At 36.5% G+C, this 72,089-nt stretch overlaps 4 protein-coding genes across 10 annotated transcripts; 1 reads left to right on the top strand and 3 right to left on the bottom strand.

Moving 5' to 3' along the window:
* Positions 1-9,353: 9,353 nt before the first annotated feature.
* On the bottom strand, positions 9,354-10,931 carry LOC137816930 (uncharacterized). The gene is made up of 2 exons (XM_068620105.1): positions 10,268-10,931; positions 9,354-10,000 (listed from the first exon to the last, which is right to left on the bottom strand). The coding sequence occupies exons 1-2, from the start codon at positions 10,929-10,931 to the stop codon at positions 9,354-9,356; spliced, it is 1,311 nt and encodes a 436-aa protein (XP_068476206.1).
* A 2,094-nt stretch (positions 10,932-13,025) lies between these two features.
* LOC137816929 (uncharacterized) lies at positions 13,026-14,198 on the bottom strand. The gene has a single exon (XM_068620104.1). It carries the CDS (start codon positions 14,196-14,198, stop codon positions 13,026-13,028), a length of 1,173 nt encoding a protein of 390 aa, XP_068476205.1.
* A 5,343-nt stretch (positions 14,199-19,541) lies between these two features.
* Positions 19,542-28,534, bottom strand: LOC137816910 (homoserine dehydrogenase). 2 transcript variants are annotated; one of them, XM_068620083.1, is made up of 13 exons: positions 28,290-28,486; positions 27,822-27,972; positions 27,662-27,739; positions 26,620-26,735; positions 25,774-25,827; positions 24,795-24,882; positions 24,587-24,679; positions 24,059-24,099; positions 22,036-22,089; positions 21,755-21,918; positions 21,500-21,569; positions 21,260-21,407; positions 19,793-19,929 (listed from the first exon to the last, which is right to left on the bottom strand). In XM_068620083.1, the coding sequence occupies exons 1-12, from the start codon at positions 28,383-28,385 to the stop codon at positions 21,282-21,284; spliced, it is 1,131 nt and encodes a 376-aa protein (XP_068476184.1). In that variant the 5' UTR covers positions 28,386-28,486; the 3' UTR covers positions 19,793-19,929; positions 21,260-21,281. The 2 variants fall into 2 exon arrangements, with proteins under 2 accessions (XP_068476183.1, XP_068476184.1); XM_068620082.1 differs by lacking the exon at positions 21,260-21,407 and having other exon boundaries at positions 19,542-19,929; positions 28,290-28,534.
* Positions 28,535-41,477: 12,943 nt separating this feature from the next.
* LOC137816898 (uncharacterized) lies at positions 41,478-56,773 on the top strand. Of its 6 annotated transcripts, XM_068620065.1 has the most exons (12): positions 41,563-41,687; positions 41,780-41,962; positions 43,752-43,869; positions 44,613-44,709; positions 48,243-48,349; positions 48,446-48,503; positions 48,676-48,798; positions 48,935-49,088; positions 52,288-52,348; positions 52,430-52,779; positions 54,019-55,630; positions 56,208-56,773. In XM_068620065.1, the coding sequence occupies exons 7-12, from the start codon at positions 48,682-48,684 to the stop codon at positions 56,452-56,454; spliced, it is 2,541 nt and encodes an 846-aa protein (XP_068476166.1). In that variant the 5' UTR covers positions 41,563-41,687; positions 41,780-41,962; positions 43,752-43,869; positions 44,613-44,709; positions 48,243-48,349; positions 48,446-48,503; positions 48,676-48,681; the 3' UTR covers positions 56,455-56,773. The 6 variants fall into 6 exon arrangements, with proteins under 6 accessions (XP_068476159.1, XP_068476164.1, XP_068476165.1 ...); XM_068620058.1 differs by lacking the exon at positions 48,446-48,503 and having other exon boundaries at positions 41,478-41,687; XM_068620063.1 differs by lacking the exon at positions 48,446-48,503 and having other exon boundaries at positions 41,545-41,687; positions 44,599-44,709.
* Positions 56,774-72,089: the final 15,316 nt, after the last annotated feature.

Here is a 72,089-nt window from a genome sequence, read left to right as displayed (position 1 = left end):
AAATTCTTGGAAGAGGAGATGTTGGTACTAAAGACTCAACCACTATTGAGAATGTACTGGATGTTGAAGGGCTAAAACATAGTCTTCTAAGCATTAGCCAGCTGTGTGACAAGGGATACAAGGTCAATTTCGAAGCCAACACTTGTACAATTTCAAATGAAATTTCTAGTAAGGTGTTGTTCACTGGAAAAAGGGTAAACAACATCTATCTCTTAGATATTATAAAGAGCTGTTCTGAAAATGAGTGTTTGTTATCTAAAAGTGATGAGTCATGGCTGTGGCATAGGAGGCTAGCTCATATTCACACGAATCACTTGAATAAGCTAAAGTCTAAGGAACTAGTTTCTGGTTTACCAAACATAAAATTTCAGAATAACAGATTGTGTGATGCTTGTGTAAAGGGAAAACAGATAAGAACTTCATATAAATCTAAAGATGTAGTTTCTACAAATAAAGCCTTGGATGTTTTACATATGGACTTGTTTGGACCATCTAGGACTGCTAGCTTAGCTGGAAATTACTATGCCTTGGTGATTGTTGATGACTTTTCAAGATATACATGGACTTTGTTTCTTGCTTCTAAAAATGATGCAAATAAAGCCTTTAAGAAACTTGCTAAGGTTCTGCATAATGAAAATGAAAATAGGATAAAACAGATTCGTAGTGATCATGGGGGAGAATTTCAAAATGCAAAATTTGATAGATATTGTGAAAAACATGGGATCACACATAGTTATTCTGCTCCTAGGACACCCCAACAAAATGGTGTAGTTGAAAGGAAGAATAGGTCATTAGAAGAGTTAGCTAGGACCATGTTAAATGAATCTGGTTTACCTAAATATTTTTGGGTTGATGCAGTATACACTGCTTCTTATGTGCTTAACAGAACATTGATTAGACCAATTCTTAAGAAAACTCCCTATGAATTGTATAAAGGTAGGAAGCCTAGCATTAGTCATCTTAGGGTCTTTGGCTGCAAATGTTTTGTTCTAAATAATGGTAAAGACATTCGGAGGAAATTTGATCCTAAATCAGATGAGGGAATACATATTGGATATGCTATAAATGGTCATGCTTATAGAGTGTATAACAAAAGATTGCTTGCAGTAGAAGAATTTATACATGTTGTATCTGATGAAACAGATTTTTGTGTGCCCAAATCTGTTCTGGATGAACCTGGTATGGATGATTTAAGAACCATTTTGCAAAAGAATCAATCTAGTGAGCTTGATGCAACAAATCAAAATTCTGTCAAAGAATCTATTGTGAATGCAGGATTACCTAAGGAATGGAAGACACCCAGGGATCTTACACTAGACAATGTAATTGGTAAAATTGAGAAAGGAGTCTCAACAAGGAATTCACTTAATAATTTCTGCAGAACAGTGGCCTTTGTTTCACAGATTGAGCCTAAAAGTCTGGAAGAAGCACTACAAGAGAGCAATTGGATAACAGCAATGCAGGAAGAACTGAACCAGTTTGAATACAATGAAGTGTGGACTTTGGTTCCAAGAAGGCATGAGATGAATATCATAGGAACCAAGTGGGTGTACAGGAACAAGATGGATGAACATGGGGCTATCACTAGAAATAAAGCAAGGCTGGTTGCTAAAGGTTATAACCAAGAAGAGGGAATTGATTTTGGTGAAACCTATGCACCAGTAGCACGTCTTGAAGCTGTCAGATTACTCCTAGCATTTTCCAGCATACAAGGTTTCAAGCTGTTTCAAATGGATGTCAAGAGTGCATTCTTAAATGGTTACATTAATGAAGAGGTGTTTGTATCTCAGCCTCCAGGGTTCGAAGATCATAAAAATCCAGAGCATGTGTACATGCTTAAGAAGACGTTATATGGATTGAAGCAGGCACCTAGGCAATGGTATGAGAGGCTAAGTAAATTTCTGCTCTCTCAAGGATATAACCGTGGCAATTCTGATAAAACTTTGTTCATAAAGAAGAAAAGAGAAGACATTATACTTGTACAAGTCTATGTGGATGATATTATCTTTGGATCCACAAATGAAGAGATGTGTGAAGACTTTGTGAAAACAATGAAGAGTGAGTTTGAGATGTCAATGTTTATGTGCTAGATATCAATCTGATCCAAAGGAATCACACTACAATGCAGCAAAGAGAATTCTGAAATACTTACAAGGATCTAAGGATGTTGGGTTATGGTATCCTAACAATGTATCTTTAAATTTAACTGGTTTTTCAGACTCTGACTTTGCAGGTTGCAAGGTTGATAGGAAAAGCACAAGTGGGACTTGTCACATGCTTGGATCAAGTCTAATCTCTTGGCATTGCAAGAAACAGGCTTGTGTTGCTCTCTCTACAGCAGAGGCAGAATACATAGCTGCTGGAAGTTGTTGTGCTCAAACCTTATGGCTAAGGCAGCAGCTAAGTGATTTTGGAATTTTATTAAACAAGATACCTATAAATTGTGATAATACTAGTGCTATAAATCTGTCTAAGAATCCTGTCATGCACTCAAGGACTAAACATATTGAAATTAAACATCACTTTCTAAGAGAACATATAGCTAATGGAACTTGTGATATAAAATTCATTGGCACTGAATTTCAATTAGCTGATCTATTCACTAAACCTCTTGCTAAAGACAGGTTTTATTTTCTTCTAAATGAATTGGGTATCATTAGCTTAAATTGTCCTCTGCAGTAAAAATTTCAATATGTTACTTTATTTTTTAACATGTTTTGTTCCCTGTTTCAGAATCACAGCTGTGACTAGGAAAGAGAAAGATTTGTTTTTCTCTCTTTCTCTTTATCTTTGACTGCTTTTACGGTTATTAACCAGCAGATCTATGCAAATTAGCGTGTGGGTATCCTAACTGATTGGATATTGTGTAGGTGCAACAGATTTGATTTAACAAAATCTGGTTCCAATATATTCTTACGTAAATCAACACCTGAACATGCTGCACCACAAGAATAAAATCTGAAGCATATCTGTTTGATTTGATTTTCTCTTAACCCATAATTCTTGAAATCTGATTAAATTGATTTCCTTTAAAAATTGTGATTTTTTGAAATCTGAGTTAAAGCTCAACATAAACCTAGCACTAATCAATTGTCTCTCACACCTTCTCATCTCTGCTACGTGCTGTCCAGGTTCAAAACAGATTATTGTGCTTAATTTCTATTTTGAAGTGATCATGTGAAATGTTACTAACCCTTCTTCTAGCTGATTTATCTTTAGGTGACTAAGTGCAGATAACAACAGATCAAGCATGGCATCCTCCTCACACAGAAAGAAGAAATCCAAAGAACAATCTAACAGTAGCCAAGGCATCCTGGAAAAATGGTTTGCTGGAGATTCTGAAGCCATGATTAGGTTCATCCATGAGACAAGCAGAAAGCAAGTCAATGCGCCCAAGGTGCTGGAATTTTCATGGTTAAGGGAAGAAAATCTGACTGAAGCAAAAACTCTACTCAAGCATCAAAAACTGAAAAACTTCTTAGAAATGACTGGAAATGTCTATCCAGACTTGGTGAAAGTGTTCTACAGCAATCTGGTTCAAGAAGGAAAAAATCTGGTCTCCCATGTAAAAGGTGTGAAGCTGAAAATTACAAGAGAAATATGAAGCAATGTGGGAGGAATCAAGTATTCAGGAATGAAGGTTAGCAAAGGGAATACTGCTGGAATTCAAGGGTTCAACAAAATGCAGTTTTATAGGAGCTGTGTTAGAAACCCTGCTGAACCAGTAGCCAGATTTCATGCTGGAAATCTCACAATAATTCCAAGACTTCTAGCCTACATAATTGCTTGGCAGTTTACTCCAAGAGGAAGTAATCATGCTACTCTTCATGAAGAGGATTTGATTCTGTTGTACTGCATAATGAATCAACTCAAGGTAAATTGGGTGAGTACAATGGTAGAGCATATGCTCAAATCCACAAGGCTTCCACATTATCGTTTTCCATATGCTATTTTTGTGTCAAAGCTAATTCATTATTTTGAAGTTGACACTGCAAATGAGAGAAATGACACCATTAAGGCAGCAAGTGAAATAGACAACTCCACTCTCTTGAAGATGGGGTTCCAAAAGGAAGATGACAGCTGCGTATTTAGAAGGAATGCTGCAAATAGAGCTGAGAATGAAGCAGCTGATCCAGCAAATGAAGAAGAAGAAAATGTTGATGGGTACAGCACATGGATGAGTCACCAGTGCACTCTTCTGGAAATGAGGATGTTGCTGCTACAAGCCAAAATGCACTGGTTGCATATGAGGAACCTGTGTATAGAGGTGAACCTCTGTCCATGTTCGAAAGACAAGTTCTAAGCAGGCTGGACATACTCACATATGAGCAAAAGGCACATTATGAAATGGCTCAAGCCAGGTTTCAACACTTGGATGACCAAATTGAAGGAGTTCAAGAGCAGCTAGCTAAGCTTTACTACCACAACAAGTGATCCTATTTCATAGTCTTTATCTTTTATATCTTGTTGAACAATTTGGGTTTAGTCTGTTTGTCTTTATTCTGCACTGGTTTTAGTTAGTTTTATTTTGGGTTGTAATAGAACTCTATACTGGTTGTTTGTTTGAACTGTTATGAATGTCTATGGTATGTCTTTATCCCATGCCTTATTCTGTTTGATGAATCCAAAGGGGGAGAAGAACAGAGAAACAACTCACAAAGGTTGATGTTCTGGTTCAAGTTGCAGGAAGGTAGCACAAAACTCACACACTGCTATATTCTGTCTTGGAGGTGCTGGTACTGTCTTGGAGCAAATAGAACAACTGGTTTATGTTCTTGCAACATTGTTTCAGGTGTAATATTTTCCTTATTCCTTCTTGTATTGGTTTTGAGCGTTAGTCACTCTATATAGAGTTTCTTGGAGTGCAAGGTATGCTGGAATAGTGTTTTTCAGCCTTGATAGTTGATGTTCTTGAAGGGTTCAAGAACTGCTGTGTGTTTGTAATTGATTGTATCAGTTTTTAGTGGATTACACCTTGGAGTGAGGTGAACTGGACGTAGCTCTTGATGAGTGAACCAGTATAAAAATTCTTGTTTGATTCTTTTCTCATCCCTGCACTTAATTTTGTAATTTCACATAATCTGTCAAGAAAGGAATCTGTTATATTGAAACTAAATCTGTTAATTCTGGACCTGGATAGATCTGCTGTTCTAACTTGTTAATCAATCCTCTAATCATAAATCAAGTTGTTGTGTGAAACTGTAATAGGATAAGAAGGGTGAACTGGTTCCCTTAACTAAACTGTGACATTTGGTTCATTACTCTAGATGGCTTATGTTAAGTAAAAAATTGATTAATTTTGTACCTTAAGCTGCAACGTTATAAACAGTAAAAGTTAATCAATTTGGTTCTGGTATTGCTGCTGGTTGATCTAAAATGTGTTGATCTTGTTTTAATTGTGTTAGATTCATCTGTAAAAACAATTTGTTCCATTTAATATCAATATGTTCTTTTCACCTCTGTTACATAGTAAATTAGATTGTTTTGCGAAAATTTGATAAGCTCAATTCACCCCTCCCCTCTTGATCTTAGACACTCCTTAACTCTAACACATGGCATGTACAAAAACGACGTCTAACCCTCCACCCCCAAGGGTTAACTATAAGGCCCTGTATCCTTGGGCTCCCGACGAGCTGCTCGATGAGTACTCGAGCCTGACCTCCACGAAGGCCTGGAGGGATCACATTGGAGAATCGAGCGTCTACGACCATCGCGCCTTTGTGAAAAGGCATGACGAGGACATAGCAGTGCTCCCTTGTACCCCAGGGGAGCCTGTGTGTGGGGACGAGCGGGCCAACAATGGAGTCCCCTTCTTTTACTTTTACCAGGTGGTCTTCAAACGTATCGGGTTGCGCCTGCCCTTCTCGAGGTTCGAAAGGGAACAACTAACCGAAATTAACGTCGCCCCAACCCAGCTACATCCCAACAGTTGGGCCTTTGTCAAAGCATTCGACATTCTGTGCAGGTTTTTCAGACATGCCCCCTCTGTCGACATCTTCCTTCATTTTTTCGAAGTGAAGAAGCAGGGGAAAAGCCTCTGGGTAAGCTTTAGCAGCATATCTGGAAGGGTCCTCCTGACATTATTTCAATAGTCCTTCAAAGGGTGGAAGGGAAAATTCTTCAAAGTATGCTGCTCTGACTACGACCACACCGCCCTTGACGGCTTCCCCTTGTACTGGGTGAAGAAGGTGAAGCTTACGAAGCCCAAGTCCCTTAACGAGCTGCCCTCGACCGATCGAGAGGCTTGCCAAATTCTGACCAGCGTGAGGGCCTTCAACACCTCTACCCTGATAAGCCTCGAGTACAACGTCGAGGCCCTCGCGAAATACATAAGTATAAGAGCCACCCTTATAACCCTCTATTCACTGCCCTTGCTTGTTCTTACTTAGTGTGTGACTTATTTGCTTTCTTTGTATAGTAACTTAACTTGTGCTTAACCCCTACTGCATTTATCTTCTTGGTGCAGATTCAAAGATCGACAAACAACGAAGGTTGAGGCTCGCTCATATCCTGAAGTCCAAGGGCGGGGCTTCGGCGAAGGAAGTTGGAGGGTCCCCACTTCCAACCTCCGATGCACCACCATCTTCTCCCAACCCTCGCCCTCAACACAACCCAACGCCATCAACTCCACCAGCCCAACTCTCTCCTGATCAACCTCCAAACTCACCCCCTCCCATCGCGGCCATCCCCCTTGCGCTGGTCGAAGCTGCTGCTCCATCAGCCCCCCTTGACAAAGGGAAAAGGGTAGTGGTGGTGCCCTCCGACGACGATGAAGACTCCGCCGAGGGGCAAGTCTTCAAGTGACGTAGGACAACCCAGCGTGCCCCTCAGACTGCCACCTCTGCCACTTCCTCCTCACATGGGGCCGACTCTTTGAGGGAGGACCCTCCAAGCGCCACCTCACCTCCTCGATCAGGGGCCTTGGAGGGTCGTGCTGATGTTGATCCTGAACCTACCCATCCAGAATTCCCCTCGCCCATCTGGGACTCGCTGAGGGGCTACCTAGAGAGGGAGTCTTCGCGCGGCCAACATGAAGGGCCCAAGAGAGAAGGCATTTACTATTACTTGGGTGCCTTCATGTCTTGTGCCCACACCTGGCATGCGTAGGCCAAAGCCAAAGGCGTCGAAGCCTCCGCCTTCCAAACGTTGGAGAAAGAAGTCACCTCCCTGAAAGAGGAGAAGGAGAGGTTGGCCACTCACTGGGGGCGTCAAGAAGATGCTTACAAGGCCTCTCTGAGGGTGGCGCAGAAGGCGAAGGAGGAGGCTAATAAGCGGTTGCATGAGGTGTCGCAAGCCCATGCTGAACTCCTTAATCAGGTGGTGCCCCTCCGCGTACAAGTCGTTGATCTTGAAGCAGAGGTGGAGACGTCAAAGGCGCAGCAAAAGAAACTCGAGGACCAGTGTGTGGATCGAGAGCAGACACTGGGGAAAATTGAGGTCACGCTTGAGGACAAGACTAGTGAATGCTCCCAGCTAGCCGCCAAGAACGCCACCCTCCTAGCCAAAGTCCAAGAGTTGATGGCTGCTTTGGCCTCCAAAGAACAAGAGATGACCACTCAGGCTGCAAACTTCAAGGTTGCTGAGGAAAGGCTAAACGAGGAGGCTGCCACTGGGTTCACCGATGGGTTCGCAGAGGCTCTTGTCCAAGCGGCCTATGCTAACCCCAACATCGACGTCTCTGGGTGCAGCCCTCTAAATGAAGTGGTCGACGACAAAATTGTGCCCTTGGAGGTCTCTGAGGAATAGCCTCTTTTTGTAACCGCAACAAATATTAATTGTACCTATCTGTAATTATAGCTCTTGATTGTGCTTAAATGCCTATTCGAACTTTGTCTTTGCCTTCTCGTGTGTCTTTTAGCTTCTCTTACTCTCTTATCCTTGGTAACTCGTGCTTCCATCCTTCTTCTTCTTCTTGCTCGTTGGTTTTTACTTGCCTTCTGAACTCATAAAAGTCTTCAACTCGCTTTGTACTTACTTGTTTAGAGCCCTCTGGCACTCACTGCCAAAGGCATTGCTGGCTTTTCCATCACTTCAAGATGGAAAAAGGGGGTCTCATCTCTTCTCTGGCCTCGACATCGCTCAGGGGCGAGGGAGGACTTGATCTCTTTTATGGCCTCGACATCGCTCGAGGGCGTGGAGGGCTTATCTTACCTGCACTGTGTGTCCACGCTCGAGGAAAAACCTACTCTGGGTGTCCTCAGCGTGTCTAGACACTTGGGACGAAAGTCGCGCTTCGGTGCCCACGCCCATGGAGAGGCTTATACAACAACGTCGTATCGTCCATGGGGTGTTTCAAACACCAAGGCAACTTAGCCCTTATCTCTGCACGCTTGGTGCCCACGCATGAGGAGATGCCCACCCGGAGGTAGTGTCGTTTCGTCCCCAGGGTGTCTGAAAACACCAAGGCGATCAGTGTTCTTGGTGCCCACGCCCAGGGAGAGGCATGTTGTAAGCATCGCCATATCGTTCCTGGTGTGTCTAAACACCAAGATGACCAGGGGTTTTGGCGATTACGCCCAAGGAGAAGGTTTCCCGAAGGATGGCTCTTCTCCTCGGCTGCGCGTATCTGCACCAAGTGTCCTGGTTCTCCACTGCTCCGAAACTCCTTACTGCCTGATGCCCACACTAGAAGGAAACACCCCCCGCCACTTCCTTGCGAGGTGTCTAAACACCAGACACCGGGGCTAGCTATTCATACCTGAGGAGGGGGCGTCCCGAAGGAATCCCTTAATCCCTTCCTAGGGACCAGATACCCGGATTTTAACTTATGTCTAACATCTGACACCGGAGTTGGCTATTCATACCTGAGGAGGGGGCGTCCCCAAGGAATCCCTTAACCCCTGCTCAGAGACTAGACACCCGGATCGTAACTTATATTGAACATACCTGTTATCTTGATCTCTGGGTGAGTGCATGCGCTCCTACTACTTGCTTCGAATTTTGACGTCTGTCCCTTTAACAGGCGAGGCCTTCTCCTAGTCGCGCCTTGTCCGGGCGACGCCTCAACTTGGAGACACTTCATTTTGGCGACGTCCCAACTTGGCGACGCCTCATCTGATCCCTACGTCTGGCGATACCTTAACTTGGCAACGCCTTATTTTGGCGACGCCTCGTCCCGGCGACGCCTCATCTTGGCGACTCCTTGTCTGGGCGACGCCTTATCTTTGCGACGCTTACCTCAGGCGACGCCTTGATTCTTTGTCTTTTGTTTCTTAATCTTTACTCTTATACTGTGTGAAAGGGAAAAATTGAGAGAAAGTTTTCTTAAACTTATTTTTACTTGGGTGACCTCAATAAAAAACCCCTAAGAGTGAAAAAGAGTGTCCCCTTTACAACTGTGTATTTCATGACTTTCAACTGAAATAAAATTTTAAATTGGCCGCATTCCAACTGCGTGGAATGGGCCCTCCTTCTAGAGTCTTTAGGTTGTACGAACCGTTTCCCTTAGCTTCGGTTACTTTGAAGGGTCCGGTCCACTTGGGAGACAGCTTGTTTTCCAACTCGTAAGGATGAGCCTTCCTCATGACCAGATCACCAACTTGGAATTGTCGCAGCTTCACCTTAGAGTTGTACTGATGCTCTGCTCTCCTCTTCACAGCTTCAGCCTTTATCCTTGCTTCCTCCCTGGCCTCGTCCAATAGGTCTAGATTCACCTTTCTCTCCTCATTGGATTCTTCTGCCACAAAGCTTAGGAAACGTGGAGAACTCTCGTGAATCTCTACTGGGATCATGGCATCTGACCCGTATAGTAGGCTGAAAGGCGTCTCCATGGTGGAGGATTGAGGCGTGGTGTGGTAAGCCCAAACTATTCTTGGTACTTCTTCTGCCCACGCCCCTTTAGCCTTCTCAAGCCTTCGCTTCAATCCCCTCAGCAAAACTCTATTCGCTGACTCGACCTGCCCATTCGTCTGGGGGTGTTCAACTGATGCAAACACCTGCTTGATTCCTACTTCTGCACACAACTTCCCCAGCTGTTGGCTCGCAAACTGAGTGCCATTATCTGAGATGAGACGCATTGGCACTCCGAAACGACACACAATGTTCTTCCAAACAAAGTGTTGTACCTTGTGCGCAGTGATTTGTGCCACCAGTTCTGCCTCTATCCACTTCGTGAAGTACTCGATGGCGACTATCAAATACTTCGTCTGCCTTATCGCCAGAGGGAAAGGCCCCAGAATATCAATTCCCCATGTGTGGAAGGGCCATGGGCTATAGATCAATCTCAGCTCCTCTAGAGGTGCCTTATGCCAGTCTGTATCAATCTGACATTGCTTGCATCGCTGGGCGTATCTTACACAATCTTCCCTTACTGATGGCCAATAAAACCCAGCACGAATCACCTTGGAAGCTAATGATCTTCCCCCCACGTGACTTCCGCAAATCCCCTCGTGAAGCTCTGACATGATCCTCGTGCACTCATTGCCACTCACACATGTCAGAATTGGGTGCGTAAACCCATGCCTAAATAGCACTCCAGCAACGAGGGTGTACCTTGCAGAGTTCCTTTTTATCTTCTTTCCTTCTCCAGGCTCTGCTGGGAGAATTCCATCTGCAATGTATCGCTTATAAGGCGTCATCCACGTGTCGCTTTCCTCCAAGGCGCACACCTTCATGCCCTTCTCTCCTTCTGGCGAGGCCGCGTAGGTGCTTATGCGAGGTGCCCTCGTCGTATCTTGAATCAAAGAGCGATGGCTCTTTGGCTTTCCTCTTGCTGCGCTAATGTGAAGGACATCTACCCTGTTGTCCGCCACGAACTTTCGCAGCGTTTTGAGCGTCTCTTGGATGACTGTCCTCTGCCTTCCCCCCTTGCCTGAGCTGGCCAGCTTGGCAAGCAGGTCAGCTATGGCATGTTGCTCTCTAGGGACATGCACCAACTCGAACGCAGCGAAGGCTCCCTTCAACACTTCGACGTACCTCAAGTACGCAGCCATCTGTGGATCCTTTGCCTGGTACTCCCCTGTTACTTGTCATGTGACCAATTGTGAGTCACTCTTTGCCAGGAGGCTTTGCGCACCCATCTTCTTGGCCAAGAGCATTCCAGCGATCAGCGCCTCGTACTCAGCTTGGTTATTTCTTGCTTTGAATGTGAAGCGTAAGGCTTACTCGATCAACACTCCGTTGGGCCCCTCCAAGATTATTCCAGCGCCACTCCCCTGCTGATTGGAGGACCCATCCACTGAGAGCATCCACTGTGACCCTAACTCCACCTCTTGAGGGTCTCCTCCTGGTGAGAGCTCTGCTACGAAATCTGCATAGACTTTCCCTTTGATGGACCCCCTGGGTTCATACTGGATGTCAAACTCTGACAGCTCCACTGCCCAGGGAACCATCCTCCCAGCTACATCTGGCTTCTAAAGTATTTTTTGGATGGGGAGATTCGTCATCACCACCACTGTGAAACTGTGAAAATAATGTCGGAGTCTCCTGGCTGAGAACACTACTGCTAATGTCGCCTTCTCCAGCGACTGGTACCTTGATTCTGGGCCTTGCAAGGCCTTGCTTACGAAGTAGATGGGTCTCTACACTTGGTCTTGCTCCTGGACCAGCACTGAGCTGATGGCCCACTTTGTTACTGCAAAGTACAATCGAAGGGGGACGCCTTGTCGTGGCTTGCAAAGCACAGGTGGCGTCGCCAAGTATCCCTTCAATTTGAGGAATGCTGCTTCACATTTATTTGTCTATGCAAAACGGCTATTCCTCTTGAGGCACTGGAAGTAGGGGTGGCCCTTCTCCCCTCCAGCAGACACGAACCTTGACAGGGTCGCCATCCTCCCAGTCAATTGCTGAACTTCTTTAACTGAGGTTGGGCTCCTCATGGCGATGATAGCTGCACACTTGTCAGGGTTCGTCTCTATCCCCCTTTCAGTGAGCATAAATCTCAAGAACTTTCTCGCCTCCACGCCAAAAACGCATTTCTCCGAGTTCAACTTGAGGCGGTATCTGGCTATCGTGGCGAACAGCTCTTCCAGATCCGCTGCGTGCTGCCCTCTCTCATGCGAAGTCACCACCATGTGATCTACGTAGGCCTGTACGTTCCTCCCAAGCATTGGTGCTAGGACCTTATCCATTAGCCTCTGATAGGTGACGCCTCCGTTCTTCAGCCCAAACAGCATCACCTTATAATAGTAACTGCATGTCTCCATCATGAACGCCGTTTTACACTCATCTCTTGGGTGCATCTTGATCTGATTGTAACCCGAGAATGCGTCCAAGAAACTCAGCATTTTGCAGCCCGAGGCGCTGTCCACCAATGCGTCGATGTTGGGCAGCGGGTACGAATCTTTGGGGCACACCTTGTTCAAATCCGTGAAGACGACGCACATCCTCCACTTCCCATTCGCCTTCGTCACTAGAACTACGTTGGCCAACCACTCAGGGTATTGTATCTCCCTGATGTGCCCGGCGCTTAGCAACTTCTGCGTCTCTTCCTTCACGACGAGGCATCGTTCTCCGTTAAACTTCCTCCTTCTCTGTCGCACATGGCGAACCTTGGCGTCCATGGTAAGGTGGTGGCACAAAAAATCTGGGTCGATGCCTGGCATGTTCGCCGCAGTCCACGCGAATGCATCTAAGTGGTGTGAGATCACTGCTGCCACTTCATCTTGTTCTTTCTGGCTCAACAAACGTCCCAATTTGAACACCTTACCCCCTATCTGCCTTTCAACCACATTGTCTACTGGTTTGGGTCACTTGCCACGCACGCTCTCTGCACGAGACTCATTTCTGTGATCCTCTTCTATTGGCGTCGCCCTATCGGATGCATCAGGCGTCGCCTTCCCCGACGCTTCTTCCATGGGCGAGGCGTCACCGTATCTTTCTTCCATTGGCGAGGCATCACCGTATCTTTCTTCTGCGCGCGAATCTTCTATAGGCGTCGCCCCTGCGGGTGTGGCCTCGACAGGCGTGGACTCCGCGGGCGTCGCCTCTTCCAAGGGTTCTAACTCCATTCGCGAACCTGAAATTGGTGGTCGTTCGATCACCATGACCACACCTCTCTTTGTCTTCAGACTATTTTCATAACATTTTCAGGCCTCTTCTTGATCTGACTTGATTACAATCACTTTGCCACTAAGATCTGGTAACTTCATTTCATGTGACGCGTGGAGGACACTGCCCTTAGCATCTTCATGTGGTCTGTCCAACAAGATGTTGTAGGCTGAATTGGCGTTTACTACTAAGTACCGAATACTCTCGGTACGTGATGCCGCTCCATCGGTAAACGTTGTCCTTAGCTCTAGATAGCTACGTACCTCGATTGGGTTGTCCGCGAACCCATACATACATCCGGTGTAGTGCCTCAACAAGTTAGGGGACAACTGTAGCTTGTTGAAGGTTGACCAAAACATGACATCTGCGAAATTGCCCTGGTCGACGAGCACCCTATGCACCTTTCTTCCGGCGGTGATGACCGAAATGACCACTGGGTCATTGTTATGTGGGACGACGTCACGTAGGTCAGCTCTAGTGAACACGAGGTCTGACTCCCACAAGTCATCCGAAAATTCTTCAGCAACTGAATTCACTGACCTCACATATCTCTTACGCTGAGAAGCAGTGGGTCCTCCTCCGAAAAAGCCACCAGAAATGGTGTGCACCTCTCCATGGATTAGCATTTCATGCGCCTGACCCTCCTCTGGTACCGCCAGGGTTGTGGTCGCAGCAGACCCAGCAAGATAATCCTTTAGGAAACCATTCTTCACAAGCTCATCCAACTGATAGCCCAACGCTAAGCAGTTGTTGATATGGTGCCCGAACGCCTCGTGAAACTCGCACCACGACTCTTTGTGGGGTCCCAGCACCTTGTCAGACTTCACCGGTGGCCTCAACCTATCAGCTATGTTGGGCACAACGATGAGGTCTTTAAGTTCCACCACAAAATTGTGCCTCAAGGGTCTATTTTCTTCCCTTTTTCCCTCTGCTCGACCCCTGGGTTGGGTCTTCCTTGCCTCGTAGGGGCACTTCCTGTCTTGGTTCTTCCTCCCTGTCGCGGCCTCGTGGACCCTGGCGGGTTGTGCGTGCGTCTGTGCTCTTGGGCGCGCGGGCGCAACACTTCTGCGTTTCTCATACACTTCACCCTCAGAGGCGATGTGTTCCACCGTGTGACGCCTTATCTCAGCAAAAGTCTTGGGGCGGTTGCGGATGATTGACTCGCAGAAAGGCCCAGGGCACACCCCTTTTCTAAATGCGTACACGATCATGGGCTCTTCTGTGGTGCCAACCTTCACCACTTGCGCCCCAAAGCGGTTTATGTATTCCTTCAAGGTCTCGCCTTGATATTGCTTCACGTCGAACAGGTCGTATGAAACCGGGGGTGGAGCCTTGTTGGCTAGATACTGCTCTCTGAATAACTGCGAGAGCTGTGCGAAAGACGTGATATGACCCTCTGGGAGGCTGATGAACCCGTCATGGCCATCCCAGTCAAGGTGCTCATGAAGAGCTTGCACCTTACGGCGTCGGAGCCGCCTACCAGCATCATCTGTGTGTGGAACGCAGTGAAATGCACTTCAGGGTCCTCCATCCCTGTGAAGGTTACCTTGGGCCCCATGAACGTGTTGGGGATCTCCGCCTCCAAAATCGGCTGCGAGAACGGCGTGGAGAACTCCCTCGGTGGTGTGAAATGCTCAGACTCATCTATCTCGCGCTAAGCGCGGCGCTGCTCCTCTTTTGTGCGGTGGAGCTATTCATTTCTCGCCTAAGATGCTGCGAGATTCGCTTGCATGCGCTCTTGCTCCACTTTCGACGCTGCCATTGCTTCTTGTAATCCTTGCATCATACCCATGAGTTGTTGCATGGTCATCTCTTCACTCTCAGCGCGCGTCGAACCTTGTCTCGTGGACCTCATCATCTGGAACTTCTCCTAGCTGTTGTGCAACTCCAAAGGGCAAAGGAACTCGAACTCGAACGAACGCGATCGCACGGCGACTCAACCAAAAGCAATTGGTGAAAACTGCACCAATTTCTCAATGACAATGGCTCTTGGTAAAATCTCGAGGGAATTGGGTTGGAAACTGCAACTGGAACTGAACTCTTGAGGTAGGACTGATGTTTTAAATCGGCCCCACGGTGGGCGCCAAATGTTCCCGCCGGTTGACTAGGATCGTCTTTGCGCGTGGCTTGTCCTCGCGAGCTAGGGCACCTTCATTCTGCTCCGTCTGTGAGTACCTGAAAAGAAGTGGACAAAGGGGTGCCCTCGCGGCCGTTTGCACTCCGACGATCAAGTCAGCTAGCGAGAAACATCAAAGGTGACGCACCTCCGTATCGGAACACCGTGAACAGATGCTTTGAAGGTGGTCAAAAATGCTGGATAACTAATGCTTTCTTCCTTAATTGTCTGTGCGTACAGTGGGTGCGCGAGCAAAACAATTAGGGTTTATGTGTGTAAAACTGAGTTTGATCTTTGTTTCAAACGTCTCAAGCCCCTTTTCAATGTCTCCAGCCTTCAAAGCGTATAAAAACGTTCAACGCGTTTAAAACGTTCAAAGCATTTAAAGCGTTTAAAGTGCTTTAAAACGTTCGAAACGTAAACTAAATTAAAGCGTACCTTAGCAAACTTTCAGGAAAACATTGATGTTTCAGTGCTTACTGCCACGTGTTCCTCTGACTTGATCGCTACTCTACGTGGAGGGCCTCACAGTGCCGTAACCCAACTTAGGGACATTCCATCGTGTAAGTCCTCCTTCTTCGAAGTGCATCTGGCGCAAGGGGTGACTTTTTGGGTGCCAACTCATGCGCCCCAACCTCTAGTCACTTGCCCTGGGAGTGTATCTGCCTTTCTCTCGTACCATGCACATGGTTCGCCCCTGGGCGTGGCCCTCTCATGGGTCGTATCTGTCCCAGGGGCCCCCAGAGGTGGCGTGGGTACTTCACAAGTCCGGTTACTCCTCATTGGTACTAGAACTATGGTCTTGAAGCCACCTTTCTCTTCTCTTAATTACTGTTCTGAGGTACTGAGGCCTCTCGCGGCGTCGCCCCCTCCACGGTCTTTCCTACCCATGGGTATCGGGGGTGACACCGTAGATGCGTTAACTTGGCGACGCCCTAACCTGGCGACGCCTCATCTTGGCGACGCCTACACCTGACGACGCCTCATCCTGACGACGCCTCATCCTGGCGACGCCTACACCTGGCAACGCCTACGCCTGGCGACGCCTCATCTTGACGACGCCTTAATCGATCGACCTGTTGACTTTCTTCCTTTAGGCCCCCTTGAGGGGTCCTAACATACGTTGACTTTGACTTTGACTTTGACTTTGACTTTGACTTTGGTCAACGTCCAAGGACGGGATGGTACAGATTGTATTAGGTGAAAATATATATGTTGTAAAATTTATTATTATTAAAATATTTCAATTTAAGGTTATATAAAATTATTTATATAAGACACTATAAGACATCTCTATGCATCTTTATTGAAAAAAAAAATTAAAATATATACCTACATAAATTACAATTATTTAATTATTTATTAATATATTAATAATATTTTATAAATATAATCTTTCCCATTTTATAGATAAAATCTTTCTCGTGCAAAGAGAGGGGTTAATCACCTAGTAATGTATATATTTATTGTCGATGATCTTTGATTTAGTGAAGGTCGTCCTCGTTTGACGTGACATCTTTGCGAGTGTGGAGCGGCAATCGGAGAAACCAATCCCTATAAACGGAACATTGCTGAAAAGGGAACAGTTCAACTGCACTAACTAACACTAATTTAATCTTTAATAACACTAATTAAATTAAAGATTAAATATGTTTATGATGTTAATAATATAATATAAAATTGATTGTTTTAGGTTCAAGTTTTATTGAATTTAAGTATAAATAATATGAAAATAATTAAAATAAATTTTGTTATTACAATTATTTTTACATATAAGAATCTTTTCTAATTATTTTCATACGATCATAAATATTTATATAATCTAATATGAAAACTAATTTAATCATATAGTATATTATAAAATATATTTAACTCTTAAATTAATTAGTAAATAATTAGAAAAATTAAAAAAAAGTGTTAATAAATAAATTAAAATGAAGAAAAAAAAAAGGAAGTGAATGTACGTTGAGAAAAGAGATAAGAGGAACGTTGGGTTAAAGAAATTAAAGAAATTGAATGTCTCTTTGTTGACTACGAGTTTGATGTTTTTTAAGAGTAGATTTTGTTTTGATGTTTTTATCAAGGAGTTTGAAAATGTTGTAATTTATTTATTTTTATTTTTTTTCTGATAAAAAAAGTATAACACTAAAATTCTAGTACCTAAGATCATTTGTAATATATTCAAAAGATTCATATAAAGAAATAATAAATTAAAATACATAATAGTGGAGATGAAATCAAACTCATTAGAAAAATCGAAAGTTAGATAAAAATACATTATCTTACCAATACTTTATATAAGATGCTTGAATTTTGAATTTAATTAAAAGTTAAGGTTTTTGTTTTAATTATTGAAACATTTTCTTTGTAGTAATGGAATAAATACAACATGTATAATTTTTCATTGATATTTTAAAGAGATCTAGGATTAAGAAGACAATGGCCTAAGGAGCAAAAATATATGATCACTATTAAACAGTTTTTTTTTTTAATTTGTAAAATTCATTAAGCTACTACAGGAAATGATTAAACAAAGCGTCACATCTTTCCTACTTAAATAAATGACTACTTTGTTTGGATAGAGTACATGGTGAAAGGAATGAAAAAAAAAGTTGGATTGAGAGAAAAAGAATGTAAATAAATAAAAGTAAGATAAATTTAGTTTTATTATTTCAATATTATATTTAAATTATTATTATGATAGAAAGAAAAAAATAAATACTATTAAAAAGTTACAATAATTAAATACTTTATTTTTTTTTCAAATAGGAAGGGTATTGTGATCTCGGGTAGGATGGTGTAAGAATTTGAGAGGGATGTGGGAAGAAAGTGCTTGTGTTTGGATTGAAATTGAGAAAAAAATATTTAGATTTATGAGTGATGTAATGGTTGTGAGAGATTTTTTTTTAATTTTTTTAAAAGGTGTAAAATGAAGTTTATAAATTTATTTTTATAGTTAAAAATGTTTAAAAAAATAAAATATGAAGTATTTTTATATAAATATTTTAATTAATTAAAATATTGTAAATTATTTTCGGTATCATTAAATATTTTTAGAAAAAAATATAAGTTATCTAATATAATTAGAAAATGTTGTGAATTGAATGTAAATAATATTATTAATTGTATAATAAATTAAAATATTAATAATTAATTCAATACTTAAAATATTTGTAAGGATTAATTTGGAATTAAAATGCAGTAGATGGAAACCATGAAAGGAAATGCAATGCTAAAGAACATAATTCTAAAATCACAAGAATGTATTGAAAACAGAACAACAAGCATGCTCAAATTGAATCAAATAGCAAAAATTAAGAAAAAAGAAATTGAAAATAAAGTAAACTAGAAACTGAAATGAATTAGACTGAAAAACTTGTATTAACTACAGAAATCAAAATCAGAAAAAAAAATTTGAAAGTTGAAATTGAAAACACAAAATAGAAAATAGAAAGTAAACTAGCTAACAAAACTATTTTAACTACTAGAACAGAAACATAATTTTGAAATTAAATTGGAATCATGAAAAGAAAAATTGAATTAAATAATATATACTGCAGGTGTTATCTATGTATAACAGTTGAGAAGGCGGAAATGAAGCCATTGAAAGAGAAGGAAGGTTTAAAAACAACAATAGAAGGTAAAGATTGAAAAATAGAGGACAAAAGTGATTAAATGAACATAACATTTATAGAGTGACCAGATTTAACATTTAAATTCTCAACATGAAAATAAATATACACAGGCAAACAATACCTTCAAAACTACCAAGAACATGCAATAACAATTATCAAAATAATTTTTAAAATACTAGAAGAATTAACCAACATAATAGTAACCTAAGATATTATGTAACTTTTTTCTATAAATAAAGTAAATTATCAAGCTCTAGAAAAGGCTTGGAAAAAAAAAATACATACACAAAAGCTTTTATATACCATTTACACCAACCATTAATCAATTGCTCCTAGATTGTAAGGAAAGCTTTATCTTCTTACTTATTTTATTCTTGATTCTAGAAAAAACCCTATGTTCTTGCTTTTTCATTTTCATCATTTTGTCTATTGTTTTTATAACTTTCCTTCTATCTATATAACTCTTTATTTTCTTCTCCATATGACCCTTTTTATCTACTTATAAGTATGAATATGTTTATATCATTTGTTCTCGTGATAATTTCATTTCATGATTCTTATAAAGAAATTGAGTTATTTGAATACATATTCTAACTTCAATTTAGTTTATACTTATGTTATAATTTATCCACTTCCTTAATTTTTTATGTATTTTTTCCAATAAAAATAGTAATCTCTTGCTAATTAAAATAAAAAACTTTTAAAATATTTTGACTTGGGATAATTCATATTTAAAAGTTATTTGTTAATAAAATCTTTTTGAATCAGCCATCTTTGAATTCGTATTGTGTTATTCAAACTAGTTATCAAAATTCTCCAATAGTCATGATATTTGTATTTTCTAAGAAACAAAATGCAAAATTCAGTTTCATCTGTGTCTGGTTCAGCATTCTGTACCTACATTTGCACTAAAATTTCATGTCTAATATCCGGAAAAAAATACGACCCACATATTCTGGCTTCAACCAAACACAGAAAAAACGCACATCAGCAGCTTTCCAGGGCCAAGATTATTAGCAGTTGTACCTTCTACTTTCTCTACTCAGGATACAAAAAGATTTCCCTTCAAGAAAATAAATCTTGAACATCTACAATATCAACAAGAACACCAGCAGCAGTGGTGTCATTTCCGGCTCCGGCACCTTGAATAACCAGTGGTTGTTTACTATAGCATCGAGTGTATATTTCCAACTGCATTTGTATCAAACACAAAATAAAATAGAATACACATGATGTACATTAATAATAAAAAGAAGAAGCAAGAACACCCTATTTCTAGAAGTGTTACAAGAAGAATGTCAAAACAATTGTCTCTTGTTAATAGCAGGTCAGCTAGAAATAAGACCAATTTACCGTATATATGTAGAGAAAAACTTCACCTACTGATTCGCAAAGGTTGAGTTAAACTTAAATATCAATATCTTAATATGGTATCAGATTCATTTAGGGTCTATCATAGTCAAGTTCTTTGAAATTATTATGCCATCATTTCGAACTCCTGATAGGCCACTCACATATCTAATAACACATTTAGATATTCATTCTTCAATGAGAGAGGAAGTGTTGGAGATCCCACCTCAACTAAATAATATCAATTTACAGTATATAAGTGGGGACAAATCACACCTTACTCAATGAGATTGAATTAGACTTAAATTCCACTACCTAATATGGTATCATAAACATTCAAAGTCTATCATAGCTTGTTGAGTTTATTGTGTCACCCATTATAGAGTCCTCAATTCCCACACTCGATGTCATCGACGTGAGGGAGTGTGTTGGAGATCCCACATCATATATATGTAAAGGTAAACCTCATCCTACTAAGTTAATGTTGTAAAGATGAATTAGACTTAAACTCATTTCTTACAAATGTTCATTTCTTTATTATTTTGTATTTCTTGGACAATTACTTTGTAGGATTTCTTTTATGTTTAAATGGGTCTCTTGTAAATTCTTTTGCATGTGGGCTAATTCTTCCTACACCCGAAGAAATTTTAAAATGCCACAATTGCCCTTTCGCATTTTATTTGGGATGGCGAAGCAGCAACAATGAGGTGTTCTATGTCTTGGTGGAGGCTACATTCAACTGCGGTGGAGGTGTGGTGTTTGAAGTAAGAAGTGATGGTTAAATAGGGGTTTGGGAGTGAAATGGTAGAAGATAAGTTTCCAAATAATGGGGTCTGGAAAGGAAGTTCGAATGCAGATATCCAGTAGGTTGTTTATTATAATTATTGTGGTTTGCGAAGATTGAAATCCGGAACTAACAAAAGTATTTTAGAAAAGTAGTTGTTTGTCTTGGAACTAACAAATGATCTTGATATCCAATTACTTTTCTGGAACATATTATATTTATTCCGCATTTGTTTATCCGAAATACATTTGTCAGTTTCGAATCTCAATCTTTGCAAGTCACTACCAAATATCTGCATTCAATTCTTTTCAGACCCAGATATCCGATATCCAGAAACCTATCTTCTACCATTTCACCCCAAATGCCTATTTAACCACCCCTTCTTACCTGAAACACCACACTCAAGCTTTTAAACACCAACAGGACCTCCATCACAGTTGAACATTGCCTCCACCACACTACAAACCACCAACACAAAACACCTCACCGTTGCAGCCTCCAAACTCCATAATGCCAAGTCATCTAGAGTTTGAGGCTGAATTTGAGAGAGTTAATTTCCATCTCCTAGGATCTCATATTTATAATAACTTTGGATACATAAGAGAATATAACATAAAAGAAGCTTACCACATTATCATTTCCCCTTAGTCTTCCCAAGGGAGAATTTTTTTCTAGCTCCTTAATACCAACTTCACACCTACTCAGATGAAAAGGTTAATATTAATAGTAGAAAAGGAAACATACAATGTGAATAATTGCAAACAATGAACACTATAAAAGCCTATACAAAGAATGAATTGAAAAAAGAAGAAAAAATGTGCAAAGAAGTGAAGGCAATGCTTGATTGAAGACACAATATGAAGGGAGGATAAAAAAAGATGCCTTGAACCCTCGATCACACAAACATAGCGCAGAACATTTCCATTTGAGGCGGCCTTCTCAACTCTAGCTTGAATATCTTTATCTAGCAATGAGAGTCCTCGGTCCAAGAAGTCATCAACAGTCATTACATCAGGTCCCATTTCTTTGGGATACAAGCTCTCAATCTGTTAAATGTATATAGAATTACAAATATAACAAACTTATGATACAGGTAGAAAAACTGGCACAAAAACATAAATGCAAGGGATGGGAAAGTTGAATATAATAATGCACATCCAAACCTGAATGCTATCCAGATTAATTTGATGGCCAAGTATTCGAGTAAGAATTAAAGCCTGTCTTAATATTGGCCCAAACAAAGGAAGTTAGTATTAGCACATTATGTCATTAATAATTCAAAATAAGAAACAACCAACAGTGTTGTAACATGACTTCAAAATTAACATTCATTTCTCCTGCACCAGCAGTACAAAAAGTGTATACACTTTTTCAGTACCACAATATTTTGGATAACCAAAATCACCAAATGGAGACATGAGTTTTACAAATCTAGGCTAATGAAAACTCATTTCTTTCTACAATAATTAACTGATATGCCTACTGTCAGCATTGTTAAAAGGTGGTCATGGCAGAAGGCAGTGGCAAAAATCCCTTTGGCCACCAATCAAGGTGGTCCAAGATGAGCTTTTGATGGAGGGCCATGTTGGCTGCAACATGTCACATTTACAGCTTCACAAGCAGACCATGGCAAAGGACAAAGTTGTCTAAAGAAGCTAAGGTAAGGGGAGAAACAAAAATTGTTCTTATGCCTCCAATTGGAATCATGTGTTCTTACTCTCAAAGCCATGACTCCTCTTTGTTCATGTATTTTGCCTTGTTCATGAGAAAAAAAATAGCTATGGACTATATGAAGCAATGAAGAAAGCAAAAGAAGCAATTATGAAATTTTCCAATACCAATGAAAGATAAGTATAAAGATGCGTTTGCACTCACTGATAATAGATGAAGTTTTTCAGCTTCATCAACCACTTCATGTGGTTGTTCACCTATTAAACCCTTAATGTCAACTTGAAGTTAAATTAGGATTTGGAGGTTACTAATGGATTGTGTTGCAGATTCCACATAAATTAGAGATATAGTCAAATTATAATATATAAGAGGGTGTAAACCTCACTTTACAAGTCGGTTTTAAAGCAGTGTTTGACTTAAAATCCACTTTCTAAGACGATTCAGATTCTGTCCAAACAAGCTTTGTCGTGCCTACTATGTCACACTATTAGACTGTCGATAAATATCTACTTCTTGAGATATCCAATCCTCAATGTAAGAGGGTGGGTTGGAGATCTCACATCCACTAAAGATATGGCCAAATTATAGTGTATATAAGTGAATGCAGACATCACTTGTTGGTTTTATGAGATTGAATTAGAGTTAAAGTCCATTTTTTAAAAGGTTGGTGTCTATAGAGATGTGCAACAAAAGATTCTAACTTCCCAATTTATAACAATGGTGTGGTCTCTTTGGTTCTGAGTTTGCAAGACCATCAAGGAAATTACAACTCACGGTGAGAAACTAAGAAAATAACTCATAAGCTCTAAGTATTCTAAGTGTTTTTTAATATGTAATGTTTACACAACAGCAAAACCAAAGCTCTCAAAATGAGCTTTGGTATCAATCTAAAACTAAATAAGGAAATAAAGAATTATTTTATTAATAATAATATTCTTGTCACCTCTATTTGCAACAATCAAACTCTTCCAAATAAGGAATTAAAAAAAGGTGCAGAAAAATTCTAAAAATGTTTTCTCCTAAGTACTATGGAGATATTGAGGATATTTTTATCCTAATAATTCCCTATTTGCACAATAACATTGTTACGAGGAAGTAGGTTTAGCATAACTCAATTTTACAAAACTAGCTTCTAAAGTGGGGTTTTCACCTACTTATATACTATATAAATTGATCGTATCTCTAGTCGGTGTGAGATCTCTAACATACCCTCTCATACCAAGGCATGTACATCTCATGCCTTCCACCATAACTGCCAATGCCATCTGCTATATTTGTAGGGGGTATTTTTGGCCTGATGCAATAAATCAGCAATCTGTTATTGATAACACTGTTACTGCCTATTATCAAAGAATGGACATCATTCCTTGGTGGCCAATACATGTAGGCTGCTGTATTGTACAGTGTCCTTATGAGACCAGAACCATTTTATGTTGATTGTGAGACATTATTAGCTTTTACATAGATCAGAAACAGCTACAGATAATCTTCAAGGTAAAGCAAACTACAATGTACCTTTCTAGCAACATCCATTCCACCAAGGTCGTCACGTGGATCTACAACAAGACAGCATGTATAGATAAATAATCTAAACACCTGAAAGCTAAATTATCATTAACTAACTATTTAGCAATTACCAAACGGAGCTCAAGAGGGAACAAGCAAAAACATGAAGATTAATCATGACAATAATCTAAGAATATACTTCATAATGTTAATAACTTTTTTCACCAAAAAAGAAGTTAACAGCTCATTAAAATGCTAAAATCATTGGAATTATAAGATTCAGGTGGTGAAGAATAAATGTGAGAATAATATTTACATTGATATGGTTTGTTGATAATGTGATACAAAACACTGACCCAAGTCCTATGAAAACTAATAATTTGGTCAAACAATAGAGTGGTATACTAATACAAGCCATAGCGAGTAATAATACTGACAATATCCCCATATTCATAAGGTTCACGTGTAGAAATTAGAATTACATAGATTAACCAGTTTCACATATCAATGACACAATTCAAATGTAGCAGCACAAACCTGGTTCAGTATACCCCAAACTTTTAGCATCTTTAACAACTTGGCTCAGTGGCTTTCCATCTTCAACCTCACTCATTACATACGCCAATGTCCCTAATAAGAGAGAAAGTAGCATAAAATAAAGTATTAAAAAAATTAATTTTGAATTAAGAATGCATGTTGGAAAACAAAAATAATATGTAATTATAGGACCGTGAAAGATATATACCACTCAAACTTCCAATAATTTGATGAACGGGATCACCAGAACAGATTATGCGATTCAGGGATGCTATTACTGGAAGACCAGCTCCTACCTTCAAAAATATAATTACCAGTTCAGTAGTAGTTCATCAATATAATTCAAATGTATTTTCGTCATATAAGAATATGAGGCACCCTCCAAATCTATGTTGTGCCACATAGGAAAATGGAAGACGAGCAGGATATTGCACACAAGTGTGCAATGAGAGCACAAGGGGAATGGGTTTGAGTGGCAAAAACCCGCTCATGTGGCAGGTAGTGGAATAACAGGTTAAAACAGAGAGAGGAATGGAGAAATCAGACTGAAGATCTTTCTAGTGAGGCTAATGTTATAATTTCATCCTGTTTCTGTTAGTTTTTCATTTCTGGGTGCAATGGCTTCTTGAGTATCGGTTTCTCACTTAAATGAGTAAATATAAGAATTTCTTTAAGGATTCTAGTATGTGTATTGAAAGAGTAAGTATCCAGAAGTAACATTTGATTGTGGTTATTATTTTCTTTTCATATTTTATTTTCATCATCATACTTTCACAAGTCAGCCACACACCCCAATTTATGATATTTTCCTTCTTAATATAATGGAGAAGATGAATCGTCAATCTACTGCAAATAACACACCATGTGGCTTTTTCCCTGGATTTAATTTTCCTTTTTTATCAAGGTAAATTTTGCTTAAAAAAATTAAGCAAGCATCAGCTTGAACATTATTGATCCATACAAGTCATTCAGAACTTCTAAAGGCTTTGATTTTATTACTATGAGCTAAGTGTTCGAAACAACAAAGAATAATCAAGCAAAGAAATTAAAGCAGTAATGCTGCATTTTATATTACATAGTGGAAAATACACATTTCAAATAAATATTTTCAATACTGTCACAATGCTGCTACGTGTTGGTGAAGAGATATGATATTGTAGTTAAGGAAAGAGATAAGTATCACTTACTGTTGACTCATGTCGGATACGACGTGGATACATGAAAAGTTTTTTAAAATCCTCCTGTTACATAAAAGATGTAATTGTTTAGACGAGACATGCACAACACAACTACCATAAAAAGGTGCTAGTGAGAGGGAAGAAACCGAAATCTTATGAAACCTTGTTATAACTACCAGGAAAACAATATACAAGTAAGGGAATAAACCAAAATTTTATGAAACCTTGTTGTGAAAAAGTACAAATTGCCCCGTCCAATTAGGATCATGCACTCTTTGTTTTAGAAACTTTGGACATCAACAAAGAATTGCTAAAATTACTATGTGTGAGCTTTGCCCTTCCATTTGATTATCGATCACACTAGTCAAAACTATCACCCTCATACTATTTAAACATTTCTAGTATCAAGTTGATGCTGAAAATGTAAATGCAGCCACGAATGATGATAATTGGGACGTTTCAGGAGTTATGGAGCAAGCTAATAATGGAGTTTCTAAAACCATGTAACCTTCCATTGTATTTATCAAAAGTCATATTTTACCCCATATTTGTTACAAAATTACCATTTGAACCCTAAAGTTAGGGTTAAGCTAAAGAAGCATGTTTCCATAAGATAGAGAACCTAAAGAAGAAGCAAGAGCGTGAAGGCAAGACTAAGATGAAAGCATGGGAGAAGATTTAATATGCATACTGGACATTTTCTTTCTTACTATGTCTAGATCAGTACCAAGGGTTATACATAGCGAAGCAAAACAAAATCACAATAAATATAGTCTTTCTTGACTTCAAAAATAAATATATATCCCCTACCCTCACATCTCAACAATTGTTATAAAACAATTAAGATGACCTTACCATTGAAGATGTAAGAGGCTTCTTATTTGCCAAAACAACACAACAACCCATATCAATTGCTTGCTTTAGCACCGCGACAGTGTCAAAGCTAGCAGAGCAATCCACAAGCACCAAACCTATAACCAAAAACAATTGACGAGTTCAGTGATTTAATGCATGAAGCTCTAAAGGTTCACTCTCATTTCAAATTTATTTTAAAATCAACAGCAATTAGCAAGAAATACAGTCCATAATAAAAATACAAGGCTTAAATATGTTTAGGGTTGTGGTGTTGCAGGATATAACGGGCAGAAGAGGTTTCATGGGTACTGCCATAACCAGTTCATGGTAGTGAATGATTGCTTACATAGGTATAAGTTAATGGGTAAGTGAATGTTCTTCTTTGATGTGGATCCGTCATCTATAGGCCACCAAAGAGCACTATTAAGTTTGTTCCTGATTCACTCTCTGCTCAGTTCACCATTGAACAGATGCCAATAAGTAGCAACCTATCTTATCGCAGATTACAGCAAAACATATAGGTACATTCTCCTCAAACTTCTTGCTTTTTACAAATATTGTTTCTCATCTTCATCTAACGGGCTTTTGCCAACTTAATCAGCATTTTCAAAATGTGATGTGATGCCATTGATTTTTCTTTTCTTTTTTGTTTGTTTAGGTTCTTGATAATGTTGCGGATCTTGAGTGGTTGTGTGGTGTTTCTTCCCCTAACATGAAAGGTGGGGATTGATTTGGTTTGAAGCAACCCATTCCTGCATGGATACTTGAAGTGGCGTGGTGATTTCTCTGAATTTTCTGGGTGACTTATTATTCCTTATTTATTAGCTAATTAGTTTTAATTATTAAAAATAGCAAGATGTCGTTGGAAAGAACAAGGGCAGAGAAAGAAAAACACTAGAAGATAGAGAAATGAAAAATCCAGATTGAATACTCACTACCGTTGTCTATGTTCAAGGACTACAATAATCATTTCAAAAAAGTTGAAGATTAAAAAATGAAAATTTGTAATACAAAAACAAACAAGAAAGTGCCTCAGCTATACCTGTTTTTCTACCAAGTTGAGATGCAATCTCTAGAATCTTTCCTTGTGGCTCCGGATGCACAATCGCCCGGCATTCCCCTTTGAATAAACATACAAGTAAATATTAAAAAAACACAAATTTTCATATCACCATCAAGACAAATTAGGCATAGATATCAACCAAAATCACAAAGTTTTGATAGAGATTCGCCAGCACTCTTGACCCGGCAAAGTTGTAACAGAAAACTATCGTCCAACCCCTTATGCAGCAAATCATCCGACACCACCAAAGATTTAGTATCACCAACTCCTACAACTCTCAAGCACAGTCCCTGCCACCAAAACACTCAAACAAAATAAATAAATAAATTGAAATATCAATCAACTAAACAATAAACGCTCATTTTTATATCCCATTTTCAATCAATGTCAACAAAAATTTACGGATTGCAATCGCTGGATTCATTTGACAAAGAAGCCAAAAGCCCACACAAAAAAAAAAAAAAACCCAGAAAGAAAAAAGGTTCATAAGACAAATGGGATATCAGAAACCCAAATAAGTTTTCATTTTCAGTTTAAAGCCATGACATAAAAATAGGAAAAAGAAACAAAATCTAAAAACATGAGAATCCATCTAAAGGGACATTACCTGTGTGGAGTGCAGAGAACGGCACGAGACAATGTGTTGGAGAAGTTGACGACCAACTCCTCCACAACCCAGTAGAATCAGAGGAATATTCTTCATTTTTTCCCCTTTCAATCTTTCAATCAAATATGACAAAATCAATTCATTGTTATCATTCTATTAAATACTTTATATGAAATTTTAAACTTGACTAAAAGATAGCATCAATATTAAATACTTGGTATGATTTTATTAAAGTAACAAATCCTGAAACTTTATCCCGCTTGTACAGGGTGGTAATGGACTAATCCATATTTTTTATAAAATCAATTTGAATTTTTATAAATCTAAATCAAATCTAAATCCATATCTTAACTGGTTTTTTTTTTTTTTACTCTTATAACAATCTTTATTATATTAAATTATTATGGATATTTCGTAATTTTTTATAGAACAGTTTTCAAATTGATTTAAGAAGCAGATTTTAAATTAATTTAAGAAGACGCTTTTAATTCCTCTTTACTTGGTTCCTATTAGATAGGAAGATCTCCACTAGGCATAAACTCATGTAATCATCCTACTTCTCACTTTCTTTTTTGTACCTTACTTCATATTTCCTTTTCTCCTTCATTTCATCTTTCATGCAAAGGCATACTTTCATTCTCACTTCTCTTTCTCTTTCTATGTTTTGATTAATCTTTGTGGAACCCTAATTTTGACATTTGTCTTATGAAATTGTAATTAAAGTTTGTGACTAGATGGAGGAGAAAGACTTAACAAAAGGAGTTGCGGTCACCATCACAACAATCGGTAATTCTCATTATGTGCATTTGAATTTGTGAAACACTAATTTCACATTTTTCTTATGAAATTGTGATTGAAACATGTGACTAGCTCAACAAGAGGAGACAGAGGGTACGTGATGAAAGTCCTTGATCATAAGACATTTTTTTGGAACAATTTTATGGATTTAAATAAAATCATATAAAACCGTGACTAAAATATATTTTCATTTCCTCATGTTTTACGGAAAAGTTACTTCAAATCTGATTTTTTGATTTTTTTTGTCATCACCATGTAGCTCCCTACTATTCGTCAATATTTTCTTTTTTGGGTTTTGTTGTTCGATAATACAATCATCTTAATTTTTTATAAATTTCAGATTCAAGAGACCACCTTCCAAATATAAATCGTGGGTTTGGTCACTAGGTAGCATTATGTAGAGAAGGTATGTGATCGTGTTTTGAACTCTTTAATTTTTTATATGTTATACTAATGTTTTGTTTTGTTTTATTAATTTATTTTGTTTATTTTTTCATTTTTTAATTTCAGAATAGTTTTTTAGTTTTAAAAAATTGTTTTATCTATTGCCATTTAATAGTTGCTAGATGTGGACCACATTATTTGGAGAGTGGAATGATTGGTACTTTTAGACTCATTTTTCAGTTGCTATTATATAATTATAAATTTCCTATTTTATCCTTATTAATATTTTATTAATTTATTATAGTTATTTTGTAATTTCAGTAGTTAACAAAGCAAAACAGTTTTTTAATTTTAAAATTTTATTTTATTTATTATCTGTTTGATGTGACCACTTTATTTGGAGAAAGTAGAGAAATTGGTACGCTGTTGTTTTAGACTCATTTTTTTCAATTATGAAATTTATTATGGCTTTAAATCTAATTGATTGTGGCATAATGCTTCTTATTATCTTTTTTAATTTTCAATTTGATTCAAATTAATCATGAAATAGTTTGATTTTAAGTGTAGGGTTTAGGGTTTTCTATTTTAAACTATTTTTTTTCTCTATTTTTAAATTAAAGAAGGAGAAAAGGAGGAAAAGAAGAAAATGGAACAGATAGATGGTCTTCGAAGGGAGAATGCTCAACTACACCAAGAAGTCGACCAACTCTTAAGTTGACTTCACTCGATGGTCTGAAGAGAAAAAGAACTTAGAAAAGATGATGGACGAGATAAAAGAAAAATCGACTCAAAAGGAGGTCGATCTCCTGAGAGCAATGGAAGATCTGAAGAAAAGGGAAAACGAGCTTTCAAAAATCGTGGGCGCTCTGCAAGATGACGTGGCGAGCTCCTTCATTGTTGGATTCGAAGTCGTCAAGGATCAAGCCGTCGTTTTTCACCCTTCCATTGACTTGTCAGATATTAATCCATGCAAAACCGTGGTGGACGGAAAAATAGTGGATGGTGCTTAGGTGTTTCAAGAAAATTTATTTTGTGATTGTTTGGACAATTTATATATCCTTTTTGTTATTATTTAATTCTCAGCCTTTGGGATTTGTGCCTTCAAACTATTTTTGACATTGTCCTAACTAAGTATCTTGAGGGTTATGTATATTGAAGATAGTGCCTAAGAACGTGAAGAACTTTTTGTTGTTACATTTTAGTGTACTTTATCATGCGGAAAACAAAAACCATAAGCTATTATACCTCATTCATTTGCTTAATTGAAAAAATAAAATTCACAAGCTTTCATACCTTGTTTATTCGTTCCCGAGGGTGTTGAACTTTTTAATTTCGGTCAAATTGCACATCGATAAATGACGTTGATTAGGTTTTGCGTACTATTGCACGAGTCGATTTGGAATTTGTCCAAGTTGTTATGTAAAAAAATCTTTTACCAGGTTTGTCCCATTTTTTTATTCAACAAGTGGATTGGTAGAAGACGATATCTCCAATTTGGTCTGACCTTGTCGAGTTGGTCCGACCTTAGGGTTCGGGCAAGTAGATTTGTAGAAAACGATATTGGCGAGTTGGTCAACCTTAGGGTTCAGGCAAGTAGATTTGTAGAAAACAATATTTTCGAGTTGGTCCGACCTTAGGGTTCAGCCAAGTTGATATGTGAGTAAATAAGTTTTTCCAATGACAAAAATGCACTTTATTGATGGACGACCTCATTAAAAACTCTCCTTAGGAAAAAAAGAGTGTTGTCCTAAAGAATGTAAATAATTCAAACATGTAGAAAAATAAAATAACCTAACTGAAATAAAATTTGAGATTGACCGCATTTCAAGTTTGGGGAATGAGTCCCCGGTCCAAGGTCTCTAGTCGGTATGCTCCATTTCTGAGTGTCTCCGTTACTCGATAAGGGCCTGTCCATTTTGGGGACAACTTGTTCTCGAGCTGGTAAGGGTGAGCTTTGCGAAGCACAAGGTCAGAGACTCTAAACTGTCTTCGGTTCACCTTAGTTTTGAATCTTTGCTCCACTCTCATTTTTAAAGCTTCCGAATTTATACGTGCTCGGTCACACACTTCTTCTATTAAGTGTAAACTCAATCTTGTTCCTTTGTTATAGTTCTCAGAGGTGAAATTCTTGACTCTAGATGAATATTCAAATATTTCTACGAATATCATGACATCGGTCCTAAATATAAGATTGAACAATGTTTCTCGAGTTGTGGATTGTGGAGTGGTATGATATGACCACAAAATGCGGGGGACTTCCTCTGCCCATCCTCCTTTGGCCTTCTCGAGTCTTTTTCGCAGGCCCCTCAATAGGACTCTATTATCTTATTCGGCTTGATCATTGGTATGTGTGTGTTCCATTGAGGCAAATATTTGCTTGATACCTAACTCTTGACACAAATTCTCGAGTTGGCGACTAGAAAAATGTGTTCCATTATCCGATACGAGATGTCGAGGTACATCAAATCGACACTTTTCCACATGAAGTGATAGATTTTCTAAGTTGTTATTTGAGCAGCTAGTTCGGCTTCGATCCACTTAGTGAAGTATTCAATGGCGATGACCAAGTACTTCATCTGGCGTATGTCCAAAGGGAAAGGTCCAAGAATGTCAATTCCCCATGTGTGGAAAGACCATAGGATGGAGATCGAGCGTAATTCCTCCAGGGGCGAGTGGCTCCAATCGGCATGTTTTTTGCATTGTTCACATCTTTTCACATAATTCATGCAATCCTCCTTTATCGTTGGCCAACAATAACCTGCTCGGATCGCCTTCCGGGATAGGGCTCGTCCACCAATGTGGCTTCCACAAATGCCCTCATAGAGTTCAGACATTACTCGAGCGCATTGGTCCCTGCTTATGCATATGAGTAATAGGTGTGTGAAACCATATCGAAGGAGATGGTTGTCCACCATTGTATACCAACTTGCATTCTATTTTACGATCTTAGCTTCTAAGGCATTAAAGGGAGTAACCCATTTGCTAGGTATCGGATATAAGGTGCCATCCAACTATCTGCTGAGGTGACTTACATAACTAGAGAGTTGCTCTCCTCAGGTATTTCCCGCACACTCACCCTTGGTGCTTTCAAAGTCTCTTGGATGATCGATTGGTGCCTTCCCCCTTTATCTGAGCTTGCGAGTTTGGATAACAAATCTGCACGAGAATTTTTCTCCCTAAGCAAATGGATGAGGTCAAAAGTAGAAAAAACTTCTTTCAAAATTTTGACGTACTTGAGTTAGGAAGCCAAGTGTGGGTCTTTAGCTTGATATTCTCCGAACACTTGCCCTGTTATGAGTAATGAATCACTCTTTGCTAGTATCCAGTGAGTTCCCAACTCCTTTGCCAATAACATGCTTGCTATGAGGGTGATACAATCCAAGTAGCCAAGCAAATGACCAAGGACTCAGGAGACAATTCACAATGTGATTAGTCATCTCAACAATCAAGACAAGGCCCCACCAAATATCAGACGGACCTCAACATAAGAAGAATTGTGCATAGACCAAAGCATTAAATGTTCTTTCTTCTAGTCTTCTTAAAAGACAAAAACATGCTTGTAAATAAATTGGGCTCACTTTGGGGGTCCAAATAAAAAAATAGGCTAGAGTAGGTCCATATAGCATAATAGGGGTTGTAATTATCAAATTGGGCTTGTGCCAAGTCCATTAGACTAGGGGAGACATTGACCAAAAGTCCAACCCTATGTTGCCCTCTCTCTTATTCCAATTCTACCCTCCCCCATCTTGCTCACCAAGGCACCCCTTCCTATAAATAGGGTGCCTTGCCTCATGTATGGACACATTGAATTTGAATAGTAAAGAAACTCTGCATGAGTGATTTTGTGAGACTTGTGATTTGTCATGTTGGTGGCTCTAGTTATCTGGGTCTTATCTTGGATGGGTAATATACCAAGTGGCGGCTCTAGTTATCTAGGTCTTATCTTGGGTGAGAAGTATCTCAAGTGGCGACTCTTGCATCACTCATCTTGGAGTCCCTCTGCTCCAAGTGGTGTGACTTCATTTCTTCCCATAAGCTCTCTTCATCTCTTCCTCTTTTATCTTTATTTACGTATTCCTCCCCATTCCATATACATCATCTTCTACTCCCTAATTTGTTCTTTACTTTGTTCTTCCTCTTTATTTGTTTCCTGTATCTAATTCTGCCGGATCATTTGTCACCTTATAATTGTCTTTTCTCTTTGCCTTCTGAAGTGAACCTTCACATTTACTTAACCACTTGGTTAAGTTCGTGTCTAGTGGGAATCTTCTTAGGGTTTTAACCTAAATTTGATAATTCAAAAATCTTAAACAAAGATCAACAAATAAAATGTGCAATCCTAAAATCAACTCACATCATGTGGTATCAGAGCCTTTTTCACCCTTTTCACTAAGCCATTGTAGCTTATAGGGCTTTGTATGAGAGATAGTGGGCAATCCAAGCTTCTCCACTACTCTTGTACTTGCCACATTAGCTCAACTACCCCCCATCTATTATCATGGAACATAACTTGTTGTTGATAAGGTAGCGGGTGTGGAAAACATTTTCTCTTTGGGTTTCATCCAAAGGTTTTGGAATTGTTCCCAACATTCACCTTACCACTAAGAAGTCACCTTCACAAGGTATCTCACATTCATTTTCAGTAGGGTTTTTTGAATGGGTAGAGGAGTTAGACCTAGAAGATTAATCATTGTTGTCACTTACAACTAGCCCCCCTTAACCATCATGGTTCTTTTGGTTGGACAATTGGTAATTATGTGTCCAAAACCTAAACATTTAAAACATTTTGTACTTGAGGTTTTGGTTAACAATTTAGTCCTAAAAGGAGAAGGATTTTTAGAAGTTTGTGGGGTGTTTTCTTTAGAGGAGTTGGAAGGATTATCTTGTTTTGAAAATTTATTTTTACCCGTCCAAGATGAGTTATAGAAGCCATCATTATGAGTAATTTTGAAAGATGTTTTCTTTAAAAGTTGTGATTCAACCTTGATGGCTAGGTGAACCAATTTTTCCAAAGATGTATACTCATAAATTTCTACAACATTTTGAATTTCTCTTCTTAATCCACTCATAAATCTAGCAATATTTGACTATTCAGTTTCATGCATATTAATCTTTGTCAAAGTTACTTCTAAATCTTTGAAGTATTAATCTGTTGGAGCTTCAACAAGAGTTCCTTCCTTTAAATCATACCAAGAGACCACTGTTGACCTCTTGTTCAAACCAATTTCCATTACAACTTGATGCCACCATTGCATGGCATAATCTAAAAATTCTAAGGAAGCTAACTTAACCTTTTGGTCCTCTTGGACCTCATACACATTAAATATTTGTTCTATTTTAGCTTCCCATCCTAAATATACATTTGGGTCACTATCCCCACTAAAACTATGTAACTTTACAAAAGGAAAAAAATGCTTTGGTGGTGGGTGTTGATGGCGTCTCTCTTCAAAGTTATGCACTCTCCAATCTTGGTCTTCTTCTTGACTCCCATAGTGTGTGTAACTTCTAAAGGCTCTTCTCGGCACCCATCTCCTTTCTCTAGTTTGTCTATCTTAGGCCACTTCTAATCTTTGCAACCTTTCCACTAATTGCCTCATCCCCTCTTCTTTTTGGGTCAAAGTCCTCTTCGTGTCCGCAAGCTCTCCCAAAAGATATCTCTTTTGAGGAGATTGTGGCTTTGAAGATTCTCCTGAAGATAAATGAGTCATAATTTGCACAAAAAGGAAACAAACAATTAGTGAAACAAACAATCTTATCCACTCCTCACTTGTATCACTCAGATATTTAGTAAAGGAGGGAAGAATTGTAATGCACTCAAGAAAGATTTGCACTCTAAAAACAAGGTCTGCACTTGGTAGTAAACACTTCAAGTGAAAGATGACAAAACTTTTACACTTGCTCACCAAAGATCCCCACAACAAAACTTAAGAAAACTTGAAAGACAAGCAAGAAAAGCTTAAAAGAAAGAAAGCTAAATCAAATGGGAAAAAGATAGTGACAAAACTTTGATAAAAATTGCGTTCGTTTTTTTTGACTTATTGTAATTGATTTAGTGCGTATTTTGAGCTGAAATTTTGTGAAAAGATTATCTATTGTGTTAGAAATATTTTGTTATGATTTGGAGGGGAAATTCATTTTAGAATAATTTGCATAAATCCTTGACGCATCACTAGCTTTGTTTTTGGTTCTTTTTACACTAGCTTTGTTTTTGTTTTTTTTAATCCAATCTAGTGCCTTGCTTTAGGTATTTCTTTTAAAGTGCCTAATTTATTTTATTGCCTTTAATTTCTTGTCTGTCTTAATTTTTGGTTAATCTTTATGTCTTGTCTCAACTTTAATATCTCTTTAGTTTTGCTTTCCAAATTGAGCTTTTATTGCTTTTATTATTGACCTCTTGAAGTGGAATACAACTTTACAATTTGTTCTTTGATAATTTAGATAACTTCTAGGTACCATGCTAAAGAAGGCAAAGAACATTGCAAGGAGTACTCACCTTTGGAGGACAAACAAGTAGAGGCTTGGTGAGAAAACACTTGTGAGAGAAGAAAAGTGAAATATTGAAGATTTATTTTTTTAATTTTCTTTTGTGTTATTTCAAATTTTGTAATTGGTCATTTGTTTACTTTAGTTGCTTTATTTGTAAAACGATTTTAGACGATGAGTGTGTCTTGAAGGCTCTCAAGTGCCAACAAGCCTCATCATTATGAGTCATCTAGTTTAATTTTTGCAATTTAAATTCTTAGTTTTAAGATTTTCTTTCAGTTTCTTTCTTTAGAAATATATTGGTTTATGTTGAAGAAGTTTCTTTAGAAAGAGGTTTGTGCAGTGCATTTAGACAAGTTATAGTTAGAAAAGAATTTGGTACTTAGGAGATCCACAATTATCCACTTCTTTTTCCTAAGAATTTGCTTTGTGTACTAAACCGATTTTCCTTCTGGATTTTTTTTAAATATGACACTTAAGATGTTTAAGTACAATTCTCATTATAGTGTAGGTGACTAAAGTTCTTCACCAAAAAGTTTGAAACATTAATCTAAAGAACTTAAGTCACATAAACTATGTAAAAGGCAAGAGGAAAATTTGAAAGAAAGAGATGCTAAACTTGTCATTCTTGAGGAGAAACTTAAAATCTCAAGAAAAAAAAGGAGAAAATACCAAAAAAAGTAAAAAGTAAAAAAAAAATCGCAAAAACAGTAGAAGCAATTCTACTCCAGAGATTACATTGGGGGATACCCAGGAAAAATAGGGTCGTCTTAGGCTGAATGAGTATTATGAACCTCCCCCTAAAATGGAAGAAAAGCCTAGTCCAAATATTTCTCATATTGAGGTTGCTCATATTTGTTCTAATGAACTTCTTTAAGTCACCTAAACTGTGTAAAAGGCAAGAGGAAAATTGAAAGAAAGAGATGCTAAATTTGTCATTCTTGAGGAGAAACTTAGAATCTTAAGGAAAAAGGAAAAAATAGGACAAAATACAAAGAAAAATTAAAAAGTTGAAAAAACCCGCAAAAAAGTATAAAGAATTGTACTCTAGAGACTAGATTGGGGGATACCCAAGAAAAATATGTTGAAGATAGCTGCACTCTGAGTTTAAATTACCTTTTTTTGATGGTGCGTCTATTAATAGACCCTCTATGTTTGGTGGAGTGAATTATGCATTCTGAAAAATTACAATGAAATTTTTTGTGGAATCTATTGACATGGGAATTTGGGATGCTGTGGTAAATAGACCTTTTGTTCTTGTGCAGGTTGTCAAAGATGAAATAATGAAAAAAATCTTGGTTTGATTGGAGTGACAGTGAAAAGAAAAAAAGCACAGTATGATTCTCTAGCCAAGAACATTATCACCTCTTCTTTGAATATGGATGAATTCTTCAGGATGTCCTAGTGCAACTTTGCTAAGGGAATGTGGGCAAAACTGGAAGTAACCCATGAAGGCACGAATGATGTGAAAAGGGCAAGAAAGCATGCCCTCATCTAGGAATATGAGCTCTCCAGGATTCAACTAGAAGAAACCATTGCAGATGTGCAAAAATGATTTACACACATTGTAAATCATCTCACAAGTATAGGAAAGGTTTTTGATAGAGAATAGCTGAATATCAAGATTCTAAAATGTCTTGGTAAAAGTTGGTAGTCTAAGGTAACCGCAATCTCTGAATCCAAAGATTTATCAAAGCTTTCCACTATTGCACTGTTCGAGAAACTCGGAGAACATGAATTAGAACTCAACAGATTAAAAGAGCAAGAATCAGTGGAAAGGGAAACCAAAGGTATTGCACTAAAGTCTAGTGTGCAGAATGATACGAGTGAAGAAGAAAGAACTCTGAACAAGATGAAACTTTGAGCCTTCTCACCAGAAAATTTAACAATTCCTAAAGAAGAAAAACTGGTAAAGAACTCAACCAAAGGAAAGGTACTCTAAACCTAATGAATCTAATTCATCTAACTACTCTTGCTTTGGTTGTGGTAAACTAGGTCACATAAAAGTTGATTGTCCAAACAATCAAAACAAAGACAAACAAGTTAGCAAGAAGGTTGAAAGAAGTAGAGGAAAAATGGCGTATATCTTATGGGAGGACAATGAAGCCTCTTCATCAAGTGACTCATTAACTGGAAGTGAAGAAGAAAACCTATGTTTCATGGTGAACAATGAAGAATCCAACTATCATTCGGTTAGTAATTACTCAACTGAAAAGCTATGATCAAATGTTAATTGCCTTTAAAGAAACCCATGATGAAGCAAATAGGTTGGCTGTTGTATGCAATAAACTAAGAAGTGCTAATAACATGCTTGAACCAAAAGTTAAGTCACTAGAAAAGGAACTTTTTGAAGCTAAAATAGAGTTAGTGAACCTAGAATTTGTTGGCCATCTTCAACAGAATTAACATGTTTGCATGCCTCTCAAAACCTGTGAAAATTGTAAGGGCTTGGAAAAGAAAATTGAATACCTGTTAAAAACTCTGTCCAATTTCACTAAGGGTAGGGAAAATCTTGAAACTCTCTTAGGATCACAGAATTGTCTTTAATAAGAATGGGATAGGATACAATTCAGGAAGAAAGAACAATGTTAAAAAGCTATCAAGTTTTTTTGTTCCAACAAGAACATGTTTTTCTTCTTTTAGCCGCTTCAAATCAAAGTTTAATATTTCCTGTTTCTATTGTATGAAATCTAGTCACACATCAAGAACATGCAAGTTTAAGAATTATCTTGTTCCAAAAGGACTAGTCAAATTACTTCCTAAAGAAAGATGATAATCTGGTTGGACCCAACACTAAAGGGTACCATATATATATTAATGTTTATTGTGCAGAAAAACAGTAAAAAACCAAACCAGTGGTATTTGGACAGTGGTTGCTCAAAACACATGATCGGTGGTCTAATTATATTTTTTACTTTGTCGCAATCCATAACCACGGATACCATAACTTCTGCCATTAATACATTTTTTTACCATGGGTTTTTGAAGTTCTTTACATCTCCTTGAGTTGATCAAGATCTTTTCAACCTCCTAAGCTTTAAATAATCCTGTAAGCGTTTTTGCTTGATGGGTTGTCACAAAATTTTCAAGTCTACTTAAGAAATTTCTACTCATGACTTCTTCTCGCACCTCCAAGGGTGTAGAAAATGTCAAAAATATCCCTCCATGTAGTTTCTTCAGAAAGACTCTGAATTGTTTCAATCTGAAAGTTAAAATTTGGATGTTGTGTTTCAGTTTGCACAATTTCATTTTTTTTAATATTCAATATTTTGGATTATAATTTGAAATTAATTATTTTAAGCTCTCCAGATTAACTAATTCAAAATTTACTTTTTTTTTTTTACTTTTGGATTCATCAATTTAAAATTTTAGTTTTTATTTAAGTAATATTTTTGTTTTTTTTATCAACAAATTATATTCAATTTGGAACTCTAGAAGTTTCGATGTGTTGTCCAAAAAATAATATAATTGTATATGTTTTATGTTGATTACATACTTTTACTTGATTTATATTATGATGAATAAAATGGATAATATGTCATGTTGCTTTTGGTGATGATGTAGGAAAGGATCACCTTACTTTCATTTGAGTTTTTATATGTTGTACTGACAATCAACTAACATTAGCCTAATAGGAAAGTTTCAACTCTAACAACTCTAAACAATTAACTTGTCAAGATTATAAAGTCCTATATAAAATATTTTTTACTATGATGTAATGATCGACCCCTACCATTTGTTTAAACTTAAGAGCACAAAAATTTGATTAAATCTTTCTTGTAAGTTTCTTGTAAGGTGTGCTTATGTTCATTCCTTAAAAAAAATATAACTAAATAAATAAATATGCAGCTTCCCCAAGAGAAGAAAGATGACCAGAAAACCATGGATACTGTTTTGTTAAAGGCAGTTTTCTTTGAAGGCAGGAATGAAGCCTCATAGTCTTCTAGAGTGCCTAAATTATTCTCCTCATTTTGTTTTGTCGAGATTTTTCTTCCATGATAGTTGTTGCATTTCTTTATGATGGAACTTTATTATTGTTAAAGTTTTTTCCATAAAAAAAAATTAAACTTTAATTCCAAACTTAAGAGGTATAATATTATATAAAATTATAAATTTCTATAATGTAAATAATAAAATAATTTAAGATATATTATTTAATAAACCAATTAAAATTTATAAGTATAAATAAAAGTATAAATTTACAAATTTCTATCATTTAAACAATAAATTTGTAAATTATGTAATATTATATAAAAACGAATAAAAGTTATATTATATTGTATAAAAATAATGAAATTGTAAATTTTTTCATATTATATAAAACTGAATAAAATTATATTATATTATATTATATAAAAGTGCATAAAGTTATAAATTTCTATAATTTAGACAATAAATTTATTTAAAATATATTATTTATGTAATTTAAACAATTTTTGGAGGGAAATCAAACTCTTTACACCTCACAATTTTCTTGTCTAGTTATATTCTATTATTATTAGTCATGAAGATAGAGATTGAAGGTTTTGAAAGTTAATTCCATGTTAGCAGTAATTTTTCATTTAATAAATAAATAAATATATGTGATATTAAAATATAGTTTCAGTTATCTCAATCATTATTGGATTACATGTTAACGGATTAAATTTGTTGTATTAGGATTATAATTTATTTTACTAAACCAACTATTTATACTTAAATTTATCTAAAATAAATTATTGTTAATTTTTTTTTACATGCTCGTGTAGATAATAATTTTAATATGTTTTCTTATAGATGTATTTTTATATAATTTATATACTTTATGTAAATTTGGAATATTTTTTAAGAAATTTAAATTTAAGATAAAAGAAAAATGAGAGTGAAGAAAACTTTAAAGTTAAAAAGAATAAAATGTAAAACATGTGAGAAAATCAATTTTAACCCTTAGAATTTAAAATAAAGACACAACACAAATAATAAAGCTATGTTACTTTGATGCGTGAAGTAATATGCGTACAAAGTTTTTTGAATACATTATCATATATTTATTAAATTACATAAATTTTTAATATAATAATTTATATAAATTACATTTTTTAATAAATTGGAAAATATAATAAAATTTATGATAAATTTTATACTATTTTTATTATAAAGTTTAAATAATTTTAAAATATTAAATATAAATTATATAATAAATTTATATTGCACTAAAGTAGTTTTAGCAAATGGCTATTTCTTCCTGTACCTATTATCAAAGTTATTTATGCATCCATTAATATATGAAAAGACGATTTTGCTTCTTTTTTAAAATGACTTCCGAATTAATATTTTTGATTTACACTCTTCTCAGAATTTATAAATATATTCTGAAAAATGTTTTATAAAAAATATATTTTAGAAAAGATTTTCGGAATAACATTTTTAAGGTGTGTATAAGATATTTTGGAACGAATTTTTTAAGATAACTTTTGTAAAATGTATTTAAAAAAATGTTTTAAAATAAACATTAAATGGAGAATTTTGATATTTTAACTATTTGACGAGGTAAAAAAAGAGAAGTTTGACAGGGTGTCCTAAAGGGTAGATCAGAAACTGAATGGAATCTAACTACTCTCAATTTCCACCAAATTAACGAATGACTTCTCTTCTGCCCGATCTCGTGCAAAAGAAAAGAAGAAAAACTCCAACAGTGTCTGCTCTAGAACTTCAATTAGCTAAACGCACTTGAATTCAACTATTAGTATTCAGGTTCTGATCATTCTCTTTGGCTTTCACAGTAGATCTTGTTTGATTTTTGTTTTGTTTTGTATGATTTGCTTTAATTGATTTCAATTTTGCAGTTTCACCTATCTGTGTGTGTTCTGTGCACTTTTGTGGTGTTTGGGAAGTGAAAAAATGCAGCGTGCTCCCGTGACAGTTGAGGAACAATTGTTGCAAAAAGCGATTAAGGAAGAGTGTACTTGGGAGAATCTTCCAAAGAGGATTCAAGTTACTCTTTCTTCTAAAGAAGAATGGCACAGAAGGTTAGAGTGTTTTTTCTTGGGATTCCTGCAGTAGGTCATTGTATTTTAAAGAATTTTTAAGGCTTAAAAAAACACGCATAGTGGTCGTGAAGCTAAATTCCTCACTTTCTGTTATACTAGAAATAACTATAAACTTGTATTATACAGTGTTTTCTGCAAGCTTGTTAAATAAAAATACATGATTCACCTGTACCACTCATTATTGGATTTTTTTCATCCTTTATATGCCATGTGTGTTTCGAGGTGGGGCTACACATTACAAGTTCTGTCAATGTAGTGAACGTATCGAGCAAACCACTCTATCAGGTTTTTGTATGTATACCATTGTACTGAGTTAGTATGCTATTCAGGACCCTTTAATTTTCAAGTATGTCTTGTGTGGTGCCCTTTTAGATAATAATGACTTAGTTGTTTGAGCGGGATAAACAATCTATTGAAGGACATCATTATCTCAACCCAGTATATCTTAAATAACTGTAGAGTAGAATAAAATAAGTAATTTTTCTTAGTAATGAGGGGCATTTTATTTTGTTTGGATATTGTGCCTTTAGTGTTAAAACCAAGATCTACGCTTAACGATAAATTTGGAGGGTTAATTCTCATTTAGAAATAGTATTTTTTAGTAGATAAAATGCTAAAATCGACTTATTTCAAGGGTCATGTCTCCATTGAAATACATAATCTTTGTTGAGAGGAAAAAAAGAGAGACTATATTATTAATACTAAAAGTATACACAAGGATATACAATTATCCTAATGACATGATACTACATAACAACAACCAAAGTCTTATCCTCGTCGAACTAGGTGAGAGCGATTGGTTTAAATGCCATACTGATGGGGTGATTAAAGGTTCGGTTTCCCTGATGTACCTGGTTGTGGGGTATTTGTCATGCTTCTATTGTGGGTTGTTTCTCTTCATATCTTGGTGCTTATTATGCCTGATATGCTGAGATGATGTTATGTGCCTTGTTAAGAAAGAACATAATTCACACACTAAATGGAAACACACTGATTTTCTCTTCAAGAAGATATTATTCCAGCACCCACTAACGTACACAACAAGCACTTAAAAAGGAAACAGTTCCTTTCACACAGGAGGAATCCTGTCAAAAATCAACAATGAAAAACAAACCCCTCACCCTACAAGGTTGGTCTCTATTTAAAGGCCAACCCTGACAGACTCACCCCCCGCCAGCATACAAACTTACTCTACTTTTTAATTTTCTTCTATAATACACTCTCCACACTTTTTCATTCTCCTTTTGCCTAACAGACGGTGAGTTTGATTCTGACTATGGAAGTTGCTGTCTACAAAGATTCGACTAATCTTTGGATTGTGCGACTCACAACTTGTTATTCAAGCTTCATCCAATACTTCTATTATTCCTTGGAATTTCATAGTAGATGGCTGAATTGTTTTTACAAACAGTAATACTATGTTCATCCATTTTTCGCATATCTTTAGAGAGGGTAATCAATGTGTTGATAAACTTGCTAAGTTTGGCACTTGATCTCAAGATTATGCCTGGTGGGATAATGTTCCTAGCTTCATTTATTAACTACAAGATTCTTTTGAACAATTTTCTCCTATGCCATTTTGGTCCCCTTTACCCCTTTCACAGTTTTAAAAACCATGCCATTGACTCTCCTCATGGGTGATATTGGTGGTCTTCTTTGCACATGTCCAAACCACATGCATAGTACTGTATAAGTAATTATTTGTTTTCAATATGACAATTATCAATATTGCCTTTTCCTTTTCTGTTGGCCATCGATTTTTTTGCAGGATAATTGAAAGTTGCATAAAGAAGAGACTCATATGGAATAGTTGTTTTGCTCGTAAAGTTTGTAAAGAAAGCGAATATTATGAAGAGATGATGCGTTACTTGCGGAAGAATCTTGCCGTATGTCTTGCACTAAATGCTATCTGATTCTGATACTATCTATCAAATGCTACAGTGTTTACATCAACAATGATCAGAAAACTTTGTTGTTAAGATGTTTATGGGAGATAATTGAAGTTTTAATACTTTAAAATAAATATTTCAACATTATAATTAAAAACTGGATTTTGTTTCTCTTTTGTTTTTGAATCAATTTTTTTATAATAATGAATAGTTTAATCATACCAACTTGTCATTTTGTAAACAAAAGATCTCATTTGTGTAGTTAGATGCCAGATATAACTACTACATACCAATTCTTGGATGTTGGACATTTGTTTTATAAGCAAGATTTTTTCAAATAGGGTAAAAGGGGTAATAAACCCATACACCAGTAAGACAAGAAATTCAGAACCTGGATATTAACCATTGAGCTCATGTTTTACTTTTTTTTGGCAAAGTATTATAGTACTTTTAGTTTGTTTCTTTTGTTTACTCTTTGTACAACAATAGTATAGTAGCTGTTTCCATATCATCTGTAGTTTACACTTTGTCAGCAGTAGACTCTAACTAATTCTCAGTTAGTTCAAGTTTGATAGCCGTGGACTCTAGTTCCCACTTAGTTAGAGTACAGTGTATAAACACACATGTAACTGATTTCAGTTGGGTTGAAAAATATTTTCTGAATTGAAATTCTCTCTCAACTATTCTCTAAATCTTATACTATGCATCTGCATATAATATTCTCAGTTTTCAACTTGCAGCTATTTCCGTATCATCTGGCAGAGTATATTTGCCGTGTAATGAGAGTATCGCCTTTCAGATATTATTGTGATATGATTTTTGAAGTTATGAGAAATGGTAACTTTCTACATATTTCAATTCTGTAATGCATTATCCCTTAATAATGAGACCTGATTAATATTTGCTGCATTTAGCTTGCAATTAAGTGCTTTCTTTTGGAAGTCATGGCATCTTAACCATATTATTGACTACCATAGGAATAGTATCTGTGAGAATATTTTTGACAGTGGGTTGTTCTGAAACTTGAATGGTTGGAACTGGAAGAGTTGTGCATTTACTTTTATCTTTGTTAGGATATAAGGAGGAGAGGTTAGTTAGAATATTAATGAGTTAGTTAGGATATTTAGTATATTAATCAACTAGTTAGAGGGTGTTGATAAGATATAAATAGGGGAAGAAGGATGGGAGAGAGTTAGCTTTGTGGTTATTGTAAATTAAGCATTGACCCTTTGTAGAGGGAAACCCTTGGTTGAGAGTTTACTCATCCCCCGTGTGCTCGTAACCTAGTGGTGGCAAATCTATTGGAGTTTGTTTGGTGGTCCGATCTACTTTTCCGTTTCCTTATTTTTTTTTCATTATTTTTTTCCTAACTTTCCAAGAAAAATGTCTTCCAACACCACACTCCCATATTTTCTAGCCATATTGTTAGTATTGAGAAGGTGGGTGAGTCTAACTATTTCACTTGGACATCGGAAATCTGGTTATGGTTAAGTGGGTTGAGATACAAATCCATCTCACTGCTGCTTCTGAATCTGTTCCTCCAAAACTCCATGAACAATGGATAAAGATTGATTCTCAATTGTGTTGTGTTATTAAATCCAATATTCACACCTTACTCAAACCTATTTTCCAAATGGGTAAGAAAAAATGAAGGATGAATTATGGGTGCATGTTAACAACTGGTGTTGGAACAAACACAAAATTAGACTTAGAAGATTATAGATTAGAGATGGATGACGTGTATGTAGACAAATGAGTCTATGATTAATACCATGACTACCTAAAAAATCCTAAAAGGTCGATATTCTCCACCCTAATCTGATTTGACATTTTCTTATAAATGAAGTTATAATTTAACTAGTGATTTAATTGTTTGAAAACAAACAAGGTTTCAACTTTAGACTTTATAGGAAAAATCCAAGTGTATCGTGAATAGGCATCAATGAAAGACACCTAATATTTGTAACTTGCATAAGAGATAATGTGAGAGAAGGTCCCCAAAGATCAGTGAAAATTAGTTCTAAAGAAGAATGGATAGAATCAGAGGCATAAGGACAAAAGAAACTTTGCAATGATTCATGACAATTTTCATTACATGAGTGTTCTGATGACCCAACCTAGTCTTCCACAAACTGATATTACCAGATGTTATTTGTATATGACGAGAATTTACAGTATTAGCATTATTTCGTTAGCTCTAACTACAAAGAGCTATGGGTGGCTGAACCACTAAAGGATTTGGAAGATGACAATAGCACAAAGGAGTTATCTTGAAAATTGAGATTATGAAATGAATAAAGTCCATCAGCACCAACAAATCCTTGAAGAAGGACTTTATTCGTCCCTTGAGATTTTATACAACAGACATCAAGATGAAATTGATAGAACAAAAAGTTATTTGTAGCAAATTGACTAACACTTAACACATTTTTAGTAATTGATGGAACATGTAACAAATTGTGAAGTTTAAAAGTGATGTGTGAATCATGAGGTGAAACAAAAGAAGAGAAACCAACATAGAAAATGCTTAAACCTTCATTGTTGCCAATAAATATTTCATCCAAACCATCAAAATGACTATGTTGCTTGATATTTTGTGGTTTAGCAAAAACATGAAAGCTAGCACCAAAATCTGGTATCCATGAAGTATTTCTATTTCCCGTGATATTTGATTTTGTTAACATTGCACTAGGCTGATCCGTGTTTGCAGACTCAGGATCAAGATTAACCCAAGTATTTGAGGTTTTAACAAATCTAGCAACATAAGGAATATACTGTTGAGTGGCTGGATCAATAAGGGATAGGGACTGATGAAGATGAAATACTAACCTCGTGCATGGTAGTTCCTGATAATTTCCACCGAAGGATCAAGTAAGTCGAAAATGCGAAAAACATCAAAGATAAAGAAACTCCAATATACCTGGATTGACGCCACAATTAAGAGGAATTGATGAGTCGAGGAAGATTCACCTCTTTGAATTGGAAATTCAAAGATAAGAATCAAATATTCTAATGTAGAACTTAGAGAGAATTCTCATTCAATGATGGAGGATGGCCTTGCTTCGGATACTTGAACCGATTGGAGTGTGGTTGGATTGCAGAAGCAAAGATTGTTAAAGGTGGAACAATGGAAGAGATAGGCAAAAATAGCTTCTAGGAGAAGCTTGGATGACCCTAGATCACCAGTAAGATTCCTTGGTGGAAGAGTTCAAGTGGAGAGTGCTCCAAAGGTGTCTTTTGAGAGAAGAGAAGATGCAAATTGGCATCAATTTTATACTATATTCTAAAGTATAGAAATGAATTGATTACATGTCAATTTGTAGGAAGAGCTAACCATAGCCTGCTTGCATCGATTTGAAATTTAACTTTCAAATTCCATGCCCCAAAAGACCCCATGTGCGGCACCCATCATGTGTTTCATGCTTTCCATGTGCCTTTGGATCTAACACATTTAACATGTGCTAAATGCGATTCAAATGTCTAATTGGAGAATCCTCTCTGATAGATAGAAGCCGGATCAGAAAACTTAAGGAAAATGAAGTTTACAGAGATAAGAAAGACAAACACAATATATTTCCTTCAATGAAAAGTATTACAAAACCAATAATTCTGATCCTTTGAGGGTCCAGTATCGACCCACATATGTATTTTTCTCCTCCCTTTTCTTTAGACCAAATAAGTAATGTCTGATCTTTAACTTCTCACACTTCATAGATTAACATGATTAAATGTGCAATCCACTTTGCTGAGAAAATGCAGTGGCACAACCACAAGATTATGAAAAATCGTTGTAGCTTATGTGGTTCAATTACTAGTTCAAGATATTGCATCCAATGGAGATAATTTGAATTGTCAAGCTTCTCAACAATGGAGGTTGGAAAGGAGTGCAATGTGGAAGCCATGAGGGATGTCGAAAAGGAATCTTAGAAATTGGGAAGAGGAGACGTTGAAAAAATGGCTCTGGATACCATGATGTAAAATGAACGGAACAAGAGAGAAGTGTTTAACAAATTGAATGGTATTCATTTTATTAACATATTTAAAAGAGAAGCGTACATAAGTAGTTTTAGCTAACTTACAACATAAGAGATAGCTAACAGCCTTTACTGAAAAGGTTACAAGAAGTAGCTGTTAGCAATAGCTAACAGCTCTGACTACGTAGAACAATTTTTACGTATACAGTATAGCTAAGTACATACTCTAATAATCAAAGAACTCCATCTAGTATTATTAACTTTTTTATTTTGTGCTATAGCTTAATTAACGTGCAAAATAATAAATATTTGTGCTTAATTAATGTGCAAAATAATAAATATTTGCTTGCTAGTGAGCTGGCCTAAAAGTTTCCTGCATGTTTTAATTATATGCAGAGCAACCTTATGACAGCATCCCGAATTTTAGTGCAGCTGATGCTTTAAGGCTTACAGGAATTGGGAGGAATGAATTTATTGATATAATGAACAAGTGCAGATCTAAGGTACTAGATAGATTTGCCAATATGGTATACAGAAATATACTTTTGATTCTTGTATTTCATGTCATGATATTGTATGCATTTCCGTGATTGTTTTAGTACCTGTTTCAATCGTGGTGCTGATATTACCTTTAAAGACTTGGTGTAAGCAGGCAAGGTATTGATTCCAGAGATGTCAAACTGAATAATATACCTTATCTTCATCTGACACTTCTTAATTATATACCATTGATCTGATTTTAAATATTTTCCTCATATCATATTTATACTGGATAATCATTTTATTACATTCTTTCCTTACTTGTCAATGCCTCTTTTGGGGTATTCAGAAAATCATGTGGAAGCTGAACAAGTCAATTGCAAAAGAACTTTTACCTACACAGCCTGTGGATTTTCCTATTGAACCTTGGTGGGGAGTTTGTTTGGTGAACTTTACTTTGGAAGAATTTAAGGTACGGTCTGCATTTCACCCTAGTTAATGGAGAAGGGTTCATTTGCAATAATGTTGTTCATTGTGTTTATTTGGAAATAAGAAATAATTTAGGTATTCACTTTATTTTTTTCTTGTGCTATCTTTTGCCTTTATAGAAACTTTCAGAAGAGGAAATGGCCATGATAGATAAACTTTGTAAGGAGGAAGCAAATTCATTTATCTTGTTTGATCCTGATGTTGTAAAGGGTCTTTATAGTCGAGGATTGATCTATTTTGATGTTCCTGTATATCCTGAAGATCGCTTTAAAGGTCTGTCTTCAGTTAAAGTTTGAGTCTATTTTTTTTTTGCTTTCTAGGCTTTACTTCCAAAATATCATTGCATATGATTACAAAGTCGTATATAAGGATTATGGAGATTTAATTAGTTGACATTTTTAATCACCGATTTCTCTAACTAAACTAAATTAGAAACCATATTTTCCAATGTAAGTGAGAAACTTCGAATTAGGTGCCATGTCATCCATTCATTTTCTAACTAAACTAAATTGGGAACCATATTTTGCAATGTAATGGAGGGACTAACGTGCCAACATAGTTATGATTCAAGGACCTATTTAAATGAAAATTCTATTCAAGGACCTATTTCTTATGATTATAAAAATAAGGAGCTGATCCTATATAATGAAGTATGTCAAGATATATATGTATTATTAGGAATGCTTTTAGTTATTCTTGAAGCATATCTTTGTTACTAAATGACATCAGATTTCCTCTATTTATTGTATTGATTCCTTTTTCTCAATATAAATAAAACACTTATGTCTCAAACACAATTTCAGCTCAATGTTTCTCTTGTTCCTAGAGTTTAACACTATCTACTAGTGCCCCCATCTTTCAGGATCAATTTGGGTATTTAGTTAATAAAAGGAACATGTAAAAGGTTATGAAAACAAAATTAACATTAGAATTCTGGGGAAAAGTAAAATAAATAGAACCAGAAGAGAGTATTGAAGGACCTTTTCAGCTAAATTTTCTCTTATTCCTAGAGTTTAGCACTATCTGCCAGTTCCCCCATCTTTCAAGATCAATTCGGGTATTTACTCACTAAAAGAAACATGTAAAAGGTTATTAACATTAGAATTATGGGGAAAAGTAGAATATATAGAACCAAAAGAGAGTATTGAAGGACCTTGGCCATTGCTTGTGAAGGTCTTATCTAGATTGTCAAAGGGAGTGGTTTGTTAATGTTTTGAGAGGTGTTTGTCACATGTTATGAAGCTCTTGAATAAGGAAACCCATTTGAAGGAGATATTTCAGTACTAGCAACCACCAGTTACGATTGTCGAGGTCTACCAAATTGTTGAGGTGGAATCCACTACAAAGAGAATTGGGTTTAATGCTGTAAGTGTTGGGTCCACTAAGGTATAAATAAAGTATTGATTTTAGGTTGGTCTTGCAGATTGAAACTATTACGAAGTGGACTTTAAGCTTAACTCAACCCCATAAAACCGGCTCATGGGGTGAGGTTTGCACCCACTTATATACTATGAAAGACTCTAATCTCTAGTCGATGTGAGATCTCCAACACACCCCCCTCACGCCGAGACTGCCAACTCGTGCGTGAGACTATATATTATGGGTGGTCCGATAGTAGCCCGATAGCGGGTGACACGATAGGCCAAACACAAACACTCGCTAGGATAGGCTCGAAATGGCTCTGATACCATATTACGAAGTGGACTTTAAGCCTAACTCAACCCCATAAAACTGGCTCATGGGGTGAGGTTTGCACCCACTTATATACTATGAAAGGCTCTAATCTCTAATCGATGTGAGATCTCCAACAGAAACCATAGAGAAGCTCTCATGTTGGCAAGAACCGGTGGCTAATAATGCTATTAAATTGATGAGATAACATGCAATTTTGAAGAAAACTTGGCATTGAATAGAACTATGACCTCCACGACTCTGACCAGAGCCACAAAAATGTGTAACTTAAATTAGTCGAATTAGGATTATGGTCAGGGGCATATGTTGTTTGATGTTGATCAACATCATTCTATGAGGTAGATTGAGTGAGATTAACAGAGGTGAAAATGTAGAATCAAAGGACACCTTCTTGCAATATTTTAGCAAATGTAACTCTTGGGCTAGAATGAGTCCTTGAGCTTCTTCAATAGAACTATCTTCAACATGACTCTAAATGAAAGCGATAACAAAATCAAAATTTTGAGTCAAACCGTCTAAACTTGGATCCATGGCGATTTCCAAGGATGAATTGTGAATTTCAGATTGTAGTTGGCGAGCATGGGTTCATGTTAGGTGGTGGAAATGTGCATGCATTTTCTCACATACTTATTATGCATGAACACACCCAAGGACACGAGAGAGAGTCAAACTTGAAAGTGACAATTAAACCAAAGCAAATAACATCTAATCTTGTTATTCCCAAGATAAACTGAAATAAATTGATTGAGATTATGATCTTTCTCTCTAAGAAATAATGGAGGAATCCAAAGTGAAACAACATATTGATGAAGACTACGAGCCATGATGACAGGTTCAATTTGTTGATGCCATGTAAGGAGTTTTGTCATCTTATTTTTCGTTAACCAAGTGCGAAAATATGAGATAGGGGTTGTAGCATTTGGTGAAGACTGTAATTAGAGTGGTAGCATGAATCAATGTTTTAGATGCTGGAGAAGGCGGTGGATGGTTTTTAAAATCTATGGTTATGAATCAAAGAGCTTTAGCAACCATATTGATAGAAAAGAAGAGAAAAATATAAAGGAAAACTTTCTATGGAATATACTGAGTTCGTACATGGTATTAGCTTCTGTTTACAATATATAGACTTCAAAAAGTTCGTCTATTTGACCAAGTCAGTTGTAACAACTTGACATGTCAATTGTAACTAAATGCTTACATCAAATTACTAATAATGACAACATTAAGAAAATGATTAACAAAATACAATTGATAAAAGGAGTTATTCACACAAAAAAGTCCTCCTATGCAAAAATCTTAGTATCAGATATTTGTTTGGAAAATAATTTACTTGTCCCATAGTAGGTAGGCTAATTTATTTGTTTGCATGTTAGTCTAATTAGGCAATTTTTGTATGACTTGTGAGAAGAATGCATGTAGTTACATGATTCATGTAATACTTGAAAGCAAGTCCAAGGTAAGGTCTCTTATTCAAAGAGAAGGCACATTGATCATGGAGGTTTATACTAATGCAGATTATGCTACACCAATCACATATAAGAAATCTGCTTATGGGTATTATATGTTTCTAGGAGGAAACTTGTTTACATAGAGGAGCAAGAACCAAATCATATCATGTATACATAGAAATAAAATCTCCGATAATTCTTTGTATTTGTTGTAATAAACTTCTATAAAACAGACTCTATAGTGTAGTCCATACAAACAGTTTTCAGTGTCTGTTGCATCCATCTATTTTTTCTCTCTTTCAACAATTTTTATACTTTTGGTGGTGATTCAGTTTCCAGGCTCGAAGGTTTCGTTTCCAACAGGGAGCAGTCTTACGAAGATCCTATAGAAGAGTAATGCCTTTTTTCCAGTCTTTCCATCCTTTTGTTTTTAGATGCTGTTTCCACAAGTAACACCATATCTTTTTCATCTAGGCTACTATATGCAGTGTTTGTTGTTTCAAATGAAAATGCATCTGTTGCTGAATTGGCAGCAACCCTACAGGCTGACTTGTTACAACTGCAGGCTGCTGCATCTTTTGTATGTCGATTGGGATGGGCAACGAAAGTAATTGATCCAGCATCTATTCTCCAAGATGCAAACATACCTGGGTCTCCAAAAAGTGTAATCAGTGATGAAGATGCTTCTATTGCTAGTCATGGTTTTGATAATATGCTCACTGATAATGATAACAACCAAGGCGATCATTCTTCCTATACACGTGTTGCTTTCATAGTTGATGCTAATATAACATCATATCTTATGATGGGTTCTGTTTCGCCAGGTATATATACCTTCATCATTTTCTAAAGCTTAAATTCATTTGCTGGAACTTTTTGAATTATGTTTTTTATTGTTATTGTACTGCTGATGTTTGTTAGAGTGTGCACAGGCTGTTATTCAGAGCGTTGTTGTATTATATACTTTTTCCTCTGGTTAGTTAGTCTGATAGTTTCAGTTAGCGTTCTGTTACAAGTTGCTGTAACCTTCCATATCTACTTATATAAATATTATATGTATATTAGCATCAGATTGAGGAAATAATAATACATATTACTTCTCTTTCTTTCTCTAACCCTTAATACTTTTGGTGATTTTAGGGACTGCTGGGGAATAAAAAAAGATACATATATAGGCAGCGTTGTTCAATTACATAATAAATGCAGAAAGGAAAGTAAATAGAAGGTGATCAGATCAAATTAGAGAGATTTGGTTCTGACACAAAATAGCAATCAAATTGGATAAAATCACAATATTTTGATCTTGAAAATTAGTTGCAAAAGTAGACATACATACAACTGACAAACCCCCTCTCCAAAGTTGGTGCATAGATGTTGAACCTGCTTACAAGAATAAATTAACAATTTCATAAGCTAAATAATTAGAAATATTCTAAATGATAGTAATACAAAATAAGTTAAACAAAATATATAATATAATAAGCTAAATAATAATAATAATAATAATAATAATAAAAGTTCTAAATGATATAAATCTAAGAAATATATCTATAATAAGTAAAAAAGTATATAAGTTTTGCTCCCTCTAGTCCTACTTATAAGAAACAAATGGGATTGTTTTTATGGTCCCAACCCAAATATAAGAAATTATAGTTGCATTAATAATAACAGGTGTATTTGAGTTCTATTTTTAAGCTGTAAAATTTTCTTTTTGGTCTATTCATTATTGAAGAAAATAAGAATAAAATATTTTGCTTATTATAGACATGTAATCTTTATTTTTGAGGAAACAAAATATCCTCTATTCATGCATAATAAATATAGAGTCGACATAAAATTAGATCCGTTGTATTCAAACACACCATATTCAGTGCAATGTTTTTGTGTTCTCTAATTTAACAATTTGTGATAATAATCCATGCGTTTTAGTTCTATGTCTAAGCTGTGAATTTTTATTATTCTATTCATTTTGAGCATGTTTGTCTTTTATCTTCTGTGTCTGAGAATTTTTTTTTTTTTGTATATTGCTATTACCCAAAATCATTCTTCCTGAACTTTGTCAGGCCTGAAATCTCATGCGGTTACACTCTATGAAGCGGGGAAATTGGATCATGCCGTCATTGCTGATCTTTGCAAGGATCTTAGCACTCTGGAAGGTGCCAAATTTGAGGGAGAGCTGCAGGAATTTGCAAATCATGCATTTAGCTTGCGTTGTGTATTAGAATGTCTACAATCTGGTGGAGTTGCTTCTGATGCAAAAGTTGGTGAAGATAAGATAGACCTGGCTACTTTAGGAAATGATGAGTCTAGTTCTCCAATATCTGAAATATCTTCGACTGACAAATATGGAGACTATGGTATTACAGAAGCTGGGAAGAATGATTATGATATATTAAGTTCAGATCTAGAGAAGTCGGTGCAGCCTGCTTCCACTCAAGCTACTCCTAGTAATATGGTTAGTGGAACCTCTTCTATTGCTTTTGATGATGATGATAGTCATATACAGGACGAAGCCAGTGAAGATGGAAAACTTCAGAATGATGAGAAACTAGTGGCTGAAGAGGCCGATGTTGGAAAAGAAATGTTGAAAAAAATTAAGAAATATCGTGTAGACATTCTCCGCTGTGAAAGCTTGGCTTCACTTGCTCCAGCAACCCTTGATCGATTGTTTGTTCGTGACTATGATGTAGTTCTGTCTATAGTGCCTCTTCCTCATTCATCAGTTCTTCCTGGATCCACAGGTCTGGTTCATTTTGGTCCCCTCTCATATTCTTTTATGACTCCTTGGATGAAATTGGTATTATATTCGACTGTAGCGTGTGGGCCTCTATCAGTTGTTCTGATGAAAGGACAGTGTCTGCGCTTACTTCCTGCTCCATTGGTTGGTTGTGAGAAAGCTCTCATATGGTCTTGGGATGGTTCCACAGTAGGAGGTTTGGGAGGGAAGCATGAAGGAAATTTAGTAAAGGGAAGTATACTCCTCCATTGTTTAAATTCACTTCTTAAACATTCAGCTGTGCTGGTACAGCCTTTAAGTAGGTTTGACCTTGATGAATTTGGAAAGGTGACTACAATGGATATCCCTCTGCCCTTAAAGAACTTTGACGGATCAATTACCGCTGTTGGAAAAGAGTTAGGAATATGTGAAGGGGAATGTTCACAACTGAATTCTCTCTTGACTGATTTGGCTGACAAGATGGAACTACCGACAATTGGGTATATTCGTCTGCTGAAATTATTTATTGGACGAGAATCAGACCAGTTCGCACCTGAAGGAGAGAAATATGAATGGGTCCCATTGAGTGCTGAATTTGGGATTCCGTTATTCAGTCCCAAGTTGTGTAGAAATATATGTCAAAGGGTTGTTTCATCTCAATTACTTCAATCTGGCTCATTTGAAGAACACCATCATGCAATGCAAAGCTTAAGGAAAAACTTGCATGACATGTGTGCTGAGTACCAAGCAACAGGTCCTGCTGCGAAGGTTCTTTACTTGAAGCAGAAAGCCAAGGGATCCCCACGACAACTAATGAATTATGCTAGTGGAAAGTGGAATCCGCTTGTGGACCCTTCTTCTCCAATTGCAGGGGCCTCAAGTGAGCATCGAAGGCTAAAACTTGCTAATCGACAACGCTGTCGAACTGAAGTTTTAAGCTTTGATGGCAGCATTCTTAGGTTTGTTAACTTCTAAACCTTGAATTCTTTCTAAACTCTAAACGACAAATATATGAGATTAAAAACACGGTTTACCATAATCACCTAGTTTCTGTAATCTAGTCCAGTGACTGTAAAAATTTATTGATATATTCTAAATTAAGAACACAAAATTTGCAACTGTGGTGGTGTGTACTGAAGGTGAATAAAATATCTTAAATGTTTGTCTAGCATATCATGTATGGCGACAGTGGTAGTGACTGACTATATACAATTTTATCCTAATCTGAGACTGTTCCCACTTATTCTGCTGCCTAGAAACCATGCTAATCAATATACGTTCTAGTATTTATAACTCTTTATTGGCATTACGTTGCATTGGTATCCTCTATTTTTCTATCTATATTTTATTAGCATGTGAGGGTATACGGTTGGAATAGTTTAAAATTAGAATGATGAAGTTTTATAAAAACCCAAGACACTAAAATACTACAAAACCTGGTATAATCTCCCTTCCATCTGTTGATTTTAGCTCATAACTTCAGTTCCCTTATGATTCAAATTCTCAGAAACTAGTGTTTTTGGATGGTGCTTGCAGATCTTATGCCTTAACTCCTGTTTACGAAGCTTCCACAAGGCCCATTGAAGAAGAAACTCAAGGCAACACATTAAAAGCTGAAACAGATGAGAGTGATAGTAAAGAAGTAATCCTTCCTGGAGTAAATCTTATTTTTGATGGTTCTGAGTTGCATCCATTTGATATAGGTGCATGCCTCCATGCACGTCAACCTATTTCCTTAATAGCAGAAGCAACAGCTGCCTCAGCATCTTTAGCTATCAAATAGTTCTGCAGTTAACATAGGTTACAGTGCATTGAAAAGCATGACTGCTGGCCAATCATGCGCTCCTGCTTGGTTTGTTACCATCTTCAACACTGTTGGTTGCTCATGTAGGTGGGCTCAGATTGATGGTAAGTTTCATATTTTCTTGTTGTAACTAGTGTTAAAAACTACATTCAATGGTCGACTTTTTTGTGGCAGTACCAGCAGCAGCCTTAAGTCTAACTGACCCAGGTTTTCTATTTGAAACAAGGATGTATAAAACGATGTGGAACAGATTTTGGAACTCGTAGACTGATTTTTCTTTCTAAAACATTTCTCCTCATGTCCCCACCCTTCTTATATTTTTTTCCATGTTTTCATGTGTACCTTTCTAGTCTTTGTCATTAAGGTAGTCAAAATCAAAATTTTACTCAGGATTGGAAAGGGAAGTATGGATTGTAAATTGGGAGATCGTTGCATGGATTGTAAGATCCTACAAAATTTATGAAATTCATATATATGCACATACAAAATCATTATATCTCACTTGAAACTCATAATTGAACTACAATTCAACATGACAAAAACAATATAAACATATAAAATAGTAAGTAAATAGGTGTAAACGCCAATTCTAGTTACATAACAACTCCTTACTAGCTCCATGATAGGAACTCCTTCTTAGTTACAAAACAGTAAACCAACAATTTCATCTAGTCCCTAATATGAATTCTTTCTTAGTTACAAAACTATAATTCATCTAAAGCAAATAATCTTTCAAGTTAAATCGTAGACCTTCAACTCCATCATTTCCATTTCCATTTTATTCACCATTCAAATTAGGAATATCTAAATCATGTTGATGTATAGTTTCATTCTCCTTTACTTAGATTGAACCAAGTTTTCACCCAAATATGTGATGCTTCATTTTGCTCATGTTCATCTCCCTTAATCCACTCATCATTAGATGAACAATCATCAATATTAAATTAAATTGGTTTTCTTGTTTGCTTATTAGTTAATTTAGTTTTGGCCTTAACAAAAACAACATTATTCATTGTGATTTGCCTAAGCCTATTCATTCTCTTTATTATGTGGACCTAAACACATGCAAAAGTAAACATGATAAGCAAATAGTAGACTAGTAATTCTATTTTAGAAATATATTTTAATTAATATTAATTTATCATCTTATAGGAACTCCAATTACTCTCATACTTGAATGAGCTATATGCAAGCTTGAACATCAAGTCTAAGAAATTACAAGAAAGAGTCTTTTATTTATAAATTACCTAGTCCTCTTGAATGATGAGTTGCCATGTGGCAATCCAAGACTTACAAAACTCTCCATTAATAACAAGACATGTGGCACATAAGAAAATTGAAGACACATCACAAGTGGTGCCTAATAAGTTGACAAAGAGCATGGAGGAGTATGAAGAGTCATATTGAATGAGAGGCACATGGCGCCTATTTGGAGGCCTTGAAGTGGCGTCATGTGGATGCTTTCTACTTAGCCTTTCAAGGCCCACTAATTTGGCACACAAAATACAATGCCTAAAATATTATTCTACTATTTACAAATTTATACAAACTAAGGCAGAGATTGTCTTATGTATTTTTTAAGGTTGGTTCTTTCCTCTTAGTTGAGAAATATGACAACTTTAACAAGGATGGTCCTCCATCATGCCCTCCGTTGAAAATGATTTGTTCTCAAATCTGGTTTGTTTTGAGCCACCATGTCAAAATTTTAGCATAGTCCACTAGGATCAAAATATCCATCTGAAAAAAATGGTAAACTTAAGAAGAATACAAAAGATGTATAAAAGTTTTGTTTGTTTTTGTTTATTATTTTGAATTTTTTTAAAAGACGAAGTAAGAATACTCTCTAAAAAAAATTGTAACATACAAAGAGGTTTGGATGATAATGATACAAGAAAAAGTAAGAAAAAGAAAAATGGAAAAAGGACCTTTTTTTTACCTTATGAATTTGCCAAAACTTTTGATCTTCTTGTGTTATGATAAGGACATCTTTAGATTTTTTTTAACAAGGTCTAGTTCAGCTCCATATAGAAATTTTTCTTCAAATAACTCCTCACAAGAGTATTCTAAATAAGTGTATTTCAATGTCTGGTTCAACTTCATACAAAGAATTTTCTTTTGAGATTTTTTCTTCTTTAGTTTTCAAAACTTTAGATTCTAAAATTTCTTTTTCATGGAAAATAATTTGAGTGTCAATTAAAATTTTGTCATCATGAGTTGAAAAAAATTAAAATTTTGTCATCATGAGTTGAAAAAGATTGATAATCAGAAGAAGTTTCAAAACTATGTTTTTCCTTATCATGATCAAAAAGAGTTTAGAGGACACTAAAAAGATGTATATGAATAAAATATGTGACTCTTTTCATCTCTTTCTATCAGTTCTTCTTCTTCTTCTTTTTTTCTTTCTAACAAGATTTCTTTTTCTAACATGTTTTTTTCTCCCTCTATAAATTTCTAACCTATTGTAATAATTTTCTTCAGATCTTGAAAACTAGGTGTAAAAACATTAGGGTTAGCAAAATATATCTTTTTATAAGGCCTCACCCTAAATTGTGGTTTGGAAGGGTAACCCTCTTTCTTATAATCATTCATAGGGTATGTAGCTACATTTTGGTAGTGATGAAAAACCTTTTCATGTGAAGAATAGGGTTGCGGATAAGGTTCTTTGTTTCTCACATACGAACGTGGAACAAATTTTCTTCTCATACATGCTTTCCATTTAGTCCAAATTAAATTTTTTGATATGTGACCAATTCTAACATCATATTGCCTTTGTTTCCACTAAGAGATGGCATGATCTTGAAAACTTTGAGTAACCATGGAAAATCTTGTAAATCCATATACTTGATGGTTTTAAAAAATTGATCAACCTTAGCCTCCCATTCTAAATATACCTTAACTTTTTTTGCCCACAAAAAGAAGGGAGATTTATTTCAAGCTTAGTAGAATTTTGGATGGAAGGAGCCCTATAATGTTTGTTTTCTATGTGAGCCTTCTCTATATTTATGATCCCCATAATGACTCTTAGATTTTTCTTTATCCCTCTCTTGAGAAATCATAAATTTAGAAAACATTTCTTTCAAATCAGAAATTTCTATTGTTTGTTTTGCTAGTGTGGCATACCATGAACACTAGATTGATGTGATAAATCACCCATTGTTGACTTAAAACTGAAAATGTTTTCACAAAAAAAATTATAAGTCAACCTGAGTGAGCAAAAGATTTTCAAAAATATTTTTATTTTTTTGTGAAGTAAATCAAGAAATCAAGTATGAGCTTTATCCAAGATCACTCACAGGAAAGTAAGGTGAGTTACAATGGACTATTTAAGTATCAAGACTTTCCTAGTTAGAGCTTACCTCAAATATTTCTCGACACAAGTTCTCTTGAGGAACATCAAAACAATTTATAAACGGACATGACATTGTGAATGCACAAATGAAACTAAAGATCAAAGGAAGATCTACTAAAGGCAACAAAAGATAAAACCTATGTATAACAAAGACTTAACAAGCAAGAAAATAAAGGAAAGAATTAAGAGTAAAAATTAAAGCAACAAAGGAAATGCTAGTGAAAGTAAACTAGTTGAATCCTAAGGTGCAAATGCAGGTGACACTAAGAGCACCCTGACACACTTACATCACCAACGCACGTAAAAGCTATTAAAAATGACTATTGGGATTGTCTTTGGAGCAAATTCCCAATCAACCCAAAAGTACAAACAACACAGGTTTTGTGATACAAAAAATTAAAAGAAGAAAACGAAACCAATCATAAACTCTTCAAAGCTTTTGTGATGTTGAATATCAAACTTATGCACTAAAATCACTTGTCTCCTCCTTTCCCTTTTATAATTTCTATTTGAAAAATAGCACCTTAAAGAAGCACAAGATATCTCTTTCTCAACACCAACACTTGAAACTCCAAAGCCTTTTCAAGCAAAAAAAAATCCAAGAAAACAAGCAAGAAAATCACAATTTGAAAAGCTAAACCGAAATGAGATTAATGTGAAAAACTTTAATGGAAAACCAAAGAAAAGAAAAACAACAATTAAAGGTAAGAATAAAGGCTAGCACAACACAAAAATGAACCTAAGAATAACTCTAGAATGTATTACAAAAGAAAAATCTAGAGTGAACCGACACTTAACAGTCTAGAATTTATGTAAAATTTCAAAGAAACTATTTTTGTATGAAATATTTATCCAAGAACCTAAACACAATATGTGACCAAACGCAAGAAAGTTTGGATCAAACAAATGTATATTTTGAGAGAAACAAATCAAACACCAGATCACTAAGGTTCAGAAATTGAAATTGCTTTTCAGAGAGGACTAAAAAATTTATGACGGAAAATTTCTAACGATTTTGAGGCTCAAATTTTTATCAAAAATCAACAACACAATAAGGAAGGTCTGTTAAAAATTTCAAGTAAAAAAACTCAAAGAATAAGACGTAATAAAGTTCAAACCGAGAGTAATCAACAGTGAAAACTTGTTTTTCTTGGTAGAAAATGTCTTGGCCTTTATTATTTATATCTTTTTTTTTCAATTTTGTTCTTGGACGTGCCTTTTTAACTGAGTATAAAAAAAAATCTCAAAGAACTTTTGTAAATTGTTTCATATATTTTTACCGAGAAACAAACCCATAATAAATTCCAAAACCAAAACAAAAAATTTACAAATCTAGACAGGAAGAAAAACCTAGAAAACCAATGGAAATTTAAGAACAAAAACAATAAGACACAGAGAAAAATTATATGATAGAAAGTGCTAATGATCAAATAGCACTCAAAATATCAAAGATTATAAAAAAAAGGCACAAAAGCTTATACTATATTTTTATCACTAAAACACAAAATACTTGGTATGCATTTCTAAGAGACATTTTAACAAACACATATGTAATAGGTGGAAAACTAGAATTGTGTGACAATTGAAACAAAAACTAGACAAAATTAATGCCAAAAACAAGATTGAATGCATTAAAGCTCACCTAATTGCACACAAAACTGAATTAAAAACAACAAAGACACCTAGAAAAATACCCAAATTTTAAAAAAATCGAAAATCATCAAATATTTTTGTAGGTTTTGTTGCAGATTCAATATAGAACACAATGAAACATCAAAACTTGAAAATAGATAACTCTACAACAATTAAAATGATAAGAACCATACCAAACAATAAGAACACGAAGAACAACCTATGAAAAATCAAGAAACATAAAAAATGTACTGGACATGAGTGCTCGGGACCATGGTCCAAGCACTTTGGTATGGTCAACTCGGTTTTTGGTCCAACATGGGCCCAAAGGGTGGGCCAGAAGCTCGGCCCAAGCGCGGGTAAGACAGCTCGAAAAAGATAGTTAAAATAGAAGGAATATTATGTTTGTTTATAATACATATGTTAATTAAATGCAAATAAAATTTGTTGAGAATAATGTTGTTAGCACTCGAGAATAATGGTGCCCGTGTAGACAAAATATTTTCATGTTGTTAGCACCCAAAGATAAGAGGTGCACGTGAACATGTGATTTTTCTGTAATGATTATATGTTTTATGTTGAGATTATGTTCTCATTAGTAGAAGTTGTAGATGGGAAATCTATCAAAAGGGCTTGAAACCCCGGTAAAGGTACGCTGTTTCTGAATACCTGAGACTGAAACTGATTATTATTTTATATGCTCTCACTGACTTGATCGCTAGAGTGTGATCAACAACGGAGCATTGTTCCAGTGCACCAAAAGGAGACAAACTAGAAGCGGAGCTCTCCATTCAGTCCAACCAAGGTCAACCGGTAAGAACAAAAAACAATGAAAATAATCGGTGGAAATTGAAAATAATCAGTGAATTTTGAAAATAATCGATTAAAAAAAAAATATATGGTGGAAAATTACAAAACAATGAAGAACATATGGAGAAACACAAGAACATGGTGTGACATTACCCATAACCTCAAGAACAACCTAGTTTATTTTTCGAGAATTTGGCTTATCTGGATGTGAAGCCTAGCTCTGATCCACTTGATGCAATTGTCCTTAAGTGTGGGAAGAGTTGATATAAGGCAACAAAAGACTTGTAGAAATCCATGGAGAATTCCAGAAACACAATTTCATATATCATTCAAGTCTAAAAAATTACAAGAGAGGGGTCTTTTATTTATATAATAAGGAGACTCCTAAAAAGGACTATCCAAGTTCTACAAAACTCTCCATTAATAACATTGTTATAATATATGACCTTTAAACAAGAGGGGGGTGAATTGTTTGAAAGAGATTTTCGAAAACTTTTGAAGGTTTAATGAAACTCAGTGAAAAAATCCAAAAAAGTAACCAAGTTAGCCAAGAATACAATTTGTTTTAAAGTGAAGCACAAAAAATAACCGGTTGTTTCTTCGATTCAATCAGTTGTTTATACCAGCAGAATTTAAAACAACTTAAAAACAGAATTTAAAAGTGATCAAAGTAAGAAAAACACACAAACAATTTATACTAGTTCACTTTTAATCCAAGAGCTACATCCAGTCCCCAGAAACTTCTGGGTTTCTACTATGCAACCAAAACAGATTAAAACAACTTCCAGCAGCAATGTATTCAGCTTCTGCAGTGGAAAGAGCCACAGAAGCTTGTTTCTTGCTATGCCAAGAAATAAGACTTGATCCAAGAAGATGACAAGTGTCACTTGTGCTTTTTCGGTCCAGCTTACACCCTGCAAAATCAGAATCAGAATATCCAATTAAGTGTATAGGAGAGTGAGAATGATACCATAGACCAACATTGGTTGTTCCTTTGAGATATTTGAGAATTCTTTTTGCAGCCTTGATATGAGATTCCTTTGGATTTGCTTGGAATCTTGCACAAAGACACACAAAAAACATGATATCCGGTCTACTTGCCGTGAGATAGAGTAACGAACCAATCAATCCTCTATATTTGGTTTGATCTACCTCTTTTCCAGCCACAACAACATCCATATAACAACTTGATGGCATAGGTGTGCTAGCTTCTTTGCAACTTTCCATTTCAAATTTCTTGAGAATTTCTTTATAATACTTTGATTGACATAGGAAAACTCCATCATTAGATTGCTTGACCTGCAGTCCAAGAAAGAATGAAAGCTCCCCCATCATAGACATTTCAAACTCACCTTGCATGGCAGCCACAAATTCTTCACATAAACTATCTTTGGTAGCACAAAAAATGATGTCATCAACATAGATTTGGACCAAGATAATTTCAGAATTTGACTTCTTGATAAAGAAAGTCTTGTCAATCATCCCTTTCTCATAGCCATTGGATAAAAGAAAGTTAATAAGCCTCTCATACCACTTCCTTGGAGGTTGTTTAAGCCCATACAAGGCCTTTTTCAGCTTGTATACATGGTTGGGATGTTGATGATCTTCAAAGCCCGGTGGTTGTTCAACATAGTCTTCTTCATTGATGATTCCATTGAGGAAAACACTCTTAACATCCATTTGAAATAATTTGAATCCACTCATACAAGCAAAGGCCAACAACAACCTTACAACTTCTAATCTTGCAACTGGAGCAAAGGTTTCACCATAATCAATTCCTTCTTCTTGATTGTAACCTTTGACAACTAGTCTTGCCTTGTTTCTAGTAATCACACCAACTTCATCCAACTTGTTTCTGAAGACCCATTTAGATCCTATGATGTTCATCTCATCTGACTTGGGAGCAAGAAACCATACATCATTCCTAGTGAACCGATTCAACCCTTCATGCATTGCAGCCACCCATTTCTCATCATTAAGTGTTTCTTCAATTGTCTTTGGTTCAACTTGAGAGACAAAAGTTGTGTGCCTGCAGAGTTTGAGATAGTACTTCGTGTAGAAACACCCTCCTTTACTTGCCCAATGATGTTTTCCACTGTCAGATCCCTTGGAATTCTCGATTCTTTAGGAAACTCATCTTGCTGCAGAATTTCAACCGGTTGTTTCGACGAATCAACAGGTTGTTTCGACGAATCAACAGGTTGTTTCGACAAATCAATCGGTTGTTTTTCTGGACAAGATTCCAGCATCTATAGAATGATGTTATGTTCATCCTCTTCTGTGCAGTTCTTCGAGGATTTCATATCTTTGTGATCAACTTCATCAAACACTACATGAACAAATTCTTCTACAATCACGAGTCTCTTGTTTTAGACCCTATAGGCATGACTATTTGAGGAGTAGCCAATAAAGATGCGATTGTCGGTTTTTTCATCAAACTTTCCTAGATTTTCTTTCCCATTATTCAGAACAAAACAGTTGCATCCAAACACTTTTAGGTGACTAATGTTTGGCTTCCTTCCATTGAAGAGTTCGTAAGGAGTTTTCTTCAAGATTGGCCTTATGAGCATTCTATTCATCACATAACAAGAGGTGCTAACAACATCAGCCCAAAAATATTTTGGTAGGGAGGATTCACTTAGCATGGTTCTTGCTAATTCTTTCTTTTCACAACTTTATTCTGTTGAGGAGTTCTTGGTGCAGAAAAGTTGTGCAGGATCCCCATCTTTTCACAGAATTTGCTTAATTTCTCATTTTGAAATTCCCCTCCATGATCACTCCTTATATAACCAATGCTACTGCTTTTTGTGTTTTGTAGTCTTCTAGCAAGCTTTTTGAAGGCATAGAAAGCATCACTCTTTGATTCCAAGAAGAGTATCCATGTGTACCTAGAAAAATAATCAACAATAACAAGAGCATAATAGTTACCTCCAAGACTCATGGTTCTTGAAGGACCAAACAAGTCCATGTGCAACAACTCAAGGGGTTTTGAAGATGAAACAACATTATTTAGTTTGAAGGAATGTTTGATTTGTTTCCTCTTTTGACATGCTTCACATATGTGGTCCTTCTCAAACTTGAGATTGAGTAACCCTATCACAAGATCTTTTGAAATTAATTTGTTCAAATGATTGTTGTGAATGTGGGCTATTCTTTTATGCCATAACCAAGATTCATCATGCTTAGAAAGAAGACAACCAATGGAACAAAAAGAAGAGATATCTAAGAGATAGACATTGTTGATTCTTTTACCAATCAACATTACTTCCTTTGAGTTGGGAAGGCAGATCTCACAGGAGTTTGGCTTGAAGATGACATGATAAGCCATGTCACACAGTTGGCTAATGCTAAGAAGGTTGTGTTTTAGACCTTCCACACACAAGACACCATGAATCAATAAGTTGCTCTTGTCTCCTATAGAGCCTCTTCCAAGAATCCTTCCCTTGTTGTTGTCTTCATATCTCACATGCCCTTCTTGTTTGAAAGTGATGTTCACAAACTTAGATTTATCTCGAGTCATGTGTTTGGAACAACCACTGTCCAGGTACCACAACTGCATGCTTTCCATCAAATTTCCCTACAAAAGACAAATTCAAGTACCAAGATTTGGTCCCCTTACAAAAGTGGGTCCTTTTGCATTACATTTATCACTGGGAACTTCATAACCTTTGGGAATCCATCTCATTATACCTTTAGGAACAAAATATTTCCTAATTTTACAGAATCTAACAGTGTGGTCTCTCTTCATGCAGTAAAAACATGTAACAACCGGTTGTTTCGATTTTTCAATCGGTTGTTTTTCTGACACTTTTGAAAAAGGCTTTGAAATCCCATTTTTCTTGCTTTGCGGATTAAACCCCAACCCAGATTTTTCAAAAACACATTTTTGGGATGCCAAAACAGTTTCAAAGTTAGATTTACCCTTTGAAAGTTTGTCCACGGTTTTAATAAGATAAAGGACTTTATTTTCAAGAATTTCAAAATTTTCACAAGGTTTTGAGTTACACAAGCAAGAAGAATTCTTGTAAAGCAATTCAAGATTTTCAAAATCAGTTTCTGAATTTTCCAATTCTTCTTCTAGTGTCTTGACTCTATTTTCAAGCAGTTATTCAACCCTTTCAACCGGTTGTTCAAGAGAGCCAATCGGTTAGCTTCCTCATGATTTTGTTTAAAAGCTTGTAGCAATTGACTATAGTTTTCAGCATTTAAAGAGGCACAAGAACTTACACTACTTGTATCATCTCCTCCCCTCGCCATCAAACACAGATTGACTTCATCTTTACTTGATGAGGAGCTTGATCAGTCATCATTGTAAGCTCTTTTTGATTTTCCTTTCTTCTCATGCTTCTTGAAGTTTTTTTTCTTTCTCTTTGTTGGGACATTTAGTTTTAACATGACCCTGTTCACCACATCCAAAGCATGTATATTTGTTAGTGTTAAACTTAGTAGGTTTCTTGCTATCATACCTGTTGGATGAGTCACTTTTTTTGATTCTCTTCTTTAGGAACTTTCTGAATTTCTTAAACAACAAGCTAAACGTTTTCTTTTCACTCTCATCTGTCCCTTCATGGATGACCTCTAGAGTATCCCACATTTCCTTAGCTGATGCACATTGTGAGATCCTGAAAAATTCATCAGAGTTCAAAGCAGAAGTTATGATATTCTGGGCAATCCAATCAAACTTGGCCTTTTTATTTTCTGCATCAGTCCATTGGGACCAAGGTTTTTCAATAAAAACACCTTCCTTTTCAAATTTAGGAATAAAAGGGCCATTTTCAATTGCATCCCAAATTCCTTTATCAAGAGATTTAATAAAGATTTTCATTCTAATCTTCCAAAACCGATAGTTCAAACCACAAAACAAAGGTGACCTATTAATTGAGGTACCCCCCCAAAAGGTAGTTTTTCGTCCATAGAAAAAAAGATTTAGGATCGAAAACTTGAGTAACTACAAGAACTTAGCTCTTGAAGCCAATTGTTAGAATATATGGCCTTTAAACAAGAGAGGGGGTGAATTGTTTGAAAGAGATTTTTGAAAACTTTTGAAGGTTTAATGAAACTCAGTGAAGAAATCCATAAAAGGAACTAAGTTAGCCATGAATACAATCTGTTTTAAAGTGAAGCACAAAAAAACAATCAATTGTTTCTTCGATTCAATCAGTTGTTTATACTAGCAGAATTTAAAACAACTTAAAAACAAAATTTAAAAGAGATCAGAGTAAGAGAAAAACACACAAGCAGTTTATACTGGTTCGCTCTTAATCCAAGAGCTACATCTAGTCCCCAGAAACTTATGGGTTTCTACTATGCAACCAAAACAGATTACAACATAAACCACCAAAAGAGTGACCTTGAACCCTTCAAGAAACACACTCCTTTTGGCACAACAAACCACATAAATCAGAACACCCTGTAATTATGCACTTACACAAATATAGTAGTAAAGAAAGAAGAGAATAAAATATACCTGGGTATTACAAAGCTTAAAGATCAGAAGAACACCCCAATCCTATTCCACACACTTGAAAATCCAAAGCTTGAAGTGAATCTTGAAAACTTGAAATTCAATTTGCACTATTATTTCTCAAAACTATTCTCTTTTATCCCAGGAGCGTGTAACAAACTTTTTATACTCCAAAGAATATTTAAAAATATTTAAAATAGGAGCACATTCAATTAGAAGTCATTTAAGAGAGATTCACAAATCAAAACTGAATTATGTTAGGATTTTCAAAGAAACAATTGGTTGAAATCAAGAAACAACCGATTGATTTAGTTTGACAGTTAAGTCCACCTAGTCAAACAGCTTTCAACCTTTTTCAAAACCTTTTAAGAACAAAACAACCGGTTGATTCGACAAAACAATAGGTTGTTTTTCCCTTAGTTGAAAAACATTATATTTTAAAAAGGTTTCAAATCAAATCAGTTCTGGATTCAAACAAGGAGTGGATTACAAATGATTCTACCCCAGACCCCACACAAACACACAACAACAACTCCAACCTTCCATCAAACACCTTGGATTTGGATTCTTCAAAGTTCTTGATCTCTCTTGATCAACAAACATGACATGTGGCACCTAGTCCTCTCCAATGATGAGTTTCCAAGACTTAGAAAACTCTCCATTAGTAACAAGACAAGTGGGACACAAAGAGATTGAAGAGGCATCACAAGTGGTGTCTAATGAGTGGACAAGGAGCATGAAGGAGTGTGAAAAGTCATCTTGAATAAGAGGCACACGACGCCTATTTGGAGGCTTTTGAAGTGGTGCCATGTGGATGTTTTGTACTTAGATTTTCAAGGCCTACTAACTTGACCCATAATATAAGGTCAAAAATATTATTCTACTATTTACAAATTTATACAAATTAAGGTAGCGATTGTCTTCTGTAGTTTCTAAGGTTGGTCATTTGCTCTTAGCTAAGAAAGATGGTGGCTTTACTAAGGGTGGGCATGGATTGGATTTTCCAAAATCTAATCTAGATCCAATCCAAATCGAAATAAATGGATTGGATTTAAAATCCATATCCAGTTTAACTAGATCAAATATATTTGGATTTCTTTTAAATCCATTTAAAGTGGATTAAATCTAGATTAAATCGAATTTGTTAATTATATTAAATCCACTTTGTCAATTACATTAAATCCATTTTGATATGGACAAAGACTAACTTGGCTCGAACTGGGCCTAAGCCGACTCAACCTGGACGCAGACCAACTCGGCTCTACATCGACCCCGACCTAGACAACTTGACATCGGCCGGAGCTCGGACGACTCGACATCGGTCCGGGCCCAGACGACTCGACATCAGCTCAGGCCCGGACAATTCAATATCGGCCCCGACCTGGACGACTCGACATCGGCCCGGGCCCGAACGACTATACATCGACTCGGGCTTGAACGACTCGACATCAGCCTAGGCCTGAAGAACTCGACATCGACCCGGGCCCGTCCGACTCGATATCGGCTCGGTCCCGCTCAACTCAACATCAACTCAGGCTCGCTCAGCTTGACATCGCCCCAGGCCTGCTTGGCTCGACATCGGCCCAGCCCCGCTCGGCTCAACATCGGCCCGGGCCCGCTCAACTCGACATCGGCCCGGGCCCGGTCGGCTCGACATCAGCTCGGGCCCGGTTGCCTCTACATCGGCCCGAGCCTGCTCGCCTCTGTTGAAGGTGGTTGTTGCCCCTTCAAGACATGTGTTTGATGAAGCCCCATATGTGTAAATTTCATGTACATTTAGTTTTGCTTTAAGAATGTCTTAGGTAGAGTTTAGAGGTTGTTTAAGATTAGGCTTTTTGCTGGATAACTCACCTCTTAACCTCTGACCATGTGATAAGAGCAAGCACAAATTTTCTGAAACTGTTTTTCACATGTTTTGCAAAAACACCCTTACTGCATAAAAATAAATATGTTCTTTTTTAAATGAATGGATTCTTTTTTAAACTGATACATTGACTAAGTCTTTTGAAAATCAGGTTTTGTGCATCAAGTATTTTGACTAAGTCTTCTCTCTTTCAAAACGACTGGGTTTCAATAGTTAAGTTTTTCTTGTTATCGTTTTGAAAAATAAATCTGTTCATCTGTAAATGAATGGATTCTTTTTAGTCTGGTGCCATGTGTATCTTAAAAGCTTTTTTCGTTTTATCCGTGCACCAGAGTGGTTGACTGAGTCTCCTTCACATAACAGATTCTCTAACTGCTTTTGAAAATAAATTTGTTCATTTTATTTTCAATTTGTTCTTTTTATAACAACTTTAACTGTTTTTTGAAAATATGTTATAAGTTGTTTTTCTATAAAAATAAAACTTGTTCCTGCGTTTAGATAAGAATCATACAATTGAGAAAACAACTTTTACAACAGAGAATTAAGGATTTACAGAGAACTAGCATGTGTTCTTGAAAGATTTTACAAATCAAAAGTGTGCTTGTTCTTAGTTGGCTCTAAGGCTTGGTGAGAGGTGCTGCTACTGTTTGAGCAATCTGTTCTATTGGTCTAAGGCAAATTTCTGCATCCTCTATCAGGTGTATTCGTTTCATATTTATTTTCTTCTAAAAGTGTGATTGTAAACTCTTCTTGATAGGGTTTCTTGAAGAGTGTGTGTGCTGAAATAGTGTTTTTCAGCAAGTGTGCCAAGTTTCTTGTAGGGTTCAAGAACAGTGTTTGTGTAAGTGTGTTTGGTACATTTTGTTTAGTGGATTTCACCTTGGATTAGGTGAGACTAGATGTAGCTCATTTGAGTGAACCAGTATAACTGTTGTGTGTTCATTTCTCTTCATCCCTGCACTCGAATTCTTGCTTATCTACTAATCTGCCGAAAATTGAATCTGTTCAATTAAAAATAAATTTGTTCTTTCTGGGCTTGTTCATAAAGTTCTTATTTTCTGGAAAATCAGTTTGGTTCTGTGAAGAAGATATTTGATCTGTTAAATACAACTGGAACAGGTTGACTGTGATAGGTTACCCAATTGATTGTCAAGCTAATAATTGAACCTTAATCACTTGCTTAAAAAATTGAAGGTCACTGTTTTTTGCTGTTCACTGGTTTCTCTTTAATATCAGTGTGTGTGGCTTGCAAATTAATCTGCATAACCTCAAGAATAACTTGGCTGATATAAACGTTTTCAAACATAAACAGTGTCAAAATAAATCTATTCATTGCCAAATAAATCGATTTATTTTCTGTGTACTGTGATAAAATCTGATTCTGCGCGAAACTTTTAAAAGGTCAATTCACCCCCCTCTTGAACTTTGACACTATTGAACCCAACAGCCTCAACATCGGCCCGAGCTCGCTCGCCTCGACATCGGCCCAGGCCCGTCCGACTCGATATCGGCTCGGGCCCTCTCGACTCGAAATCAGCTCGGGCCCGCTCGTCTCGACATCGGCCTGGGCCCGCTCAGCTCGAGATCGGCCCGGGCCCGCTCGGATCGACATCGGCCTGGGCCCGCTCGGCTCGACATCGGCCTGGGCCCGCTCGGCTCGACATCGGTCCGGGCTCGTTCGGCTCGACATCGGCCCGGGCCCGATCATCCCGACATCGACCGGGCCTGAACGACTCAAAATCGACCCGGGCCCACACGACTCGACATCGACCCGAGCTCGAATGACTAGATATCGGCCCAGGCCCGCTTGGCTTAACATCAGCTCAGGCCCGCTCGGCTCAACATCATTCTGGGCCCGCTCGTCTCGACATCAGCCCAGGCTCGCTCGGCTTGATATCGGCTAGGCGACTCGACATCGGCCTGGGCCCGGACGACTCGACATCGTCCCGACTTTGCTTGGCTTGACTTTTTCCCGGGCCTGCTCGACTTGAAATTGGCCTGAAATGACTCGGCTCGACTTTGGTTCGAAATGACTCGGCTCGACTTTGGTCCGAAATGACTTGGCTTGACTTTGGTCCATATGGACTCAATTCGACTTGGGCCCGGACGACTCAACTCGATGTGGACTTGGGTCGACTTTGCTCAACCTAGGCCTGAATTGTCTTGGCTCAACCTGGACCGGGTCAAGTCAAAATCCAACCCAAAATACAATTTGGATAATCCAAAAATGTATCCAATCCATATCTAATCTATATCCAATTAAATGGATTGGATTTAAAATTCAAAAATATGGATTTGGATTTGAGATAAATCCATTTAAATGGATCAAAACTAGTATGGATTTGGATAATTATGGATTGGATTTTTTGTCCACCCTTACCAGTTACAAGTATTCTACATCTCTTTATGTCTGAATCTCCCCTTGAGACTAGGAGCTCTCAAGATATGAGAAAAACAATTTGAAAAGAGAAAACAATCAAATCTCATTAGGTATT

Source organism: Phaseolus vulgaris, unplaced genomic scaffold (genome assembly GCF_000499845.2).
Source record: "Phaseolus vulgaris cultivar G19833 unplaced genomic scaffold, P. vulgaris v2.0 scaffold_13, whole genome shotgun sequence".
NCBI classification, from domain to species: domain Eukaryota; kingdom Viridiplantae; phylum Streptophyta; class Magnoliopsida; order Fabales; family Fabaceae; genus Phaseolus; species Phaseolus vulgaris.
This window is presented reverse-complemented; position numbering and strand designations above follow the sequence as displayed.

What these genes read in the sequence shown, in the direction of transcription:
- LOC137816910 (XM_068620082.1), bottom strand. Translation starts at nt 28,385, where the DNA reads ATGAAGAATATTCCTCTGATTCTACTGGGTTGTGGAGGAGTTGGTCGT. An exon ending in AATTATTGGAAGTTTGAGTG is followed by an intron (nt 24,680 to 24,794) that starts GTATATATCTTT and finishes CTCTCTTATTAG; the next exon opens with GGACATTGGCGTATGTAATG. An exon ending in TTAATCTGGATAGCATTCAG is followed by an intron (nt 21,919 to 22,035) that starts GTTTGGATGTGC and finishes TACATTTAACAG; the next exon opens with ATTGAGAGCTTGTATCCCAA.
- LOC137816930 (XM_068620105.1), bottom strand. Translation starts at nt 10,931, where the DNA reads ATGGCTGCGTACTTGAGGTACGTCGAAGTGTTGAAGGGAGCCTTCGCT. An exon ending in CGCCCAGCGATGCAAGCAAT is followed by an intron (nt 10,001 to 10,267) that starts GTCAGATTGATA and finishes GTCTCATCTCAG; the next exon opens with ATAATGGCACTCAGTTTGCG.
- LOC137816929 (XM_068620104.1), bottom strand. Translation starts at nt 14,198, where the DNA reads ATGATCGTGTACGCATTTAGAAAAGGGGTGTGCCCTGGGCCTTTCTGC.
- LOC137816898 (XM_068620058.1), top strand. Translation starts at nt 41,835, where the DNA reads ATGCAGCGTGCTCCCGTGACAGTTGAGGAACAATTGTTGCAAAAAGCG. An exon ending in TGAACAAGTGCAGATCTAAG is followed by an intron (nt 48,350 to 48,675) that starts GTACTAGATAGA and finishes TGGGGTATTCAG; the next exon opens with AAAATCATGTGGAAGCTGAA. An exon ending in TCCTGAAGATCGCTTTAAAG is followed by an intron (nt 49,089 to 52,287) that starts GTCTGTCTTCAG and finishes GTGGTGATTCAG; the next exon opens with TTTCCAGGCTCGAAGGTTTC.